At 47.3% G+C, this 72,089-nt stretch overlaps 2 protein-coding genes across 2 annotated transcripts; one reads left to right on the top strand and one right to left on the bottom strand.

The window, feature by feature from the left end:
- The first annotated feature begins 28,457 nt into the window (after window positions 1-28,457).
- LOC144158149 (uncharacterized) lies at window positions 28,458-31,293 on the top strand. Its single transcript, XM_077688810.1, is given in 2 exon segments — window positions 28,458-30,329; window positions 30,331-31,293. Coding segments are annotated over 2 exon segments (2,835 nt in total).
- A 20,612-nt stretch (window positions 31,294-51,905) lies between these two features.
- LOC144168684 (uncharacterized) lies at window positions 51,906-55,770 on the bottom strand. The gene has a single exon (XM_077697620.1). The coding sequence runs from the start codon at window positions 55,768-55,770 to the stop codon at window positions 52,537-52,539; it is 3,234 nt and encodes a 1,077-aa protein (XP_077553746.1). The 3' UTR covers window positions 51,906-52,536.
- Between the last annotated feature and the right edge of the window lie 16,319 nt (window positions 55,771-72,089).

Raw genomic sequence — 72,089 nt, 5'->3', positions numbered from 1 at the left:
AAGTATAGTTTTGGATACCGCTACGGGAGAAACATTGCCGGCGCCACCCCATTCCTTGCGAAGCCGGTCCTGTGCGGAGCGTGAAGAGTCGGAGCTAGGCGTCAGCTTCTCATGTAAGCATTTGAACAAAATTTAAGGAACAGTCAGCTGCTAATAACCGACAACAGCGAAAATAGAAGACCAAAACAAATTCTAGGCCTTCAGGGCTGTCGGCTTTGGCACAAGGCATCACGATTCCCGGTAATCATATGTGAGGTAAAACAGTTTTTGCAACCTTGCCGAACGCTCGAACGCGTTTTGTCACATCACTTTACGTTGTCAAGGCATGAAAGTTTGCCGACATGCACTATAGACTGCAAAAACTGTAGGTTGAGTTCCAAATAACCCAGTGTGTATATACGCGCGTGCTGATTCTATACCAGGCATCTACCCAGTATGGAGGTTTATTGAGCAAAACGAGTCACGTCTTCGTTAAATTTATAGTAACACATATATGTTTGTTAAGACCTGGAGAGATATTTCGGAACATTTTACACAGCCATATCTTCCCGATATTCGGATATGCGTTATAGGAAAACTGCACTCAAGAGAAGGAGGAGGAGTAAGGGGAGGAGGGGAAAACTTTGTTTAACAATTAAATCGATCTGGTTAGTGGGCCGGGTCCTCAGTCCAGGACAAGAGCGTAAAAGTAATTTCCTTCAAATCATATATAACGCCATCCCGAATGGAATAGGATTTGTTCTTCGCGCCTGGAAGGGTTGAAAACCAATAAAGAGCTACTTGGAATTCTTCTTCGGTTTCGAGTGTTGTAATGTATGCAGGTATACTATTTATTACGTTAGTTAGCGAGTATATCTTGCCTTCAACGCCGTAATCATGTCATCATTGTTCGAGTTGAAAGTCAGTTCGTTATGATAACGATATAATTACGATAGAAATTCGGAGCACAAAAGCCGCCTTCGAGTACTGTGGACCACGTTGTTTAGGGCGCGATCGCGGTGGCGTAGCACAAACCTTCTCATTGTATTTGCATGTGAATAAACAAAGCACGCTGCGGATATGCACCTTCTTGCACGCAGCCGTAATGAAAGCCAATTTGTGAAAAGGGGAATGTATGCCATACAAAATGAAGGAAATATCCACACGACCTTTGTGAGGCCCCCAAACACCCCGAAACCTCCTAATAAGAAGTTGGTGACGGCGCAGAAAAATTAATGCGTTGGGCAGAAAAAAAAAGCAAGAAACATTAATCCAATACAACACAACAACGAAAGAAACATAAGAAAGCCGCTTTATTTACTGCTGTGCGATGAGCGTGTAGAGGCCGCTGCTTGGTACGTAGTATTAGACTGTTGAGTCTTCATAGGAGCATCTCAAAAATACTGCAGGGAAGCCTACGCATTTTGAATACTTATCGAGAAGCTCTGATCGCTGATCCTCGCGAATAAGCAAGAAAGGACGAGTTACAAACGATCTTCTGACCGATACTCTAAAGAAAGTTGTTCTCTATCTCTTCGTGTCTTGCAAACTTGTGGGGGATACAGCTTCAAATTATTCAGATGCGTCAGAAGCTGGCAAAATAACTGAGTCGCTAGAAATATGCTTTTTAACGCACTACAGCAATGAAGCGGGCGATTTCTAGCCCAGGCACTGTTGCCCCTCACAAGCGGAGTGTAGCAGACGACAGCGGCTCGAATCCCTAAGCCGACGTCAGAGCCAGGGGGCGCCACTCAAAGATCTCACCGCCAATAGACGCACGCACCGCGTTTCGCACTCAAGGACATACCGTGCCGAAGTCATAGGCCCCACATTTCAAAACTTTTTTACGAGCCGCGCAACTTCTCGTAATGTCGCACCAATCTCAAACCATATCCCCGCGTTAACGTCACTGTTCAGGGCCACAATTGATAGCATGATAGACTGGAACCCAGCTGATAGCGTAAAATAAACCAGCAAAAATATCGGCGATGCGCAGTGAGCGCGTGAAGTAGGCAGTAGCAGGCAGGTCAGGCGGCGGCCATGTTTGTAGCCACAGCGATGCCTAATCGGGAAGGCCGTTTCAGCGAACCCGGACAGAAAGCCAATCGTGTTTTAGAAGCTATCGTTTGCTTCATTCCAGTCTTTCTATTTTTGCCATTTCTGTGTTTGCAATTGACTGACAATAAAAGCGGTCACCGGGATGCGGGAGGCTTTCGTCCCCTCCGAAACTGACATGAGCATCAAAATCCGTGCCTTTCAGGCTCTTTTGGAGCAGTTTGGCGCAATTTTAACAATTTTCATGCTTTTGGAGCAGCTTGGCGCAGGAAAATGGAATTGTATCAAAAATGCGCAATATGCGCAGCTGCCTCACCCCTGCAGCTCCAAAAAGTGCACTGTGGTTTTGCGTGACGGAAACTTCTACAATCACAGTAAATTAGGCAGTTTTAGCATATCGTTACCGTGTTTACGTTACCGTTTACCGTGTTTGCGGGAGTAGACTGCGCAGCGCGAGAGTTACCGCGAACGGTAACTTACCGGCACAGGCTTCACCGTCGCCAGCGCTTCCGATAACACGGTAAGCGGTAACGCAAACACGGTAACGATATGCTAAAACTGCCTAATAGGCAGTTTTGTGTTAACTAAGGCAGGTGTGTGTAGCATGCGCCGTTGGTAAGTTGGCGAGAAAAGCGTTTCCATTTCAGCTGTTTTTTGTTGTTGCCATGCAATCACAAGTAATTTGGTGCCATGAATGAGGTTTACGTTAGCTAACAAGGCTGTAGTAACGGTTGCGGCTACAAATGACCTTATGCACTGTGACGGCGCAGAGCAGCCGTCGGGGAAAAAGAGATCGGCCAGGGCCGCAGACACGACTCAACGCTTCTACCGTCAGACAAGAACTGTTTATTTCTCGCTCCGAGCAGACGAGGGGCGAGCACTCCGCGGCCGCAGGCACGGCGTCTGGTCGGAGGGTCGGCGTGGGAACGAGAAGAGGGAGAGAGCCGCAGTCCGCAGTCACGCGTAAGTGAGCCGAAAAGCACGTACGTTATATAAACACAGCGCGCCACGCCACATTCCGGGGTTCTGAAAAATGTCGTCCCGACATTTATGTTTAACACTCCCCTGCGGGCTGTAGACAGGAAACACTTAGTTTTGAGAGTCACAACACGGCTGCGAGAACTCTGCAATGGGCGACAAGTATGGCTTCAGCTTTTCCACGTGAACTATTTCGCGGCACGAACCGTCCATGAGTTCAATCTCATAGTTCACTGGAGAAACACGAGACACAATCCGATGAGGACCGGTGAACTTCCGCTGAGCTTTGATGCCGACGGGAGGTATCTTTAGGAGCACCAGCTGGTCTTTTTCAAACGTGATATCCTTGCGGCCCCTGTCGAAGTAGGTCTTCTGCCGTTCTTGCGCCAGTTTGATGTTTTTTGATGCCAATGTCCGAGCTTCGTTCAGTCGCTCACGTACTAGCGCGGCGTAATCTGATGATTCCCGGAGCTCGGCAAGTTCTTTGCGATTGAAGCTGACGTCGAGAGGCAACACTGGATCTCTGCCGTACACCAGAAGAAAGGGCGTCTCCCGAATGGTGTCTTGGTAGCCGGTGTTGTAACAAAACACAACGTATGGTAATATATCAGCCCATTTTTCGCCTTTGGCGGTCAACATGCTGATCATTTGCTTCAGTGTCTTGTTGGCCCTCTCGCACAGTCCGTTCGCAGCTGGGTGATAGGCTGTAGTAGGCGAATGGCGAATTCCACGGTGCTGAAGGTATGCTGCCGTAGATTTTGCCATCATCTGAGTGCCACGGTCGGTAATAATTACCGCTGGACAGCCATGCTTCAGAATGATCCGACGTTCAATGAATTTTTGAACAGTCACGGCTTCTATGTTGCGGACCGGTTTGGCCTCTACGAACTTCGTTAAGTAGTCGATAGCAACGATGATGTACTTGTATCCCCGTGACGACTTGAATGGTCCAACGATGTCGAGACCAATCGTGTGGAATGGAGAATGCACTTCAATCGGCTGCAGGAGACCTAGCGGTGCAACTGGTGAAGTCTTCATTCGTTGACAAAGGTCGCAATGGTTGACAAAACTTTTGATTTGCTTGTACATCTTCGGCCAGAAGTATTTCAAGCGGATGGCTTCGAACGTGCGTCGGATACCCATGTGAGCTCCGTACTTGCCTCCGTGAAATTCGTTAACAACTTCAGCCCTTTTGCTTGCAGGTAGGCACATCAGAAAGCGTTGGTGAATCGGGCCCTGATCTCTCTTGTAGAGAACGCCGTCGTGTATGACGAACTTAGATCGTGCTCGCTTCTGCTGTTTTCTCGTACCGGATTCTCCCGCTAACAAGCTGAAGATGTCTTTGCAGAAAGCGTCTGCATATTGTGCTTCATCGAAGTTTGCCAACGGTTGGCGTACTTCTTCAGAAGAAATTTGAAGAACTTGGTCGGAGTTTTCTTCAGGGTGAGGGATTCTAGACAAGCAATCAGGAGGTCCGTGTAGTCTGCCGGATTTGTAGATTACCTCAAAATCGTACTCTTGCAGGACAAGAGACCAACGGAGTAATCTTTGATTTCCCTCTTTGTAGCGCATCACCCAACAGAGCGCATGATGGTCAGTCACAACTTGAAACTTCCGTCCCATTAGATAGGGGCGAAGTTGTTCCAAGGACCATTTCACGGCTAACGCTTCGAGTTCTGTTGAGGTGTAGTTGCTTTCAGCGCCTTTGAGAGATCGGCTCAGGTAGACTACAGGCCGTAACTTGCTACATTCGTCCTCTTGTAGAAGTAAAGCTCCTAGACCCAGCCGCGATGCGTCCGTGTGCACTTGAACGTTTAACCGCAAATCGTCTGAAAATAGCTTCAGCAGCGGTGGCTCACAAAGGAAAGCCTTTAGTGCTTCGAAAGCATCTTGCTGCGGGTCTTCCCATTGGAATGGAGTGTCCTTTTTCAACAGCGCGCGCAAAGGTGCGGCATGAACGCTGTAGTTTGGGATAAACTTCCTGAAGTACGACGTGAGTCCTAAAAATGACTGAAGCTCTTGGACATTCCTCGGTGGAGGGAAATTCTTCACAGCTGCCAGTTTCCTCGGATCCGGAGAAACTCCTTTTTCTGTGACAACGTGTCCAAGGTAAACAATTGATGTGCAAAAGAGAAAACACTTCTGTGGTTTGAACTTAAGTCCAGCCTTGCGAAATCGGTCGAAGACTTCTTGCAAGTGGCTCAGGTGTTCTTCAAATGTTTTGCTATAGATGACACAGTCGTCCATGTAAACTAGAGCGTTGTCGTACTTGAGGTCTCCAATCACTGAATCCACTGCGCGCTGACACGTGAAGGGTGCTCCTTTCAATCCAAAAGGCATACGAAGAAATTCGTAGAGTCCCCATTGAGTCACAAATGCAGTTTTTTCAGTGTCGGCAGGGTTCATTGGAATCTGGTAAAAGCCTGAAACCAAGTCCATGACTGAGAAGAATTTGCAGCCAGTGAGAGCTTGCAATGCGTCTTCAATTCTTGGCATAGGATAGACTGTGTCTTCCGTGACTGCATTGAGGCGCCGGTAATCGACACAAATGCGTATCGAGCCATCTCTTTTTGTGACCAGTACCAACGGTGATGCCCATCGACTTCTGGATGGTGCAATTATTTTGGCATCAATTAGGTCCTTGATCATCGCTTTCACGATGTCGCGTTGAACAGGAGATAGTCGGCGAGCGCCTTGTGCGATTGGTTTTGCGTCTCCGGTCGGTATTGTGTGTTCCTCAACGGAACAGTTCCCAACATCTGCACTACTTGTGGAAAAGCATGCGAGGTTTGCTGCGAGGAGCTCCTTTGCTTGTTCGAACTGGCTATGTGTCAGCGTTGAACCAACATTGAATGAAATGCCATTCAAGTTTAAGGTCTGATGCTGAGCTTCACTGCAAGGGGCGGACGCTGGTTCCTCCATATCCTCAGGAGACGGCAAAGTAGTGCAGCGGAATATATTCTCTGCTTCGTCAGCGCTGATATCTAACTCTGTGATGTCGGAGACGACTTCCGCCAATCCCACTGTCATGCCAGGAGTCAGGATAACAGGTTGCGTTGAACAGTTCGTCAAGAGGACGTAGAATATTCGTTCCGTTGAGCTTATTAGTGCCGGCTCGAGAAGAACGGAGTGTCGCTCAAATAGCAAGCGCGTTCCCCCAACCTCCATCTGTGCCTCTTCTTCCAATTGGGGTGAGCTAGCGAACTTGACCTTTACAAGCTTCCGCGATGTTGCTGGGATGTGGGTCTGCTTTATAAGGTTAATCTTCGAAAGTCGCTGAGGCTTAGGCACCTGAAAGGTGTTCGTACCCCAGTCAATAATGGCTTTCGATGTCACCAGAAAGTCATTCCCAAGGAGAAGTCGTTCGCTCTCGAGGTGAGGGACAACGATGAAGGTTTGGAGGAATGCTTGGCCGTCAGCAACAATCGACGCAGTCACTTCTCCTAAATTGATCAGTGGCTGGCCGTTTGCTCCTTTTAAATGCAGGGAGGATGGCTTAATTTCTAGCTCAAGCTGCTGTGCCAAGAGAACATTCATTAGGCTTCTCATTGCTCCTGAGTCCAAAAGTGCTGAGATCGTTCTTCTCTCAAAGGAAACATCGATGCTTTTTCCGCCCGCTTCCGTGTGACATGCAACACGCTTGACTAATGATGACCTCTCACGGGCGCCAGAGGCATCACATCGTCGTTTCCCTGGCTGGCACTGGTGAAACGCTCTTGCCATTCCAAAAACTGCTGTGTCAACGGCTGTCTACAGCGCGTGACGAAATGTCCAGATTTCTTGCAGTTGAGGCAAAGACGACGTACCTGTGTCTGCTGGGGAGTTGAACGCTGAGCGCTGTGTGAAGGTGACGCTGGTTGCGACATCCCTGCAGCGTTTCTCGACATTCGAGGAGACGAAGTTGGGGGCGTGCTGCTTCCGGATCTGGTGGGTGGTTGTTTCCTTGAGGGAGAAACTGGTGGGCTTTGCTTTTTGGGTGGTGCAGCCTTCAGTGTACCGACGGTCACGGTGAGTGCTGGCGCTTTACCTGTAGTTGATGACACTTGGTCGAAGCGCAGTAGCGAATCGAACAGCTGGTCCAGAGACTTGAAAGTCTTGTCGAAGAAATGCTTCTTGGCTTTCTGTGAAAGAGTGGCCAGGATTAACTTGCATTTCTCGTGTTCGGCCTCGGGGTAGCTGCACTGCTCGATGAGCTCCAATTTTCGGAGGGCGAAGTCCGTGCATGACTCTCCAGAACGCTGGCTCGCGCCGTACATCTTCTGCTTCGTTTCCACTTCATCATCCAGGTTGTAGCGCTTGCGGAAAACTGATTTCAGCTGATCCCAGGTTGTGACGTCCGCTGTCTTCAGGTGGTGTCTCATCCACATGAAATCCTTCGGTGGCAATTTCGAAACGATCAGGGGGATGGCTACGTCGTTGGCAATTCTGAAGGTTTTGAACCAAAACTCTGTTTGGTAGAGCCAAGCCGTGACGTCCTTTCCAAGTATTGGAAGTGAGGCAGCCGCAACGGAAGTGAGAGGCGCCTTCTCCTTACCCGGAGTTCCTGTAGTTTCGGATTTTACCGAGGTTCCTGGCTGTGGTGAGCCTTTCTTCTTTTTGGTTTTCACCGGAGTACCTGAAGCACTCGTGTCGGAGTCCTCGCTGCCTGTCGCAGGTGGAGAAGCTCCACGCATCCCTGCTTCGATCTGGTCGAGGCGGCACAACACTGGGGAAAGCATATCCGCGATGAGTTCTTGCGTAGCTTGCAGCTGCACTTCAATGTCAGTTGCTGGCGGCTGACGCACTGTAGAAGTCTGTGAGGATGGCGAGGCTGCTGTTTTCAGCTCCGTCAGTTGTCGCCGCATCTCTTCAACTTCTTCCCTCAAACTTCTCACCTCTTCGACGGAGGCTTTGTACGCTTCCGTCTTGGCCGTGTCGTCCATGGCTGAGAAACTTTCGATGGATGGCTCCATTATGTTCACAAAACGTGGGCGACGTCGACCTGTAGCAAGCGGTGACAGAAGGGGTGGTCGAAGAGAGCGTAGACCCCACATACGTTGAATAACTGCTTAAAATCCCTGGTCCCACGTTCGGGCGCCAAATGTGGCGGCGCAGAGCAGCCGTCGGGGAAAAAGAGATCGGCCAGGGCCGCAGACACGACTCAACGCTTCTACCGTCAGACAAGAACTGTTTATTTCTCGCTCCGAGCAGACGAGGGGCGAGCACTCCGCGGCCGCAGGCACGGCGTCTGGTCGGAGGGTCGGCGTGGGAACGAGAAGAGGGAGAGAGCCGCAGTCCGCAGTCACGCGTAAGTGAGCCGAAAAGCACGTACGTTATATAAACACAGCGCGCCACGCCACATGCACCAATCATGCTTGTCAGCTCGGTGACACAGAATATTACGATGTCAGAATACGGATGACTGAGTCGCCTAGTTTATTACCTACTACTGTAAAAAAAGAAAGTGTTTTCTGACCCAGTGAAGGACTTTCCTGTATGACTAGCTGTGTTATGACAGATGACCATACTTGATGAGACAAGCCGTAACAAATTAGCTTTGGATGTAACACCAGGAGGGAAATAGGTGAAGGTATCTGCAAGTATAACTGAAACAGTGGGTGCCTGTCCGGCATGAATTCATTATTTGCTGACACGATTTTCTTCTGCGGATCCTGATACATAATCGAGTTGAATGACTTCATAGATCTTAAGGCAGGATAGGCTGTGCTGTACAAGGCAAGGCTGCATTCAGAAACCAAGTTGGCCCCTCCAGCAGAAGTGAGTATTGCCACGGCTTGCAACAGCCGTCCAGCTCGCAAAAGCTGCACTTTTTCTATGAAAGTGAGCCACCATGGTAGGGGAGAGGCAGTGTAAGGGTTTGCATCTTTAACTGTGTGCCCACTCACTTGAATAGATGCAAGCTGGCATCTTAAAGCAAGAAACAGCAGTTAACAAAATCATGCAATACCAAAGTGTTTTTCAGTCAAAAACAAAAACTAATCTATCAACCTACAGAGACTTGCATTTTATCTTCACTGCCATTTAAAGTTGTGCTCGAGTATATTGTGCGGAAGTAATATCTTTTTTATTGCTGCAAAAGCCACGACGCTTAATGTACTGGCACTTGGTTTTATGAAGTCTGTACTGGAATTCGCAGGGAACCTGGCCTTACAATTTTATTACTGTACCGAATTATTAAGTTCATTTAACCATAGTGTCTGTTTTGAATTTTACGTGTGGGGCATTTTTTTTTTCTTTTTTGCTTTTCCAGGCAGATGTTCCTCTGACTCCCTGCCTGCATTCCGTGAACGGGGAAGTTAGCCTCCACATCGATGGCCAGCGTGTCTTGACTGCATCATCTTTACTGGGAGGACTGTGTAGTCTGTTTGCATCGTTCTGGGTTTTCAACATTCAATATCCCAAGAAGGCACACAGAGCTCTAACATTTGTGGAACATGCCTTTTTGGACCTTGCCAGCACCAAACCACGTGTGAAGGATTTAGAACTAATTAACTTTTATCGCATCAATATCGCTCACTAATATTTGTTTTCAATCCTGTAATCATTGGATAGTAGTCAAAAAGAATTCCGTATTTTATTTGACTTTTTCTTTTTTCTTTTTTTACTGAAAAGGGGATATTTGATGGGCCGTTCTGTATGCTGATAATACAGCTATCTTTCAGTGAAGCAATAACATTAACAAACTAATTTAACTTGAAACAATTATCTAAATAATATTGGCAACTGGTGCAAAATGAATCAACTAAAAATTATCCGAAAAACACGAATTTCATGGCTTTTTGTTCTCACTCTAAAGAAGCTGTCGCGATACCACCCATTCTGTTCTATATCATTGCAATTAACCCGTCAGACTCGGTCACTTTTCTTGGCGCATTTGTGTCTTTATCAAAACACACTGGTATTTTCTGCAGCATATTTTTCGTTCTTTATATTACTCATTTATCCATAGCCCTCTCCCTGCAGTCTGTCTCCTACATCATTTATCTCTTGTGCCTTTACCACCTACAAAATGCTTGTTACCTTTCAATATCAAATCGTTGCACAGCTCTCGCTCATTTCACCACAAATTGAAAAATTGTTTTGTTGTTGTAAACCACTGCAACCATTTTTTCTTCACTTTGTGTACTTAGTACTGATGCGTACTGATAAGTTCTGAAAAATACTGACGCGTTCTCGATCCTCTAGTATTATATAATGATCTCACTTACCATGCGGTTGTGCTTGTGCCTATCTGTTTTTCAAGTATTTACAGTTCTTCTATTATTATTGTTTTACAATTTGTTCAACTAGCAGACAGCTCTCGCTCATTTCACCACCTACTGAATTTTTTTTTGTTGTAAACCACTGCAGCCATTTTTTTTTCCACTGTGTACTGAGCGCTGATGCGTACTGATAAGTTCTGATAAGTACTGACGCGTTCTCGATCCGATAGTATTGTATAATGATTGCACTTATCATGCGGTTGTGTTTGTGCCTATCTTTGTTTTTCGCGTATTTCCAGTTCTTGTAGTAATATTGTTTCTACGGTTTGTTCAACTAGCATCGTATTGCTGTCTTCAATTCCTACCTGGCGTGTTATTTAGCAATGTACCATTTGTGATTTCTAATATGAGGTCGCCATAAGTATTTATTTCGGAACCTCCTTGTGTACACCATGTACCATGTAAACTTGTCTGCGAAAGTTCGTTTGAAATAAACCTGAAATCGAGAAAAACCGTGTGAAATCAGTACTCCCGCAGGGAACTAAAAATTATCCCTTGTGGCCTTGAAAACCTCCTTTCGGAAGGCCTACAAAACTCCCCAAGCTTTCGTCAAACTCCATTCAAAAGAAGTAAATGCTTCCCTTGAACCTCCTAAAAACGCCCCTAAACTAACATAAGTACTTCCAAAGGGAGCCATAATAGGCTCCTATTCAAGTGCCTAAAAATTCCATAAACATCACTTAAAAACGCCCTTCAGGAAGTAAAGAATACTCCATTTTGACCTCCTTAAATTCTCCCGAACATTTCTTAACACTCCCTAAAAACCTCCTTTCTATAACCTCAAAACGCCCTGTTTTGAGGAGGTAACAAAACCTCCCTGTTCTATGTAGTAAAAAAACTCCTACAAGGAGGACCACTAGAGGACAGGCGAAAAAGAACTTCTAGGGAGTATATGGGAGGAAAAAAAGTTTAGAGTGATAGCAGAAGGCGAGGCTGCGATACGAGGCGAAACACGTCGTTAATGATTTCGGGTAATGGGGATATTTAGAATAGGAGAACCGAGCGTTGCGGGCCCCCAAGAAGTTAGAGGAACCCAAACGCAACACGCGCATGCGCGACGGGAGGGCCTTCGCCAACAGCTCGCAGCCGGCTTCGGATGCACATAATCGGATGAGAACTTTACTTTAGGCTTGGCGATCGCAGCAGATTAGAGTTGCTAGTGACAGTCCCTAACAGAACGTTTCACCGCGCTGGGAACTCTGTAAGCGCGGTGATTTCCGTTGAAGCGATCGACGATCAAGATACCTGCACGGCCTCGGCCGATTCTTGCGCGCAAGCATAGCCATCCTTCGGCCGCTCGCCGCACCGTGCGTGAACGGGCCGGCGCTGCCGGGACCGACCTCCGCGGCCGGTCGGCGTAAATCGCGGCAGATATTTGAGCATCGCTTTGAAAACCACAGCTGATGACACTACCTATCAGAATTTTTCATTACACTAACATCCACTTTCACCAATCTGGAACTTCTTTTCCACGACTTGTGTGATTTTAAAAAGCGGCGACAAGTTGTTGCTGCCGCGACCTGCGTCGGTTCGAGCCGCACCGTCGGCTGTGCGGGCAGGCACAGCGGCTGCGTGTGCTTCTGCGAGCAGTTATCGCTTCACGAGCCACGCGAAAAGAAATCAAAGTCAGGTGATTCCAGCGCTACAAGCAAGGCTGCCGAGGAAAAGGAATTGCAGGCTGAAATCGACTCGGCCAAGAAGATGTTGAGTAACGCTGACCTCCTCATTTCAAGAGGCATGAGTAAGAAGTGCTTTGGTGATGTTCAGAGTGGTCAAAGTCTTTTGAAGGAGGACCTGATGAAGCTATCGGAAGCTCTTTTAAAGCTTCATTGTTTGCAGAAAAGCAAGTAAACCTGCCCAGTGTCGTGCAGAAAGCAGTGAGGCTCCTTGTACAATTGTTCTCTTGAATTAGTTTTTTTGTGCTTCAAATAAATTTTTGAAACAAAAACATCTAAAAGCTTCTTTTGGTGCTTTTATGGTCTGTATGGTTCTCTTTATTTTGCAGTTTAATTGCATTTCGAGGAATCGCTTGACTCTGGGTAGCAGTCCTTGCATGACAATTTAAGTGGTCCAAAATAACCTGCTCCAAAAGCTGGAAAGGGTGCTCCAAATCCACATTTTTGCTGCTCCAAGCACTGCTCCAAATAGCCAGTTGTCTGTTCCACCACTGCAAGTAGCTTGGCGCATTTATCAACGAGCACGCGTACTTGTGCTCTCTGAGCCGTTGATTGAGGCAGCGACCAGTATGGCCGATGTATGATTTGCCACCAGGAAGGGGAATTTTGTACACAACACCTTGTTCACATTTTACAAACTTTTACACGTGCTTTACACCACAGCTCGGTTCGGTAGTGTTGTCATGTCCCTCCCTGTTAACTTTCCTGTAAAGGCCCCTTAATTTGTTAAGCGCTGAAAAGGCAACGCACGTGTCATGTGCGCCGGCTGCCTTTTTTTAGTCTGTGCGATATAGCATGGATGTATGGTAACTGGCTTGGTATGGTATGGTAACTGGCCTTTTTTGTTTTTCGTTTTCTTTGCCGTCCTTTTCCGCTTTCCGCTCCTTCCCCGCCATCTTCAACACTTTTTCTGTGACTGATGCAATGACTTGGTCCGCGTACGCTGCGTCCTTCAACAAGTACAAGTACGCGTGCTTGTTGATAAATGCGCCGAGCAACTTGGCACAGCATTGTGCAAGGTCTGGATGCACGCCTGAGTACCATAAAACGTCAGTGAACCTGAGGTCTAGAATCAAGATGCAGCGCAAGATATGGGAAACCTACAGCATGGTGTCTGGAAAAAAAGGGGAATACGTCAGCGCATCATCTATCACATTATCAAAATGAGAAATAGACTTCTTGTCGCGCTAAGAACTAAGCATGCGCTCCTTGCAACACCGTGTGCAGTTGTAATCACATACGTTCAAACTTTTTGTATCTTTTTTCATACAAGCACGTGTATATATATATGTTCATCTACGTTAATAAATTAGTTGTTAGTTTGCACTTCGTTCTGTTTTGTAGTCTTTCTCTTCCTTGTTCACTAGTCAAAGTTTAAGCGCTCTCCATTCAAGCCAGGCTTGAGAGATGGCCTTCCACTAACTTGTCCAGCGTGTTGTGCAGGCCCATTCTCAGCAGCCTGTCGGTGGATGTGCTCATGGGAATGCTTAGGGCATGCTTTGTTGCTTTCCATATGAGGGTGTTAATTTTGTCGCCGTCTTTCTTGCTTAAAATCAAATACGGTATGATGTAGGTGATTCTCGAGAGCGCAAATGCCTGAACAAGGCGAAAGCTGTCTGTTACGTCTCTGCGTATCATGTGAATGACCTGTTCAGTGGTTTTCGTGACGCGTTGTATTGCGATGTTACTTTTACCATCGGCTTGAACGTGGAGGCCAAGTACTTGAAGGGATTGGCAGGGCTTAATTGTATGTCCCTCCAAGACTATGTAGATGTCTTCTGGCTCCTTCTTGTTCCTACGAGGCCGCACAGTCAATAGCTCAGACTTTTCGGGTGAGCAGGTGAGACCGCGCTTTTTCGCATATTGGCTGACGGCATCTGTTGCTTGTTGCAGTGTGTCCCGTATCCCTCCTATCAAGTCCGTGCCCGTCCAGAGGGTTATATCATCGGCATACGAGGGCATGGTTTAGGTTAGGTATACTGGCCAGTTGCTGAGGAAGACCAATTAGGGCGGTATATAAAAAAGGGGATAAGACAGATCCTTGAGGCGTGCTGCAACTCCCTAGAATGACAGGACTGGAGGTGACGTCAGCTATTTTGAGCGTTGCAGTGCGGTCTGAGAGGAAGTCGGTTATACAGTCGTAGGGCCTCTGACCACACCCTGTGTCGTCAAGGGCAACGTTGTCAAACGCTCCTCTTAAGTCCAGTGCTAGTACCACTCTAGGGGAGCATTGCGTGGCTGGGTTAAGAACCTCCTCTTTGAGTTGCAGAAGAACGTCTTGAGTGCCGAAGTGTTTGTGGAAGTCAAATATTGTGTCGGGAATTCGTTTGGTTTTGTCTAGGTACTGTTGCAGGCACTTGAGTACTATTCGTTTGCGTAGCTTTCGGTTATGTCATAGTTTTTTCCATCGTTTTGTGAAGCTACGCCTGGCATCCGAAAGGTGTAGTAGGTGAGGGTCTACGTAGGGAGTGGAGTATGCAGTTGCGATTATGCCGTTTGAGGTCTTCCGTTGTTTCTGCGACCCAGGTGTCATAGGGTGTCTCCGGATTAATTTCTTTTGCGGCTTGAGCTTCTCTAAATCGGTCCCAGTTGACAAGTCTGGCCCAGCCAATATGGGTCTAGTAGCTTTGTCCTTTAATAGTTATTTGAAGGATGTCGTGGTCTCAGCTGAGATTGGTGTTCAGACGAGCGAGACCAGTGACGGCATGGAACAACGAACGTTTAATGAAGAAGTAGAAGTAGCGCGCGCTCGCGCGAAGGAGCAGGCTTCTTGCTCTTCGTCTCCAAGCGCCGTGATGATGATACAGTCGAATCCCGCTACAACGAAATTGACGGGACGCGCGAAAAATTTCGTTGAAGCGAAAATTCGTTGAGGCGAAATCCGCTCCAACACACCACGGAAAGGCCCGAAAAATAGCCCCGTATGTTTCCGCATCATCGGCAGCAAAAAAACAATGTTTAGAAAAAGGAGTGACGCGCAATAACGTCATGTTTATTCGGATAACAAACATACCAATGGTTATCTGTGTTCACTGCACGCAAAGAACGCGTTACGGAGGGGGGTGAAGAAATGCAGGCGCAAAACGTATTGCTGCTCAACAAGACGTGCCCACCGAGCTGATTACTTGCAGAAAGCTGCTAGGCCGTCGGAAGGCCCCTCTCGCTTGTGGCAGGAGCAGTGCCGTTATCTTATCCTCTGACAGGGCACGGCAGCTACTGACCTTGGCAGGCAAGACGCACGCGCTTGCACTAAACATGACCGCGCGCTCGCGACTAAGATAGGATGACTTGGCTTCAACACCAAACACGCTAACATGATTTTTGCTCTTGGCTATGAAGAATGGTAGAAGGAAAACGGCAAGGACAGCTGCTCACGAGTCACAACGCATACATGACGGCGCCGCGCCAGCAGCAGAGCACATTCGTGCTATGGTCCCTAGAAATATGTGCTAGTCTGCCGTCCGCCGGCCGCGAAGGGGGCTCCTCCGTGATGCATGCAGCGGCGGCGGCGGCGGCGCTGCAGTCAATCGGAGCGTGGTGGCCGGCTGGCGCGATGGGCGCGGCGGACGGAGCTCTGCCGTGCCGCTGCTGCATTCGTAGTTCTACCCTATTTCTGGGCGGGTTCAGCCCATTTTAACTGCCCCTTTTCGAACCCTATCCGTCTCTGTCGACAAACCATATTAGCCAAATAAGTTGGTTCTTACCAGTACGAAGATTTTTAACCGAAGCGTGAAGTGACAAGAGTACGTTTTCGCGTATTATGAAGGATCGAGCCCTGTAAAAACCGCGAAATCGTGTCGCTACGCTAGCCCCCGAGTACGTGTCGAACCGATTTCGACACATACACCGGGGCTTCGGGAACACTGCCGGCACGGCATCGTTTTCCAGCTTGGAAACATCATGCGGGACTTCAGCAACATTACCAAGCAAACAACCGCTCTTTGTGAATACCCCCGCCTTGTTAACTGATGGATTAGTCAGCGCAAGAAAATGTGTGTGTGGTGTGTCGGCGCTCCGCCTTTTTGTATGGCTCTTTGGAACCGTCTTTCTTTGCAAGTTTCCCTAGATGTTGTCCGCTGTACGTGTATGTAAATAAAGCAGCTCGAACTGGTGCCTTCTGACCTTTCGCATCGTTGATCTGGAGGCCCTTAAGTGCACATCTTCACGGCCCCCTCAGTTACGTCCAGTCAACTGGGAATCTGTTAAATGTAAATGCCGAATAAAAAAACAAGACGTATGCACATGCATACGAAGTTTTATCACCTTCAGTCATCAGATACAGTGATTTCTCCATAACTCGAACTCAGATATCTCGAAATATCGCTTAAGTCGAAACCTTTTTTTGCCGTGCATATACCTGCCATAAGCGACATTTTCCACCTTTTGTCTCGAAACGTCTTTTAGGGGATCACGGACATCTCGAAATGTTGACAAATAGGACACAATGCAGCATCCGCTGCAGGCAGCTGATAAGCTCTCGGTTAAAGCTTAGCTGCCATTACGCGTCGAACACCGTCGCGAACGGCAAATTTGCGCGGGGTACGCACTGTGCACGGCCGATGTCCCGTTAGCGGAGTGCTGTCTGACGCCTACATCGTTGATATAGCCGGGGAAGACGCTTCTTATCATGTGGACGACGACGTGTCTCAAGAAGTGCCAAAAACGGCAGGAACAAGAAAAACATATGCTTTGCCTGCTTCACAGCAAGATAGAATATAGCGTTGGCGACCAACACTTGATGCGGCATTGAGAAGCTCGAGAACACTTTTTTGGGACCAGATGCGAAGGCGAAACAGGCGAGCATCACGCAGTTCTTTTTCCGCAATACCTAAAAAAATTGTTTTTTTCTGCAAATTATTTTGCCTGTATTCCGGAAGCGTCGCTGTGCATTGGAGCGTTTGTTACCAGCACTATCTCTTGATCTGGCCATACATTTTTTGCATTTCGCTTATCCCAACACTCCGCTTACCTCGAAAATTTCAAAAATTTGGCTACTCTCAAACCTCTTTTGCGTGCCTGTAATTTTCGTGAATACCACGATTTGAAACATTCGCCAGCATTGGGTACGTGAAACTGATTTTTAATTACACCCGGCCGCAAATCAGTAACTTCGCTTGCATTCCTCATTGCACAGGTTCTTTTTGATCACCCACACACTCGGAGTGAATTGCGAGACGCACGTGGGGAAATCAAAACGGAAGAATATTTTTGTGTTATGGCCAATCATTATAATCACGGCTGTTTGAAACCAAGGAGTAAAAATATTGAGGTTTGTTTATACTGCCATGAACATATACCTTGCTTTATCCCCCCTCCCCCCGCACTCTGCCCAAAGTACATAGGAACAACATTTTACTCAAGCTTTCGCTTTTCTTCTTGTCAGCCTACCAGCCGGCTGCGTGCTTGTCACCGTCAATGACGTTCGGGAATGACCCGGTAGTTTCGATGTGGAACAAACACAGGTTCTGGTGCCGCAGGGAGCTGTTTTTGAACGGGACCTCACTGCCTGAACATTGATGGTTGAACACGAAGCTTTCTTGTGAGTGATTCCTTGTCTTCTGAGTTTTGAATTTGACTCATTGAGCATTAACTTTGACTCGCACGCATTTTGGACTTATGATAGCGCCGGATTTGACATCGACCCTTTGCCGTTTGATTTCACGCGAAGAAAGCTTCGTGTTCAACCATCGTTGCGGAGTGGAGGAGTGGATAATTTTTCTGACTAATTACATGTGCACGTCCATGCACTCCTCTCCAAATCCAAACTGCTTTGACCATGTTGGAATTGCGCAATGAGACAGACGTCGGCTCCATAACGCGATGGAGCCAGCTTCGATTCTGACCGCGGGAAGCGTTTTTTTCCCTCTCACTTTACTCACAAACATCACCGTCGTCAGAGACAGTTGGTTTTCCTGCAGTGCTTTTTCTGGGTGACATAGGCCATCAGTGAGACACAGAAAGCTTCACTTTAATAATGGTTCAAGCGGTGGTAGTGAAACGGCTGCGCTGGTTGCTGCGGTTTCATCCTTCGGTCTCACTCGCGAAATTCAGCGGCCGCAAAGAGGCTACGTAGCCCAATTCGCGAAAAACTCGGGGCGTGAAACTAAAAGGTCTTATAGTACTATCGTACCTTCAATTGTGAGCTGATGTACCTCGTACTATTCGATTTCACCGCTCTAGTGGCCGACAAACCCCGATGCGCGCTCGCGCTCCGCGGCAGTAGCGCGCGGCACAGGCCGGCCTGCGGCCGTTCTCGCTCCGGCCGCTCCGATTGCTCGCAGCGCCCTCTGGGCAGCGCTGTGCGTGCATCAGCGGCGCGGACAAGAAGCGCGCGGACGGCAGACTAGCACATTCTAGGGACCATGGAGGAAAAAAAAGCTTAGGAGAGGCCCCCAGCTATCCCCGCGCATTGGCAAAAGTGTGGAGGAAGTCACGTGTTTTCGGCGGCCATTGGAAGTCGCGTTAGCAACGGCGTCCTAGCAACAGCCCACCAGCCGTTCGCCAGTCATGGAGGAAAGGCAGCGCCTGCCTTGTCGTCCGATTGCGAAGATTGCTGCTTCGCCTTGCTGCGCTGTGGTCTTGCGGAACTCGAAAAGGATGCTGCGAGTTGCGACAGCTGCGCCGATGTGAACATGTCATTTAATTTCTACTTGCAAGTGCACCTTGTACCGCGTCAAGCTATTGCTCTGGTCGCGATCACGACGCGGCTATTGAAGTGCAGATATCGTGAACGCGCCGTGCCGTCGTACGCGCGGACACCCGTCAGGTAGATTTTCGGGAAGTGATACACGGTGTGCAGTACGTAGGCGACTTGCAACCGAACGATTCGCAACTCAATTTTGTGGTTATCGCCGCTGCAATATATAGTTTGCTAGGCCGGCAATGCGCGGCAGTGCTTTTGCAACTGTTACAAGGTAGATTCCCAGTTGATATAATTCCATCGTCCTATTACCTTAGTAGGTGTCCGTCTGTTGACTGGAAGAGTGCTGGATCTGGAATCTGGATCTTTTTGTGGTCTCGCTCTGGATTTCGCTTTTCAAGGCTTCATACTGCGAGGTTAGTGTATGAATGTTTTCAACTGATATCACCTTGAATTTATTGACACTGAGACAAGTTGAAACTTGGCGAAAAAAAGTTTATTGACGCCACCCACCCTCTCATTTTTTTTTTACTCAATAAAACGTTTTGCCTCCTCCTCCTCCTTCGCAAAAAATTCTATCGAAGGCACGCAAACAACGGTAAAAACATTCCACAATTTTTTAGCGTGAAATCTGCATGAAGTACTGCTTACCTATATATATAGAACGGCCGTTTAATTGACTAGTCATCTCTGGGATTGCCAGTGAAACTGCAACGCAAACTTGGGCACTTTCCAGTCCGGTAGCCGCACGGCGTTCGCCCACTGTTTGCGGCGTTCTCCATTGCTTGGGAACCTATAAACGGCGGCGATTGCAAACAAAGGATGAATGCACACCAATGTACAGCAATACTTGTCAGCGGAATGATGCACTAACCGGTGGAAAGTGACGCCCAATTCCTTGGGTACCGATCGCGACTTGCAGCCTGGCACCGAGCATTGCGGCATTGTTAGAGCGAGCCGCTTCGCAAACCTGCTGCGGCCACACTGAAGACGTGTAACAGTGTAACCGCGCGTTTAGGTTCACGGTCACGCGCTGCAAAACGGCCTTCTACCTGCCTATCAGCTGATTTCCGCCGGCTCGGCGCTGGCAGATGCAGACGACAAGAGAGGCGATACAGGACGGAGGAGGCGGAGAAGGTGGACCGAGAGAGAGAGGCAAAAAGAGTCCGCCAATGGCATGGAGGGCCAATGGTCCGCCATTCGACTTACAGAAATGGCGTTTCCGGCTGCGCTGGGTGTGACGTCAGGGCCTCTCCTAAGCTTTTCTTTCCTCCATGCTAGGGACCGTATTCGTGCGATTTCAATTGGATACAGATTGGCTGTAGCTCCGGCTTGGCGAACCGGGCTTGTGCCTCATGTAAAGACGGCCAGCCACATCGTTATCACCATCAAACAATGGCGTCCGCCTATGGTTTTTTTTTTTTTTGGGTGGCGGTGTGGGCGCACCGCGCATGTTTTCGGTGAAACTAAGCGTCCTGAATGTTTAAAAAGTTACAGATAGCTGGTGCTATGCTTATTTTATTGTAAAATAATTGTTCAAACCCAGCCCAATTCATCGAAAATTTCGTTGAAGCGAAAGCAAGCCAGACAAATGGTTTGTTGTGGCGAGGACTTTGTTGCATTGACTTCTATGGCTAGCTGACGGGGAAATGGAAATATTTCGTTGAAGCGGACTTCGTTGTAGCGGGATTAGACTGTATTTAACAATTGGTGTTCGTATCAACCCAAGTAACGTCGAGGAACCCAGCCAGTAGTGAGAGGTCTGGAGTTGTCTTATGCCGTACTGGTGCCCAGTCTGGTGGGGACATGGGGATCGTTTAGTAAAGTAATCCAGCCAGTAGTGAGAGGTCTGGAGTTGTCTTTTGCCGTACTGGTGCCCAGTCTGGTGGGGACATGGGGATCGTGTAGTAAAGTAATCCTATTCTGGTCCATGATATAGGCTAACTGCCGTGTCCGTGGTTAGGTTTAGCAGGGGTGAGACAGCCCAAAGAGATTTGGGAGCAGTTTTCGGAGCAGCAAAATTTCGATTTTGGAGCAGAAGAATCTTGATTTGGAGCAGGTAGGGACATTTAATACACCGTCTTGTGAGCTTAAAAAATCATAATTTCAGCAATTTGAAGGGTCAAGTACACATTCCAATCAGTTTTGAATACCCAGAACACTGGAACAGCCTGACGCGAAAGAATTTTTTAAGAGTATCACAAAGTTCTAACTGCACTACCTTTTTCCTAACTAGTGATATTGTGTTGCGGATGTACGCAACACTGACAACAAAACTGCCGTTAACATTATCAAACTTAAGGGCTCTGCAATTGTGGCGTGTTTTCTTGCCGTTTTAATGCTAAAATTATTTTTTGTAATCCCAGGCTGCGTTGTATGAACGAGTGTAGTCACGGCAACAGTTGAGCAACTTTGACATAACGGTCGCATAGCCCAACCAGCCTACCCTTTGCAGTCCGTGGGGCGCTCGTCCACCCGGTGATCATTTGAGTAGCGTTACTGTCTAGCCACCTAGATTTGGGCATTAAATTTCACTTCGCATACATCAAGTGTTATTAGTAGCGTGCTATGGCATCCATGCAGTCCTGCAGCTATTGGGCGCTGCCTGGACAGGTTGCGGCGCCGCAGCACAGCCCGCAACTTTCGTGCCGACCGTTCCCTCCCGGGCCGAGGCTCGCGATCGCGCTTCGAAGCACAGCAACACCTCAGCATTTTAGAACACCACAACGAGCCAAAAAGTTCAATTCACGAACCCGATTATAGACGCACGCACCGCGTTTCGCACTCAAGGACAAACCACGCCGAAGTCGTAGGCCCCACATTTCAAAACTTTTTTACGAGTCGCGCAACTTCTCGTAATCTCGCACCAATCTCAAACCATATCCCCGCGTTAATGTCACTGTTCAGAGCCACAATTGATAGAATGAATAGACTGGAACCCAGCTGATAGCGTAAAATAAACCAGGGAAAATATCGGCGATGCGCAGTGAGCGCGTGAAGTAGGCAGTAGCAGGCAGATCAGGCGGCGGCCATGTTTGTAGCCACAGCGATACCGAATAGGGAAGGCCGTTTCAGCGAACCCGGACAGAAAGGCAATCGTGTTTTAGAAGCTATCGTTTGCTTCATTTCAGTCTGTATTTTTGCCATTTCTGTTGACCGACAATAAAAGCGGTCACCGGGATGCGGGAGGCTTTCGTCCCCGCCGGAATTGACATGAGCAGCAAAATCCGCGCCTTTCAGGCTCTTCTGGAGCAGTCTGGCGCAATTTTCGCAATTTTCACGCTTTTGGAGCAGCTTGGCGCAGGAAAATGGAATTGTATCAAAAAGGCGCAATATGCGCAGCTGTCTCACCCCTGGTTTAGGGTTTCTTGTAGGCCGGTCTGTTTAGCAGAAGGTCGGAAATACACATTCAAGATGAACAGACAGCGGTTTTTTCTTGTAGCACGGGAGTGAATTTCAACCAATGTGTGCTCACAGCCCTTCTGAGCCATGAGATATTGTGTTGCTGCCATATTATCCTTGATTACAGTGGCTGTTGCTTTTCCTAAAGTCCTAAAGGGTCTGCGTAGGTGATGTAGCCAGGAATGCGAGTTTTGCCGTTGATCTCCTGCAGAGTCATTATATCTGGTTGCGGGTCTAAAGTTCTGATATATTGCTGAAGTTCTCCCATCTTCGCCCTGAACCCACGGCAGTTCCATTGTAGAACTGTCGTCAGGTCTGTTTGTTTATTGTGGGGGGCCATCTTGAGAAGAAGTAGGGTTGGGTGCCCAGACATCTGAGTTGGTTTTAGCATACGGGGTGGCGCATCGGGTCGAGCGGTGAGTTAGCAGTGCTTCGTTTATGTTGGCTTCCAATGTGCAAAATCTAGCGGCTTGGTTCTGTTTATCCTCCTGAATGGCTTTGTGAATTGCTTCTACGCTCTCAGAGATACGCATGATGGCTTCTTGAAGTTTATTTATATCATGTTGTGCTGCGTTCTGAGCTGAGGCGAGATCTGAGAGCATACCTGTTTCCATGTCTTCTTGATGCTGCGACTGATTGTTAGGAAGGGCTGGGTGCTCCTCCTGACCTTCTTTCTTTGCCTTTTTTGTGCTTGACGGAAGTGTCGCGTGGTTGCGCCTGCTCCACTGCCTCCAGGCGAGGACAACTTACCTTTTGTATATATATTTAGCGGTGTGTGATTATCAACTTTGCGTCTGTGAATTGAATACAAGAAGTTAAACTTGGCTGTGAATTGAATAAAACATTTTTTGAATACGAATAGTAAAAGCTGGCTGCGAATTGAATATTTTCAAACCACACTATCTTTGTTTTAGTGTTTCTATAGTGTATAAAACATAACTACATAAAAAAAGACAGCTTAGGCAGTCAGAACTAGACACATCTCTGTTCAGGTACTTGTGCTTGACATGCAAAAAATTTAATGTAAGAGAGAAAATAAAAATAGACATGCAAGGCAGTGCAACAAGAATTTTGCATACATTGCCATGGAGAAATATGGGTTCCTCAAAACACTGAACACAGTAAGCATATCAAGCATATTTAATATGATTGGCAGCAGTACCCCCCCCTCCCTCAATCAGTGAAAGGAGGCTGGGCATGCTAGTTGCTGGTGAGACCTCACCAATAAGCCAGCAATGGCGCTTGATTTTTCACTCGTGCCATTATGTTTACAGGAAACCTATTTTAGATTATAAATTTTGCTCTCGTAGTGTTTCACTTGACCTAACATACACCACAGTTAGCGAACACTTGTTTGGTGCAAGGCTTCTACATTGGGCTTTTGGCACGGCTTCGGTGTCATGCAGAAAAACCAACCCGTAAGGTCTTACCATGTAGTGAAGCTTGCAACTTTGTGTCTTGCGAAAGAGCAAACATTCGTTGCTCTACTATTTGCAAATTTCAGATACGTATTTGAAACAGAGCTGCAAATCGAACATCAAAAACTATTCACAAAGTATTCTAAGTTGTGAATGTCCACACACCTTCAAATATACTGCCTTCAGTATAAGTGTATAATAAGTTTATACAAATAATTTCATGGCCGTTAAAAATGCCGTAAGGTGTTCATTATGCAAGTTTGACGCATTTATTTGAAATCATTGGGTGCAGTTGATTGGATGGTTAACCTCTCTGTCTTCCCTGTACTATCTCCTTCCCTCCTTTACAGGGTGGGCATTCATAGGGGCACGTGTTGGGTAATATGTTATGTTGTAGTATGTGTGGGTTTGTAGGCATCTGTACAACGGCTTTGGACTTGAGGTCAGTGAGGGAATCTGGCAGGTTTTTTCTGCTTTCTACGAATTCCTGGCCAGTAAATTTGAGGGCAGCAATGCGTGCCGCCCATTCCCTTGTAGTTTAAAGGAGCACTGACACCAATTTTCTTCGTTAACATTATTGCACAGTTCGCTTCCTTCACTCAACAGAATACCCTGGGTGAAATATGAGCGGCCTGCGACGCGAAGAAGATGGTTTAATTGGATCTCATTTATCGCGCCGACGGAGCAGCGCGTGGAGCGGCACTCAGCAAATGGACATCAGCGTGACATCATCCAGGGAGAGCCAAAAGAAGTGACGTGGCAGCGCTCGTCAAGAGCTCGTGACGTCACTTCATGCGCGCGGCCCCACGAGCGGCGAGCGGGCGCAACACACTCTCAAGCGGGCGCCGGTGACGTCCGCACAAAGCGGTGAGGTCAGGCTGGGAGTCTGTCATATGCGCCGTTCGGGATGAAAGCGCGGGAATTTGAAACAAACGATTTTTAGGCCGTTCAATGTAATTAACTATCGCGCGCTGAAGTATTTGAAGTGCTGTTCCAAGTTCGCCAGGCCATTCAGCATCGATAAAAGCAATAAAAGTGTAACATAAAATTTTCTGTCAGTGCTCCTTTAATAAGGTGTGATGTCCAGATGAGGTAGATGATCGCTAGCTTTTGTATGTGTCGTAGTGTATTTGAGGTGTGATGCATCCTTCTTGATAGAGGCGACATGGTTACTGGGAAGCATGGTGAAATCTGTCATGGGTATGCTTGGCACGGGCGACTGCTGGCGAACTTGGCTCTAAGCATGCCACCCGTTTTGCTTATCCAGGTTGGTTATGATTCTTCGTGTCGAAGTGATGACGTGTTCCTAGTGGATCTGCCGTGCCTTCAGCGCTGTCTTTTTATTGTGTACGAGTGTTTTTCTGTATGCAAACTACTGTTGTGTGGTGATGTTGAGAGCAACCCTGGTCCAGATATCCAGAAATCTTTAAACATGATTACAAAGTCCCAGGAGTGAATGCAGAATGACATATCCGACATGAAAGCCTTGCAATGCAAGCTTGATGCTTCGCTTTGCAGTTTAATGGCTAGACTAGAACAGATTGAAACACATGTAACCGGTTTTCAAACTTCCCTGCAACCTATAGCACCAATCGAACACTTGCAGTCACTCTATAAGTCTGTTGTCTCGCAACAGCAAAATGTAGTGAATATGGAAGATTATAGCCGGCCGTCAAATTTGGTTGTTTTTGGTGTACCCGAGGAATCTGAAGATGAACTGAAGGAGAAGCTTATCGGCAACATTTTTGATAAACAGCTCGGCGTGAAGGTTGCATCCGTTGGGCGTATCCAGAGACTTGGAAAACGCACCAAGGAGACTGGTAGCAGCGAAAATGAAAACTGTAGAGGCGAACGAAAAACCCGACCAGTAATCTTGTATTTCCAAGACTTCAATGAGAACAAGGCTGTTTTCAGTAATGTTAAGAAACTGAAAGGCTCGAAAATTTACGTTCAGAACGATTATTCAAAAGAAACTCTCCGCAAGCAAAAAATGCTTTGGGAATCGGCACGCTAGGATAAGGATAAGGATGAAGGTCTAGATCCAAAACTTTATGATGATAAACTTAAAATTAATGATGAAACATGTTTTGGATGATTTAACAAGTAGACGAGTTCAGCTCTTTTCCTTCCCCGCGCAATCGCAGTCGAAGTGACATGATCCCGGCAGTAGTTCTTATCGCAATACGCTCATTGAGTTGAATATGAATGCCCAAAGTGTTGTCAATAAAGCTGAATCCCTGGAAATTGCATTACTTGCGCACAAGCTTGACGTAGCAGTAATAACTGAAACTTGGTTAAACAGCGATATAACTGACGACTGCGTTTTTCCTTTATCGTTTTCGGTCTTCAGACATGACCGTGGGTCACGAGGTGGGGGTGTGGCTGTTTTTTTAAATAATCATGTGAAAGCTGTGGGTTTAAATCAGATTGAAGACCATGAAAGCCTACTTCTCAAGATAACCTTTTCTGGTTTCACTTTTGTCCTATGTGCACTGTACAGGCCTCCCAGTTCTGATTCTTCTTATTTGCGAAAGCTTCAAGATCAATTGTTTTGTTTCCACAAAACCAGGCTTATGCTTATTGGCGATATTAATCTACCAAGTATTGATTGGCCTCCTCGAAGTGTCGGTACTGCAGAATACTCTGATATTCTATCCAACATTACGTTAACTCATGATTTAAATCAGGTTGTTTTTTAACCCACCAGAATTTGCGGTGCAGCTAGTTAAAAAAAGCTCGTAGATACGGTGTGCGTCAACGCGGCGCAGAACATTCTAGTAGTTAGCACCCCAAGCGAGGAAAGAGCCGAAGTGTACGCCAGAGTCAAGACCATAGAATTCGGAAACATGGAGTACGAAGTCTATGCATACCGAACCGCGCCCGAAGGGACGGTCAAAGGAGTAATTAGAGGCATTGCGATCGACGAAACACCAGAGGACATTAACGAAGCAATTGTGACGAAGTACAATCCGCTAGCGCTTGAAGCGCACAGAATCGGAAACTCTACGGCAGTCATCGTCCTCTTCGAAGGACATAGGGTACCCAGATACGTGAAATATAGAGCGGCGTTGATAAAATGCGGACTCTACAGAAAACACCACGAAGTATGCCGATGCTGCGGCAAAGTTGGACATCGAATTGATGTTTGCCCGACCCCGGAGGCCAGAGTATGTTTCGCTTGTGGAATAGCTAACCCTAACGCGGAACACGAAGGAGTGTGTAAGCCCCGATGCAAATTATGCGGGGGTGCGCACCCGACGGGAGACAGGGTGTGCAAAAACAAGTTCAAGGTGCCCTTCGTAGTTACGAAGCGGCGATGGGAGCGAAGGACAGGGTTAGAACAACAACAGCTGCAGAAGACAAAGCCACCAAAGACGTCAGACTTCCCGCACCTGAAGGCAAGCAAGGAGAGAAGCGAGAGTAGACGGCGCAGTACCAGCTGTGGAAGAAATGCTAGCCGACAGGAGCCCCCGCCACCGCTGCAGCGCGAAGGAAAGCTGACGTGGTCGGGCGCAGTGAAGGGAGCCAAAGCAGAGGAAGTGCCTAGGGGCAAACAGCAACAACAACGAAGCGAAGAAAAGCCCACGAGAAAGGAAGTCTACGACATGATCAGGGAAAGCAGCGAACGGATGCTCAAAATGATAGACGATAAGATCGACAAGCTAATTGAGGCACTGAGGTCCAACATCCAACCGATGGCTCAGACCCAAACGCAAAAACAGGAGCAAGCCGCCCCAGAGATACCAGCACCGATGAGGAAGGAGGAAACAGCCGTCACCGAAGAAGAAGCCACGAAGAGCAACATCGAGAGCGACGAAGAACACCCCACGGAACCCAGCAACAAGAAAAGGATCATCGAAAACACCAAGGAAAGAAGACTCATGGCACGTCTCGACCGCATGGACAGGGAGCGCGAACAGCTAGCAAAAACGACGAAGGATAAGTTTAGCAAGATGGAGAAAACGCTGCAGGATCTGCAGAGCGGAATGAGGCAGATGCAAACCCAATTGCAAACATTCATGCAGAGCATGGAATCCCAAACGCAAGCGTTCATGCAAAACGTGGAGACCCAGATCAACACTAAATTGCAACAATTATGGACCCAACAACACCAAGTACAAGGACCAAGCCAGACCGAAAGACAGTAAAAGACCAGAAGCCGGACAGGGACCTCCTAATCTGGCAATGGAACTGTAATGGTTACCAAAGTAAAAGGGCAACGATAATACAACACCTAGAAGGGATAGACAGGAAACCAGACATCTTCATGCTTCAAGAAACGCACTGTATAGAAACACCAAAACTACCAGGGTACAGAGCACACGCCAAAGCTGCAAAGACACTGAGCGAAAACAAGACGGGAGCACACAGGCCTATCGGTGGGGTGTGCACGTTCGTCCGTAAGGGCATCGTCTTCGTCGAGCACGAGCTGAACACCGGCAACTGGACCGACAGCTGCGCGGTGGAGGTGATCATTGGGAGGAGGACGAAGACAAGCACACTCGCCGTAAACGTGTACAGCAGTCCGAGGCACAGGAAACAGAAGTTTCGCACGCTCATGCAGAAAGCGCTAAGAACGATAAAAAAAGGAACGGTAGTAATCGGGGGCGACTTTAATGCACCACACTACGATTGGGGCTACGACAAGACCACCGAAAAAGGAAGAGACTTAATGCAAGACGCGACGGACGCAGGGTTAATACTGATCACGAACCCTGAGACCCCAACGAGAACGGGCACATCGGTCGCCAGAGACACCACCCCGGACCTGACGTTCGTAAGGATCGAAGGCAGAGGGGACGCGACATGGAAGAACACCAAGATCGATCTCGGCAGCGACCACATGATCATAGAGATACGAGTCCCACTCGGAAACGACACAAGCCAAGAGAAAAAAAAACACAAATACACGAACTGGGAAGAGTTTCGCCGCCACCTCCCAACTCAGCACGAGAAAATAGAGGACATAGACACGTGGGCAAAAGCGATCGTGGAAGCAACCGAGGAAGCAATGATTGAGATAGAGACAGACGGAAACGTGCACACGATGGATAGCCGACTGGCCCACCTCATCGAAGCAAAGGAAGCCTTAAAAAGAAAATGGAACCAACAACGTACGAACAGAAAGCTCAGAAAAAAGATCGCCGAAATTAACAGAGAGATAGAAAAACACAGCAGGGAGCTCGGCAAACAACAGTGGGAACAGACATGCAGGGAGGCGGACGGACAACTCCACATGGGTAGAACGTGGAGACTGCTCCGACACCTCTTGGACGAAACCCAAACCAAGGGCGAACAGCAGCATAAACTCGGCAAAATCATCCACAAGGCGATCGCGAAGGACGGGGAGGACGAGGTGAAGAGAAAACTCGACGCCAAATACCTCCCGGTTTCCCCGAAAGAAAAACACCCAGAATATCAGGGAACGGAAAACGCCGAAATAGACCGGGACATTGAAGAATGGGAGGTACGAAACGTCATGCAAGACCTCAATAGAAGATCGGCGGCGGGACCCGACCGAGTAAGCAACAAGGCACTACGAAACCTCAACGACGCAACGGTCGCGGCACTGACGGAGTACTTCAACAAATGTTGGAGGGCCGGAAAGCTACCGCGCCGATGGAAAGAAGCCAAAACGATTCTAATACCGAAGCCGGGCAAACCACCCGGCGTCGAGAACCTAAGACCGATATCGCTGACGTCGTGTGTAGGCAAACTGCTCGAACACGTACCCATGAACAGGTGGCAACACTACCTCGAAGAAGCAGAACTATACCCGGACTCGCTCATCGGGTTTCGGAGTAAGCTAGGGACCCAAGACGCTATGCTACAGCTCAAGAGAGAGATCGTAGACTACGACATCAACACCAACGACAACAGAGCAATACTGGGCTTGGACCTGCAGAGTGCCTTCGATAAAGTTCGGCACTCGGCGATCCTTGCCCAGGTATCGCGCCTGAATCTGGGAAAAAGATCGTACAACTACATCAGAGACTTCCTTACCGACCGCACAACCCGAATCTGCGCGGGAGACCTACAACTACCAGAGAAGACACTAGGCAGCGAGGGAACGCCGCAGGGAGCGGTAATCTCACCGCTGCTCTTTAACCTAGTAATGATCGGGGTCGCCAACCGACTGCAGAGTGTCGAAGGGGTACGACATACAGTCTACGCCGACGACGTAACGCTATGGGTCACCGGCGGAAGCGACGGCCACATCGAGAGCAAACTACAAGAAGCACTGGAAGCAGTAGAAGACCAGCTGAGGGGCTCGGGACTGGTATGCTCCCCCGCAAAGTCGGAACTCCTAGTGATCCCGCCCAAGGGAGCGAGGCGCAACAAGCAGCCCACCAGAGACGGCGACAATATAACAGTAAGAACACAGGGGGGACTCACCATTCCCCAAGTAAGCAGGATCAGAGTCCTAGGAATGCTCATCGAACGCAGCAGGGTCAACGGAGAGACGGTCTCCAAACTCGACGCCAAGACCGGCGCGGCGATGCGACTCATAAGAAGAGTGTCGAGCAGAAGAGGTGGGATGAAAGAGGAACGACTCGTAAGACTCGTTCAATCCTTTGTGGTCAGCCACGTCGCATACGTCGCCGCCTTTCACAATTGGCGGCAGTGCGAGCGGAAGAAAGTCGACGCGATGCTGCGCAAGGCATACAAGTCGGCGTTGGGGCTCCTAGGAGGCACGAGCACGCAGAAGCTCGAAGCCCTCGGACTCCACAACAGCCTGGATGAAATAGCGGAAGCCCAGCAGACGGCGCAGTTCACAAGACTATCGGAAACCAAGACCGGCAGAGAAATACTACGACAACTAGGCGTCAGCGTCAGAGAAGATCTGCAGACGGGGGAGCAGATACCGCGGGAGACGAGCAAACGCATCGTCGTAAGCCCGATCCCACGGAACATGAACCCCACGGAACATGAACCCAACGTTCAACAAGGAAAGAAGACAAGCACGGGCTAAAGCGCTGATAGCACTTCACTCAAACGACGAAGGGGCGGTATTCGTGGACGCGGCCAGCTACAAAAACATCAAAGGCGTCTTCAGCGTCAGCGTGGTCGAAGCCAAGACTGGCGAGACCAGGCTTGCGGCAAGTGTGAAGACCAAGTCGCCGAACCAAGCCGAGGAAGTGGCGGTGGCACTCGCCATCGCGGACCCAAGAACAAAGACGGTGCTGTGTGATTCGCGAACGGCAGTGCGCAATTTTTCGAAGAACCGGGTGAGCTGTGCGGCCGCGCGTATTCTACGCAAGGCCGAAACCAACAGCGACAACGACGGTGTGGTAATTAAGTGGTTCCCCGCACATGCGGGCGAAGGGGTGGCGAGCTCGCTGGGGCTCGCCAACCACAACGAGACGGCCAACGCCGTGGCGCGAGGATTAGCCGGCCGTGCCACGGGAACGGCGGTCGCCGACGAAGTGGATCGCCCCGACAAGGACACCATGACCAGTTACAGCGAGGTGATCTCATGGTATAGACTAGGAAGACGAACGATGGCCCTGCCTCACCCCGGACTGACTAGGGAAGAGGCGGTTGTGCTCCGTCAACTGCAGACAGACTCAGTGATTACCCCAGTGCTAGCCAAGCACATGTGGCCGGAGGTTTACGTGACTGATGTGTGCAGACTGTGCGGGAAGGAGCGGGCCACGCTGGCCCACATCCTTAAAGACTGCATAAGTGCGAACAATGCCAACAATGCCGACGTTCTCCCGCCCCACATAGAGGAGGCGAAGAGATCCAACGACTACGGCGTGCAACGCAAGGCCGTCCAGCAGATTCTAGCGGCGGTCGAGAGGCAGCAACCGGACGGGCCGGAGGCAGAAAGGGGGAACCCGAGTACGCCGAAGGCCACCGGGAGCGACTCTCGCCGCTAAGAAGACGTCCGGCCTCGTCGACCCCAGACTCCATCCGAAGAGGGTGGGGTAGGGGTTACTGCAGGAAGCTTAATAAAGTTGTCCTCTCTCTCTCTCTCTCGTCGGGAGTGAAACATACAAATGTCAAAGACTACTCCAGAATGAGAGACAAGTCCGTTTTGGATTACCTTGACATAGCTTACGAAAACTTTCAAGGTAACAATGTCCGGCATTTATGGGAAATGTTTAAGGAGCACTGCAAATTTTGTTTAAAATCCTTTATACCTGATAAGAAAAAACGAACAAAAAAGGTCAATCTATGGGTTAACCGGGAAATTATTCACTTAAAACAGCGAATTAAACGTATAAAGAAGACTCGCAGTCCTGATGGTGACGTCTCAAATAGGTTATTGTCTGAACTTTCAAGCAGCATGAAATCTGCAAGGAAACGGTATTTTGGTGAAAGTTTGCCGCAGTTCATTTTAAACGACCCAGGAATGTTTTGGAATCACATCCGTAATGCACGTTAATCGGTTGATCAATTATTGGTTGATGGCAAGATTGAAACATCTCGTCACTCCATTGCTAATACTTTCAATTCCTTTTTTCACTCTGTGTTTTCAAACGATCAAGGTGATGAATTTTTTCTGGAGGCTGTTTCTGAACAATTGAGCTTGTCTCTTTCGAAGGAGTTTTTGAAATGCTTCTGCGATTAGACCCTAAGTGCAGTACTGGCCCGGATGAAATCCCGAATGCTTTTCTGCGTCGCTATGCACAATCTTTAGCTCGGTTTTTAAGTCATTTTTTGTGAATCTCTTCGAACTTCCGTACTGCCGCATGATTGGCTTATGGCTAGAGTTGTTCCTGTTTTTAAAAATGGTAAGCGCTTGCATGTTGACAACTATCGACCAATTTCCTTAACATGCTGTTGTTGCAAGATCATGGAACATATTGTAGCTAACCATATCCTTAATGTACTGGAAAAAAATAAAAAATTGAGTCCCTTCCAGCATGGTTTTAGAAAGGGATTTTCTACCGTTACGCAGTTGGTTACCACCGTTCACAATTTTAGTTCAGTCTTAGATCAGTCCGGGCAAATAGATGTTTTGTTTTTAGATTTAAGCAAAGCATTTGACAGGGTTCCTCACAGCAGCCTTCTCTTCAAACTTAAAGCAGCAGGAATTCCACTAACACACGTAAATTGGGTTAATTCATATTTAAAAGATCATACGTAATTTGTAGATATCGACGGTACCTGTTCCTCTTCTCTAACAGTGATATCAGGTGTCCTCCAGGGAAGTGTGCTGGGTCCCCTGCTTTTTTTGTTGTATGTTAATGATTTAGTCTGTGGTTGGTGATACTGTGAATGTTGGAATGTTCGCAAATGATATCATGATTTATACGGAAGAGCAGTCTGCTACCGACCAACATCGGCTAGATAGGGCTTTGTGTGACATTTCCTCTTGGTGCGACAAATGGGGCATGAAAGTTAGTACTACGAAAACAGTTCTTTCACGTATTGGCGGTGAGCGCGAACACAGGCGGCGCTGCGAAGCGCGTCTCCGTGACGTCAGCTTAGGGATTCTCGCATTTGTCGTCTGCTTCACTCAGGCTCGTTCTCCCTGCTGTTTCTTTGCGCTCGGTCAACGTCTGATGCTTGCCCGCACCAGAATTGGCGTGTGGGTAACTTTTTATCATAACAATAGGCTTAAAATTGCATACACTAGCTCATGGTGTCAATTAGAGTATAGTTTTGGATACCGCTACGGGAGAAACATTGCCGGCGCCACCCCATTCCTTGCGAAGCCGGTCCTGTGTGGAGCGCGAAGAGTCGGAGCTAGGCGTCAGCTTCTCATGTAAGCATTCGAACAAAAGGAACAGTCAGCTGCTACTAACCGACAACAGCGAAAATGGAAGACCAAAACAAATTCTAGGCCTTCAGGACTGTCGGCTTTGGCAGAAGGCATCACGATTCCCGGTAATCATATGTAAGGTAAAACAGTTTTTACAATCTTGCCGAACACTCGAACGCGTTTTGTCACATCACTTTCCGTTGTCAAGGCATGAAAGTTTGCCGACATGCACTATAGACTGCAAAAACTGTAGGTTGAGTTCCAAATAACCCAGTGTGTATATACGCGCAGGCTGATTTTATACCAGGCATCTAACCAGTATGGAGGTAAATTTATAGTAACACATAGTATATGTTTGCTAAGACCTGGAGGGATATTCCGGAACATTTTGCACAGCCATATCTTCCCGATATTCGGATATGCATTATAGGAAAACTGCACTCAAGAGGAGGAGGGGAAAACTTTGTTTAACAATTAAATCGATCTGGTTAGTGGGCCGGGTCCTCAGTCCTGGACAAGAGAGTAAAAGTAATTTTCTTCAAATCATAGAACGCCATCCCTAGTAGAATAGGATTTGTTCTTCGCGCCTGGAAGGGTTGAAAAGCAACAAAGAGCTACTTGGAATTCTTCTTCGGTTTCGAGTCTTGTAATATATGCAGGTATACTATTTATTACGTTAGTTAGCGAGTATATCACGCCTTCAACACCGTAATCATGTCATCATTGTTCGAGTTGAGAGTCAGTTAGTTATGATAACGACATAATTACGATAGAAATTCGGAGCACAAAAGCCGCCTTCGAGTACTGTGGACCACGTTGTTTAGGGCGCGATCGCGGTGGCGTAGCACAAACTTTCTCATTGTATTTGCATGTGAATAAACAAAGCACGCTGCGGATATGCACCTTCTTGCATGCAGCCGTAATGAAAGCCAATTTGTGAAGAAAGGACTGTATGCCATACAAAATGAAGGAAATATCCACACGACCTTTGTGAGGCTCCCAAACATCCCGAAACCTCCTAATAAAAAGTTGGTGACGGCGCAGAAAAATTAATGCGTTGGGCAGAAAAAAAAAAAGCAAGAAACATTAATTCGATACAAGACAACAACGAAAGAAACAGAAGAAAGCCGCTTTATTTCCTGCTGTGCGATGAGCGTGTAGAGGCCGCTGCTTGGTACGTAGTATTAGACTGTTGAGTCTTCATAGGAGCATCTCAAAAATACTGCAGGGAAGCCTACGCATTTTGAATACTTATCAAGAAGCTCTGATCGCTGATCCTCGCGAATAAGCAAGAAAGGACGAGTTACACACGATCTTCTGACCGATACTCTGAAGAAAGTTGTTCTCTATTTCTTCGTGTGTTGCAAACTTGTGGGGGATGCAGCTTCAAATTATTCAGATGCGTCAGAAGCTGGCAAAATAACTGAGTCGCTAGAAATACGCTTTTTAACGCACTACAGCAACGAAGCGGGCGATTTCTAGCCCAGGCACTGTTACCCCTCACAAGCGGAGTGTAGCAGACGACAGCGGCGCGAATCCCTAAGCCGACGTCAGAGCCAGGGGGCGCCACTCAAAGATCTCACCGCCAATAACCAAAAAACGAAACCCCCTAATTTTTAGGTACAAAATTAAAAACACCTTAACCGAGGAGATTAATAACTTTAAATACGTGTTGTATTGAACTCTAAATTAGATTGGAATGACCACGTTCGGCATGTAACTTCCTCAGCACTAAAAAGAACTTGGTTTTTTTGCGGCATAAGCTTAGAGGTGCACCTAGTAACGTTAAGCTTCTAGCAAACAATTCTATAATTAGGCCTAAACTGGAGTACGCAGCAGTTGTTTGGGACCCGTACACGAACAAAAACATTAACGAATTAGAGAAGGTGCACAGGAGGGCTGTTCGTTTTATTTATAAAAAATATAAAAGAACTGATTCTCCGTCATGTATCATGGCACTGAACAATATTGAACTGCTACACACTAGACGCGAAACTGCCCGCTTAGCTTTTCTAGGATCTCTAATTAACTGTAAGACTGGATTATCACCCACCCCATTAATTAGTCAGTTAGCAACGGGGAAAACACGACATATACATAGCCACAGTGTATCCCCATACTTTGCCCGAACAAATACTTTTAAGTTTTCATACTTTCCACACACGGTAGACGACTGGCACAAGTTGCCAGAAAGCATTTTTAGTGGAAATTTCATGAAAGCCCTGCATGAACAGTTTAGCAACTTTTATTTCTTGACGTTTTGCGATTTTAGCGATGCTTCTCTTTTATTGGGATTGGAAACCCTGTTATGCCTGTACGAAAATTTAAATGTCACCGTGGCCTGTTTATGTCGTATGTCTCCAAGTGAATTTCGAGTTGATGTCACTCCATTGTTTTTATTGCATTGTACAGGGGTGAGACAGCCGAATCAGATTTGGGAGCAGTTTTTGGAGCAGCGAAATCTCGATTTTGGAGCAGAAGAACCTTGATTTGGAGCAGAATGATGACATTTATTACGTCACCTTAGGAGTCTAAAAATCAAATTTTTGGCAACTCGGGGGGGGGGGGGGGGTGCACTTTTTAATGGGTTTTGAACGTATATAACACTGAAACAGCCTTTCAATCAAGTTTTCTCTACTAGAGTATCACAAGGCACGAACTGCTCTACCTTTTTACAAGCCATTTATAAATTCTTAGGCTCTATGCATAGATAGCATGGAGTGCCGTTGAAAACATCGAATCAAAAACTAAGCAATCGTAAGGCATTTTCATTATCATGTGAATGCTGAAATTATTGTTTTTGTAATGCCAGACTCGGCTTTACACACAATTTAATTGTAGATGCATGGCAAAAGTTGCGCAAAGGGAGGTGGCAATCTTCGCACCCCACCAGCCCTCCCATTTCATTCCCCAAGGTGCGCATTCACTACGATCGCAATTTGAACAACGTTGGTACGTTTAGCCACCTTCCTCTTGGCATTAAATTTCACTTCAGATAGATAAACCATTATTACTAGCGTGAAATAATAGCCCTTCCCGCTATCGGCCACTGCTTGAACATTTTGCGGCGATGTAGCCTGCGCAGCCACTTCTGCAGTGTCGATCGTCTCATTTCCGCCACTCGCAAGCTCGCTGTCAAAGGCAGCAATAACTCAGCGCTTTATTATAACACCGCAATGAGTCCGAAATTTCACTTCAAGCACGCACCGCGCTTCTCACTCGGGGCCGAAACACGCCAAATTCACGGGCCCCACGTTGTTTTCGATGAAGTCCCGTTCTTCGAGTCACGCAACTTCCCTCAACAGATCAAACGACTAAATGAAAACCCAGCCACCCACATAACCAAAACCACAGTAGAAATCGGCGAAGAGCACTCTGCCTGAACCACGAGCAACTGCTTCGCCCGACGACCATGTTTTCACCACACCAAGATGGCGGCGCCCAGTAATGTCGTTCTGGAGATACGGCACTCCGAAGATTGCCGTCTTTTCATCAATTTTCATTAGTAGTTTGTCGCCTGAGTCCACATAGGTATTTTTTCCACAGGACTTAGAAATTGTTTTCCATGGGAAAACTTTAAAAAAACTCAATGTGCAACCCGACATGGTGACCTTCGAAAAAACTAAAACTATCTTGGGGACAATTTTATGCGGGTTTTTATTGTATGATCAATCAATTAAACCTTTATAAACAGGATCACCTTGGGGGTGCTGGAAAATTATGCCGTCAGTAAGCATTTTTCCCCACTCAAACTGACGGGAGCGTTAAAATCCTTGGCTCTCAGACTGTTTTGGAGCAGCCTGGCGCAGGAAAGCAGATTTGTATCAAAAGTGCACAATATGCGCAGCTGTCTCACCCCTGATTGTATAGTATTGCATTATATGTGCGTGTACAGGTCCGCGCAGAAGTAAACGGAGCACGGGAGCGGTGGCCGAACTGCATCGCTGCGCCGTGCATGGGCGCCGACGGGAACCATGGAGCGCCGGTCAAAGAGTGTGTTCGCACTGCCCCCGCCGCCCTATCTGATATGTTTAATCACCGCTCTGCTGGCGTGTCATGCTCGGCGAGACGGTCTTCAAAAGGCAGCGCTGGGCTATAGAGTGGCGCTGGTTGCACTGCCGCTCGCAGGCATCAGCGGCGACCGAATCCGCTGCTCACGAGTTGGACGAAGCTGCACACGCCCGGAAACGGGCCTTGTTGCGCGCTGTAAAGGGCGGCATAAAATTGTAGGCCGCTGCGGGTTGGCATAGCATGTCATAGCGATATAATTAATTGTAAGCCGGCAACAAAATTGATATGTACAATATAGAAAGCACATTCACAAACATATTCGTTGTTCGGAAAAAAATCTGGCTTCCGAGATTTTTTTTTTTTAATTTTGGGTTTGTCCCGAGAGTTTGCTGCCGGTCAGTCCACCTCTGTTCTGAACAATGGGGAATAAAAAAATGTCTATGCGGTGGAAATTCTGCATTACAGAACACTGTAATGAATAGGTGCAATCGTTGCCTGCTATTACAGCGTGCCTCATAGGGCGCATATTTGGTTGTCGCATTAACCCTTTCACTCACGCTGACGAGGATAGCCGTCATAAGATTTTGTACCAAATTAACCAATTAAGAGTATGGTTGCCATCGGTCATGACCACTATCCTAGTCATTGGTCATTTTGGGGCCCGGAAGGTACTTTTTTGCAAGCCACTGGGGTTATGCGGTGAAGTCATCTTTTAATTCACTGCGGAGTTTTATTTAAATCTGCAACACTTTCTTAACTAATATAAGGTGCTCGATAAAAATAACTACGTCAGTTTTAATGCGACAAAATAATATGCGTCCTATGAGGCCCGCTGTAACGATTGTACCTGTTCTTTACGGTGTTCTGTAATGCAGAATTTCCACCGCATGGAATTTTTTTATTTCCCTTTGTTCAGAACAGACCTGGACTGATCGGCAGCAATAGCTTGGGACAAACCCAAAATTAAAGAAGAAATCTCATAAGCGAGATTTTTTTTTTCCGAACGAAAATATCTGTGAATGTGCTTTCTATATTGTACATAACAATTTTGTCGCCGGCTTAAAATTAATATATGCTATGCAATTAAAATGCTATTGCAAACCACGGCGGCCTACCATTTTATGCCGCCCTTTACAGCGTGCAGCAAGGCACGCTTCCGGGCGCGCGCAGCTTCGTCGAGCTCATGAGCAGCGGATTCGGTCGCCGCTGATACCTGCGAGCGGCAGTGCAACCAGCGCCCCTCTATAGCCCAGCGCTGTCTTTTGAAGACCGTCTCACCGAGCATGACATGCCAGCAGAGCGGTGATTAAACATATCAGATAGGGCGGCGGGGGCAGTGCGAACACACTCTTTGACCGGCGCTCCATGGTTCCCGTCGGCGCCCATGCACGGCGCAGCGATGCAGTTCGGCCACCGCTCCCGTGCTCCGTTTATTTCTGCGCGGACCTGTACATTCCTTTTGTTTTGCCGTCCTGCTTGGACCATTTACTTGGTCTGCAGTATTGTGTAAATAAATAAATCTGTTTTTCGCAAAGTTGTGGAAGTGGGAGTGGTGAGTGTGGCAGGCATCAAGGGTTTCTTATGAGTCATTAATGGCAGACGTCCCAGGGTTTTGTGCTTAAATATGCATCAAAACAGTGAACTGAATGAAGGTGGCTATGCAGGCTAGTTGGGACTTCATCGTCGAAATTTTGGTAAAATGTCAAGCATGACTCAAGGAAAGGATAGAGACAGGAAAGAGCTTCATCAACAAAGCTTAATTTCCCTCTCAGAGTGATTACAAAGTAAACAAAACCCGCATGCGACACTGGTTTAACAGCACATGTAAAATGCAATTACAACTGCTGCACACTTCACATTAATCATTCAGTAATCTGCCTCCCATCTTTATCACATATGCCTCAAGGATTTCTTGTTCCTGTTTTGTGCCATACAACTTCAGCACTCTCATCATATCAAATTCTGGCATGCAGCCACCTGGCGTGCATTGAGTCTTGGAGTGGAGCACCAAACCGGTTTCTGTTCCATTCGTCATCAATGCGGCATGCTCCCACCACCGCCTGTTAGGGCAGTGCCTTGTCTGCCCTATGCACCATCAAGATACATTGAAATACGAACAACAAAGCACGTGACTTTCAATACATGCTGTGCATCATGGTAATGGGCTGTGTAGCCACAGTAGGACCAAGTTACAAGAATTAGTGTCCAACGTTTCCATGTAAATGTTATTTGAGAATGTTATTTGCCGCATTTGGTGCGGGGTGGTTATCAAACTTTGTCGCTGTGTAGGATCAAGCAGAACACGACAAAGGCTGATAGCAGAAGCACAAGCGGGCACCAAATATGGTGGTGGGCGAGATCAATATTTTCACAGACAGAACGGTGCCCTCTCAACGCCCACGGGCAAGTTGGTATAACTGGGATATACACAATTACCTTAGATAAGCTGAACAAAGCTTATCATCACTCCCAAACCTCCCACCTCAACCACCTACCAGACGAGACACCCTTGAACTCCTCGGATATCCAGTACCGACCAAAGAACTACAACGTGGGTCCCTCCACATCCGTCAACACATTTGTGTAGCTCCCATGCCACGATATACGGATCAATACGCTCGTCAGGAAAGCAACCCTCTGGAGACCAACGGAACTAACGTGGATAATTACAAACTTTTCATTTCTGCGCGCCAAGAGCCCTCTGCAATGATTTAACAAGAGTATGCAGCAGGACCATGACCTCCTGAATATAATTTTCTGAGCTTATGACAGCACGCAGCGATTACAACACACGGGGTTCACAACACACGAACCAAAGCAACGTGCAGGAATTACCTTTGTAGGTCGCAATAGTCTTGTCTTGTTATTTCTTAGACAACGACCATGTGGTGTGCGACACGAAGTTTCGTGCGAACGATCGTTCGCGGCTGGCCACGATAGTAGCGCCGTTTGAAGTTGAAGGCATATGCGCACTCGCACGTCGGAGACGAAACGCCTCAACACGGCACTCTAATAAAGCACAGCGCAGAAGTTCGTCGGGAACGCACTCATCACTGTGGTAAATCGAGGTGGCAGAACTGATGCAGAGCGCCCGTGGTCACTGTCGCAACGTACTACGCGAAAATTAGGCAGTCGCACACACTCAGCGTCCCAATCACACGTTGCACATCACCGTAAGTGCTCTCCAGAAGTTCTTCGAGAGCGCCCTCATCACAATCGCAAGCCAAACACCTATGCACCGCTGCAACTGCAGACAAAAATCACGCCGAGAAGAGCGCAGCGAGGTAACAACACAACAGCTGCCATTTTTTTTCTTGAACCATGACGTCACATCCGGCAAAAAAAAAAAAAGGTCGCTTTCTTTGTTTTTTGATGTCTGGTTGGCGCATGCGCAGTAGGGCTCGTCCACCATGGACCTGAACGTCAGGTCTTGATTGACTACTTTTTACAGGGGCTCTTGCAATTAACATTGCATTGCTGGAGTACCAATGATGCTTTTTTCTTAATTACTCAAGCAGTAGAAAACTGAATTCGCTACTTGATGAGTGTCGCCTGCACATTTGTTAAACAATTCGTTTGTTCTAACTTATGTCCTGTCAGCTGCATTATGTAAATTTGTATTTTTTCTACTTTTATCATTTGGCATAATGTGCTTGTTTCTTTTTGCACTCTGTTTACTGAGTGTACAATGAAGCTTCGCACAAGATTAGTCGGCAGACTCCTGCAGTTTGTGTATATCCTGTTCCACCTTGCAGCAGCCTCATCATGGAGTCCAGCAGTATTTTTGAGTCATATTAAATATAGAAATTGCTTAGTAATTATAAGTTTCATGCAATTGATGAGTTTTTTTTTCTATTTCTTAAGAGCTGGTCACACTTCAGGGTGCCCAACTGAACTATGCATCTGAAAAAATCATTTTGGCCAACTTGCAAATGAGTTGCAATTAAAGCAGCTGCTAGAATGCCTAAGGTTCGAGGCTAATGTCATGGGTTTATCTTCCTTCGGAGACAGGATTAATGCTATGGAGATTTTTGTCAAACATTTAATGGGGTTGTTGAATGAAAAAGTGGGTTGCTGTTTTGAGGAAGTGCATGGATTTAGGGCCCTTGACGTGCAAGATGAACGGCACACAGTATAACATACAAAGTGTTGCGATTAACAATTGCACAGTGTTCATGCCATTTTGAGTGCCAGCATCTATTGCTTGTGTAGCAAACAGCATTCTCAGCAAAAAGTGCAGAAAAGGCAACTGCACAGAATTAAAACCATGCAGGATGATGCGCTCTTTTTCTTTTGTGTTCTTTTTCTTGTAGTGTGTTGTCCTGTGTGGTCTTATTCCACGTCGTCATATTTTCTGCATTTTGTTTATCAAAGACATCTTACCAGCTCATGCAACTTTTGGTTGTGCTGACACAGCATTCAATCCTGTTCCTGCAGCATCTGCATAGGAGGGCTTCCAGTGGAAAAAAAAAGTCCTCAGACCGGTCCTTGCACCTACGATGTTGGTGCAGGGCCTGGAGGTCAAGCCTTGGTCTACATCCTTGCGAGTACCCATGGAAAGCAGGTAAATGCCCCAAGAAGTGGCTCTTTTTGTGATCCACTCGAAATTAACAGCAGACACTGTTAATCGACCAGATTTAGGGGAAATCCCCAAGGTGGAGTAATTTTCTGTGAAGGAAGGTCCCAGGTTCGAATCCTGGACCACGACAAAATTTTTTTCAACTGCAAAGTTTCCGGGAAATCTGTACAGCTTTCCTTTGTAGCCGTACGGCAGCGTTGAAGGGGATGCAAAATTTTTCCTTCACAGACAGACTGTATGTAGCTGTGACCTAGTTACTGACAGGAAGACCCAATAAAAAAATCAACTACCCCTCTGTTGAAATGACAACAAGAGGGGAACACAAAGCTTTCCAAAATCAAGTCCAACACCCAAATTAACCAGCCCAGTAGTGAGCACTTGTTTCTTATATGGTTTTCTGCACTGCAATAATGCTCGCTATTGATTTACTGATACAGGCAATCCATGACCTTCACTAGCGTTCAACAGTTGTTATTAGGCGAAGGGGTGCATTTTCTGTGAAATTTTGCACGCCCATGCAAATCCAAAGTGCTTCGACTTTGCTGGAATGGCGCAATGGAATAGACGTCAGCTTCATAACATGAGGGACTCAGGTTCGGTTCCGATCACAGGAAGCGTTTTGATGTTTTTTCACTTCACGCGTGGTCATCATCATCATCAGAAAAAGTTGGCTTTCCTGCAGTGCTATTTTGGTGGACTGCAGGCACATCAGGGAGAGGCACACAGGCCAGATTTAAGGCTCATATTGGGACAGTTGTGGCTCACCAGCAACAATCAAACATGCGTTACTACGGTGCTCCGCTTATGCCAAACCAAAAGGCCTTTCACGTCAAAAAACTGAATTTCTCCACCACATGGTCTCCACCCAGGACCATTAACCCCATGCCTAATACTTGGACAATGGCACTCTCTCTTCTCTAAAAGCACAGCCCTTACTTGAGTACCTCGAGGTTCGTTGGCATTGCTTTGACATTTTAGCCTTCCCCTTAGTGCATTAAAACTTTATTACTCAATTCCCTAAAGTAAACATCCACTTAATTCTTACCGTTTATTATTTTTATTTCGTCTACTACTATTTTTATTACATTCAAGGCCTTGTGTCCCCATCCCCCTACTCTGCAGAGTATGATATCAGCGAACTCATGTTGGCAAACCCCTGTTTTCCTCTCCCAGGGTTATGCAAGCAATAAATTGTACTAGAACCACTTTGGGCAGTTTGTTCTTTTTCTTCCTCTGTTAAATACTGTCTTCAGCTCTTGCTTCATTTTGTTTCTGCAATGCCTGGCAAACTTGTTGGCTGTCATAACTGCCATTGCAAAGTTTGACGGATAGACGCTATTTCACTCAAACAGGAATATTAAAATAGTGGCATCAATGTATTTACAGTCAGAACTCGATTTAACAAAAGCTCCAATTGAACAATGATATCCCGATCCCCCTTCATGTGCCCTAGAGCCCAATGCTTTGACTAACTCAAAATAACGAAACCAATATGATCTGTGCCGGTTTAACGAACCTTTTCTCAAAAAATGCGGCTCAAGAAGTGTGAATTTTTGTTCTTATTTTGTGGAGAACCCCTCAAAATCGATTCATGGTGCGCCAAAGATATCACGGAGCACGGTTGTTCCACTTTCACGAAACTGTGTGGCGCAATACGGGATCTAATTTTGAGTTGAGTTCACCAGATGGCTCCAGCGGTAAAAGAAAGTTTCGTTCGGCACGTCATGATGGCACTGGCGCTGTTTCCAACTTTAAACGAATGATAAAAAAAGGCTGACACCGGGTCAAGTAATGGATGCCCTTGATCTGCTGTGGGTGTTTGCTGGAATGCACAAGGGAACGGAAGATGCTGTGGACGCACTGCAAACTTACGAGAAATCCGTGCAGCCGTTGTTTACAAAGCACATGCAAGCAAACATGACAGACTTCTTTGGTGGGAAATAAATTTGTAGTCCCCTGGGGGCCGCTCTTGATAAGGTAACAATTTTTGTGGTCTCTTTTCATACGCGCAGGCTGTAATTTTATTTTCAGAGCATTTACTTTTCGCAAGTACAACGCCGCTTAAAGGAGCCATGAAGACAAAACACAAGTGAAGCAGCACTGTCCTGTCTACTTCTCGTTCCTTTTTCGTGCTGTGTTTTTTCCGCGCTGATTTTCAATCATGAACGTTCACCAACTCACCCAAATCACAGTCCTATTGAACACAAGTTTGGTTCATTCAAAAGACAGCCTCGTTGGAATCATACTGGCACCAGTTTTAACATAAACTTTGCTCAAATAAGCTACAGTTAAACCTCGATGTAACGAAGTCGGTAAAATTCGTAATTTACTTCGTTACATTGAAATTCGCGTGTTCACCCCGTGAAGCGTTTCCCGAAAAAGAAAACGTGGCGCACATACACGGCTGGCGCACTGTTTCTGTTTCTATCGGTGCTTAATCGTCTACGCGGGCATCAGCGTGAACTGCATGGAGCGTTTTCTTCCCGCAAAAACGCGCCGCGCAAGCCACAGGTGCGCTTACGCAGCCGCGGAGACCACCCGCGCGATGCGGGTAGCTCCAGCGACCGCTTGTAACCGCTTGCTGAAATGCAACTCAAGGGGCAAACGCGAGGGGCATGTGAGAAAAAAAGCGGATAATGTGGGCGAAATTTTCACTGTAAAACGTCATACGCGCCCATCAAATATCCTCCGCGTCGGTAAGCCTTATCGTCTAGCCAGCCGGCATCCCAGAGTGCTTCGAAGCTCCCGCCATAGGGTGCGCGCCTCCCCATTGGCGAAACCATGGCGAAACTGGTCACGCTCCTCCCACTGCCGTGCGCAGCGCGAGTCACTTCCCACCGCGGGCTCGCAATCGCGGACGCCGGTGTGAAAAAAAAAAAAAAAAAAAAAAAAAAAAAAAAAAAAAAAAAAAAAAAAAAAAAAAAAAACGCGCGTGCAAGGCTCATAAAGATTCACAAATGCTTGCTGGGACGATGAAACCCAACAAGCATGAGCGAACTCGAACGAAGTGCAAAGCGCCGGCATGCGGCGGCGGCGGCAACGCCAGAGGCGATTAGACTTACCACCGCGGAGGATATTTAACGGGCGCTTTCGTAAGCGGCGCGTGTCACCTTTTACAATGAAAATTTCGCCCACGTTACCTGCTTTTTTTTCTCGCATGCCCCCCCATTTGCCCCTCGAGTTGCGTTTCGGCGAGCGGTTAGAAGTGGTCGCTGGAGCTACCTGCATCGCGCGGGTGGTCTCCGCGGCTGCGTCAGCGCGCCTGTGGCTTGCAGGACGCGTTTTGCGTTTTTGCGGGGAGAAAACGCTCCGTGCGGTTCACGCTGATGCCGATTAAGCCGTAGACGATTAAGCTCCGACAGAAACAGAATTAGTGCGCCAGCCGTGTATGCACGCCACGCAGTTTGTAGGCAAGGGGCTTACTCAAAGACTCCGTGGCTGGCTGCATCCGCGGCACTGGGCGACCCGTGTCGCCGTTCGCGTTTTATTGGGACCCCACTTCGGCACTTGCGTCTCCCAAAATCTACTTGTACAACTTAAATTTCGTGCCTAGTTCTCCACGAAACTTCGTTACATTGAAATTCCGGCAAACGGGACTTCATTACACAGAGGGTGAAAATACATGGTGTGCATGCACTTGAAGTTACAAAAAATTCCGTGGTTACATCGAGGGTTTCGTTACATTGAAGTTGTTACATCGAGGTTTAACTGTGTATAATTAGGAAAAATGGGAATGGCCATGCGACCCACTCGCTCATTTCCTGCAACAGAACCTATGCTGTCATATTAGAATGCTCTGCAATTGGCGGTGGCCGGAAAAAGCAAACGCAAATGAGGCTGAGCTGATAACCTTGCAGAACGAGCTATTTGTGCTTAAACAATGGAATGGTGGGACAAACAGTGGAAGTTACGAAAGCACATGTAAACATAGAACTGCGTACTGCTGTTAGTACCGCGCGCATTATGCTTGGTTTAGCTGCACAGCACTGCGGGGCTTTGGGGTTGTCTGAGATGACACTGGCCGATTGACGCAAGCAACGGTGTCTTACGTGACCATATTTGTCGAGCGAGGACTATGTTCACGAAACGATTATTTTCTCCCAGAACAAAAACAAGCCAGGTTTAAATACAGTCAAAAACAAACGGCTTACCACGGTATTGTGGCGCCATCTAGGTTCAGTAACGTAAACAAACGCGCGAATACCTTGATGCCAGAGACACCCTTTGAATGGTGCCGTGCTGCCGCAATTGGGTCAACGTACTCAACGAATTGTTCTTTTTGTTTCCCACGAGACCCAGCAATGCGAAACAGATAAGATGATTCAAACTTCGCCAGTAAACCGCGTTGCGGCGGTAATTTTAATGTGGTTTTCATACAATGACTTGCTTCGGTGGCGAGCGAGCGACCCAAAATGGCGGCGCTAGCGTATACGTGTCTCTACCCTGTACGGCGGATGCGTGAATGAAGGTACTCTAGGCTGCAGAGCGGTCGGTTTCTGTGATGTCATTTGAGCAGTGAATGTTCATACAGCGCATGTCAAGTGCCTTTGTGCTGCATCTTCGCACTTTTCAGCCAAAGAAATTGATTTTCTGGAGGTTGCTGGCACACACGTTGTTGACGGCTGTGTCCGAGTGTGCAAAAAATCTTATCTCGTGTCACTTCACCTCATTTTTTTGCTCCTTTCATTTCGATTTTTTTCAGTTTTATCTGTTGTTAATGTGTTTATAAGCAAGTGTAATTTTTCTAATAAACTTCAGTTGTAGTAGCGCTCTTGTACTGTCCATTTTATAGTCCCCGTCTATTTTGCACTGAACTGTACATAATGGAATACCAACTAGGCCAGTCACTTACATTACTAAAACAATGGAAGTTATGAAAGCACATGTAAACATAGAAGCACCAGCGCATACTGCTGTTGACACTGCGCACACTATGCTTGTTACAGCTGCACAGCAGTCCAGTGCTTTCAAGTTGCTCACACGACACTGGCCGGTTGACATAACTGACATTGTCTTACGTGACCCTGTTTGTTGAGCATACCCAATGTTTCACAAAACCATAACAAAAGCAAGCCAGGTGCAAATACGGTCAGAAACAAAGCAAAAGCGGACAGCGGTCCTGCACAGTATGGTGGTGCCACCTATGCTCGGGGACAACTTTCTGTAGCAATGCCGTCAAGGCTACAGAGCCAAACCACGCCATTTCGCTGCGCAGCTGGAAGTAGTTCAACAAAAATAATTGGCTGGCAGTAACCTAAGCAATTCCAAAATATATAGTTCTTATGTCTGAGTCTTGGATTGATGCAACAAAATTACTATCCAGAATATATGAAACAGTAAGAATTATTTATAGATTTTTGGATATTTTTGGTTCCGCCTGTTGCCACTGGCATCGCATAGGTTCTCGTCAAAAAAAAATGGCGTCCTTGTTAACAGCCTTTAGCAGCTCGCCACTTCATTCGCCGCACAGGGTTTTAAGAAGCTTAGGGAGCAAAAGCTGTCCAAACGAAGGAAGCAACTGGTCTGCTGAGTGTACGCCCAAGTGAGACTGCTGCAACAGGGACTCTCAATCAACGCAATCCGTTCAGCTAGCCAGTAAACAAACGTGTGCGTAAGAGTTTGCGTGTTCTGCTATGCTGCTATTTCAGTATACTGCGCCCGCACTATGTAAGCACGCTACGCATGTTGGTGCTGCTGCTCAGTTTTCAGTGCCATAAAAGTTTACAAATAAGTGCATGCCCTGAAAACTGCAGCCCTGACAAAATTCATTTCACTTATGAACGATACAGAGTTGGAAGGTATAGTCCACGTTTGGTCTGAGTTTTCCCAATCAAAGCATTTGCTTGTGTTTACAAACAAATTAAGCATGGGGAGGGGGACGCCGGTATGCCTGTATGCTCGGTGATCGTGGTGCAATCAGGGTTCGTACAGAATATTTGACTGAAAATTCAAGGACTTTTCAAGGATTTCAAGGATGAAAATGGGCAAAATTCAAGGAGTGTTAGCAAAATTTTATATGCTTACAAGACTTATGAAAGCAGCGCAGTTTTCGCATGGATTTCTTTTTCCACAGAAGCTATCTCCAGCTCCTTTTCTTTAGCAGTTCGACGGAAGCTGTTTGCCTTGACTAAGTAGGTGAAGTTGTTTTTCGCTTCAGCTTCTTCCGAAAAACAGTCCGCGGACTCCAGAAGGCACTTGAGAGTTTTTTGAACCTTTGGCTTCCTCCCTTGCATCTTATCAAGCCCTTGCTCAAGCTCTTTTCTCTTTGAAGCTGCCTGCCATGACAGTGCTTGTTTCTTTTGTTCGTCTAGGTATGCAGCATACCTATGCCGGGCTTGGTGCACTGACGCCTCCAACTCTTTTGAAATTGGAACGTTCAGCAGGCCGCCATGGTTTTTCACAGCCTTGCAGATAACTCGTTGAGAAATATACGACAGCTCTGCCAAATTCTCGACCGCAACCTGCTTGTTGATGCTGAAGCTCGATAAGGGTCGCTTGTTTCCGGCCTCACCTAAGGTCCCTGAAATTACTAAGTTAGCGCCATCTTTAGATCTCGCCGCCTTTCGCCCTCGCCCACGCTCCTGTCCTCCTTTGTTTTTTGCCATTTTCTTTTTCGCCGGCGAACGCCGCGCGCCATTGGCCAACGGCCAGTGACGTAGTACCTCGTCCCCGCGTTGTTTGTTTTTTCTTCTCTTCACCGCCACTGTCCATTTAAATTCGCCATTTTAGGCTCAGCTGCCTCGGAGCAGGCCTTATCCAAGCCGCCAGTGTATAACAACCGATAACAACCGAAGAGTCAGTTGCTCGTTTCAAATAAATGTCGCGTCGGCGTCACTTTATGTAGCTTCGCGATGCCGAGTTTTTGTGCCTTCGGCTGCTCGAATAAGGTCAGTGCAGTGACGGCCAGCTCGGCTGTAGCAAGCTGTAATTTATCAAAGCCCACACATGAATCAATGTTAGCATTACAGCATAAAAAGGATTCACAATTGCGCTTGTTAGCGCGCTTCTGGCCTTGGAATACGGTAGTTATTATAGAACTTGGCACTACAGCGCATTCTTTAACTGCGCGTTCTTTGTGCCAGCCTTTTCCAGATAGGCCCGATAGGGCCTTACTCGAAGTAATTGTGAACGCCTATCGCACGAACATTGCTATTCCACGGACGCACTGCCAAAAGTACAGCCGTCATGGGCGAGGTCAACGAGGAGACGCGAGAACTTTGACCCTGCAGCAGCCTATAACGACGTGAGGGTGACATATATTTTGCAACAGCGCCAAAGCACCGGAAAGTGCACGGAATAAAGGTGGCATGAATGTCAGTAGCTAATGCGGGACGCATACTGAGCGCTGCCTAATGATCTACAACTAACGCAAAAAACGCGAACGCAAAAAAGCCAGCGCAGCGCTCGAACTGCCGCAAACCATGCGCAAGCCCTCTGTGAAGCGCTTGCACGACCACAACTTAATCACGCAAATGCAAGAACGGAATTACTGCAACAGAGCAATTTGAAACGTCCACGTTCGATCTTTTCGCGTTCACGAACTATCCTGAGCATGCCGCACACGTAAACACACCGCGCTGTCCGTATGCGCCAGCGGCATCCATCCCGCAAATATCCCCTTCTACGCAAAAATATACAACAAAACATCCTCACTTAGGGCGTGTTGGTAAAACGGGGCTCCAGAAATACTATTAATGCTACCAAAGAGCGATTGCGGCGCGAAAACAAGAGCAAACTGCACGACAAACTGCAGCGAGCGGCCCGAAGCGTTGCGAGGGCGTCTGCTCTGAGGAAGCCAACAAATATGGCGGCCCCGCCGCGGAGTTAAAGGGACCGCGGCGCCGCGGGTGAGGGGAGAGAAAAAAGAGGAGGGCAGCAGAGAAGGAGGGAGCAGTTGGCGCTACCTTAGTAATTTTAGGGACCTTAGCCTCACCCATTGACGATATTCGCTGTGCTCCAGCCACGCAGACTGAAACTTGCACTTTCCGCCTGGCATCATGTCAAAGTAAAGTTGCAGGCATTGCACTCAGCACATGGAGGAAAGAAAAGCTTAGGAGAGGCCCTGACGTCACACCCAGCGCAGCCGGAAACGCCATTTCTGTAAGTCGAATGGCGGACCATTGGCCCTCCATACCATTGGCAGACTCTTTTTGCCTCTCTTTCTCGGTGCACCTTCTCCGCCTCCTCCGTCCTATATCGCCTCTCTTGTCGTCTGCATCTGCCAGCGCCGAGCCGGCGGAAATCAGCTCATAGGCAGGTAGGAGGCCGTTTTGCAGCGCGTGACCGTGAACCTAAATGCGCGGTTACACTGTTACACGTCTTCAGTGTGGCCGCAGCAGGTTTGCGAAGCGGCTCGCTCTAACAATGCCGCAATGCTCGGTGCCAGACTGCAAGTCGCGATCGGTACCCAAGGAATTGGGCGTCACTCTCCACCGGTTAGGGCATCATTCCGCTGACAAGTATTGCTGTACATTGGTGTGCATTCATCCTTTGTTTGCAATCGCCGCCGTTTATTGGTTCCCAAGCGATGGAGAACGCCGCAAACAGTGGGCGAACGCCGTGCGGCTACCGGACTGCAAAGTGCCCAAGTTTGCGTTGCAGTTTCACTGGCAATCCCAGAGATGACTAGTCAATTAAACGGCCGTTCTATATATATATAGGTAAGCAGTACTTCATGCAGATTTCATGCTAAAAAATTGTGGAATGTTTTTACCGTTGTTCGCGTGCCTTCGATAGAATTTTTTGCGAAGGAGGAGGAGGAGGAGGCAAAACGTTTTATTGAGTAAAAAAAAATGAGAGGGTGGGTGGCGTCAATAAACTTTTTTTCGCCAAGTTTCAACTTGTCTCAGTGTCAATAAATTCAAGGTGATATCAGTTGAAAACGTTCATACACTAACCTCGCAGCTAGTATGAAGCGTTGAAAAGCGAAATCCAGAGCGAGACCACAAAAAGATCCAGATTCCAGATCCAGCACTCTTCCAGTCAACAGACGGACACCTACTAAGGTAATAGGACGATGGAATTATATCAACTGGGAATCTACCTTGTAACAGTTGCAAAGGCACTGCCGCGCATTGCCGGCCTAGCAAACTATATATTGCAGCGGCGATAACCAAAAAATTGAGTTGCGAATCGTTCGGCTGCAAGTCGCCTACGTACTGCACACCGTGTATCACTTCCCGAAAATCTACCTGACGGGTGTCCGCGCGTACGACGGGACGGCGCGTTCACGAGATCTGCACTTCAATAGGCGCGTCGTGATCGCGACCGGAGCAAAAGCTTGACGCGGTACAAGGTGCACTTGCAAGTAGAAATTAAATGACACATTCACATCGGCGCAGCTGTCGCAACTCGCAGCATCCTTTTCGAGTTCCGCAAGACCACAGCGCAGCAAAGCGAAGCAGCAATCTTCGCAATCGGACGACAAGGCAGGTGCTGCCTTTCCTCCATGACTGGCGAACGGCGGGCGGGCTGTTGCTAGGACGCCGTTGCTAACGCGACTTCCAATTCCCGCCGAAAACACGTGACTTCCTCCACACTTTTGCCAATGCGCGGGGATAGCTGGGGGCCTCTCCTAAGCTTTTTTTTCCTCCATGCACTCAGCACAAACGCAAACTTTCGCCGAGAAATGACGCGCGAGGCCGACGCACGGACACAGTACCGACCGACCGTTGATATAACTTGCGTTGGATTGCATTGGATTTCTGGTTCCCACCTGTTGCCAGACGATGCAGGCGCTGCCGATTTCAAAACCGAAACTAGCTGCTGTTGCTCTTCTGTCAAGGCTACTTGTTTTCGCGGTCATTCCTCAGTAAACGCGTTTTTGAAATCAGTGGGACTTACGGAAATACGTCGTTCATTTGCTTTATTAAAACAAAGTCCACTAAATTTTCAAGGATTACAAGGAGATCACTTATATTTAAGGAGTTTCAAGGGCCCTTGAATGAATGTTATCAAATTCAAGGATATTCAAGGATTTCAAGGGTCTGTGCGAACCCTGTGCAATGCACTCAACCACAAAGCTCATGCGAAGAAATGAACTGTATCAAATGCGTATCTGTCACGCCGAAACTGAATCCGAAACCAGTTTATTGGGAACTACTTTGGCGCAGTAACACAGAGCAGTTGTATAGGAGGACCACGGTGTAAGAAGGAGAGGTGACCGAACGGCGCTATTGTAGCGCGGCCCCGTAATGAACGCAGTTCTCCGGCGCGAAAGGAGATGGCGCTACAAACTCCGGACCACCGCTCCGCGAAGCGGCCCTGTCAGGACGGAGGGCTTGCGGCTTGCTACGCCGCGAGTAAATAGCGTTGGGCTTCATTTATGATCGTACATTTCTCCTTACATCGCTAACAAGGGCTTGCCGCGCAACTAGTTCGAGAGATTTCGCTAGCTGCTGGCGCTCACAACGATCATCAGCACAGTCACAACGGGCAGTTCGCGGCCTCTCGCGCATTTTGTCTTCCGCGCTCGAAACAATTATAGGGCTGCATCGTCTGCTATAACTTCCTACTTCAGCTTACAATACATATATACGCTACCGCTAGCAGGTTTCTGGGAAGGCGCTATTGTTGTTTTCTGAGCCTAATTTTCTAACAAGCTACATGTACTTCCAGAATGTTAGCAAGTATCGTGAATCAATCATGCAACCATAGCATTTTGGGGGTTTGACTTCTTGGTAATGCAAATAAAAAAATGGTAGGCTTTTATTTTATGCTTTGGATGGTATCTAAATAATAAGACAGATTTTCTCAATTTTAATTGCCTGTTTAATGTGTCTTCAAAGTAAAAAGTAAGGTCACTGTAAAGCACAGAGCAACTTAGACAAGCTTGGACCGCTTCCTCATTTTTTGGCTTTTCTTTGCCTCCTTTTGTCGCTGCTGCTTGCAGTGCTGCCGCATCCTCATGGAAATGTAGTAGTGCAGAACCTTCGCCATTACGTCCACTTTGTGCAGGGAACATGGGAACATGAAAGGATATGTAAGCAGCACATGGTCCAGTGTCTTACTGTACACACAGTTGTCGCTGGGCTGTTTTGCAAACTCCTTTTCTGTTGCCTTCAGGAGGTAGTAGATGTTCAAGTTTGGATGAATGAGCTTACCACGTGTTTTGCAATTCACCAGATCTGCCTCTGGAATGTCACAGAATCCAGTTTGTTTCACGAGTCCATCTCTGCAGGTAACACACACGGTCTTGTTACCAATCTTTCGGCAAAGATAACCGGTGACATAGTAGATTATGCAATCTACAGTATCTGCCATCCTGTAGTCATGCTCCAGGATATCTTCACATTCCCAACTTCCTTCCTCAACGAGTCCGTCGAGTCTTTCTCTCAGGCTGTCAAGCCTGTTCGTTTGCTGCTCACCTTGTTGAAATGCCAGTCTCATATCACCAAGAGTGATGCAAGGTCTCTTCTCTTCAGCATTTACCGTGCAGTTCCCAAATTTCGGTGGTTTGAGAAGGGTGTATAGGGAAAGCATGCGATAAAGCTGGAGAAAAGTTGGGAACGTAGGGTGTTCGTTTTGACCTCCAGCTTGCCGAATCGTTCCGAAGAAACACTCGAGGCGGTCTTGATTCAGCTTTGCTGTTAGGATGTAGTCAAAGCCACACTCAGTCAGTAGATAATTTGACAGTTGAACAACTGACTTTAAAGTCACCCTGAGGCCTTCTGCAGTAGAGGGGGTCAAAAAGAAGTCCTTGTGAATTTTTCCACTGACTACTTCTTCTTCCCATGCATCAAGCCACTGTAATGCATCTTCGATGACTTGGAAGTCATTTCCACCAAGTCGCACTCCCTCAGCTGGAAACCGACGATTTAAGGCATCAAATAGATTGTTCATGAGTGAGGTAAACTGCACTGTGGGCTCCACATCGTACAAGCGGGGCGCACCCCGCTTGGCGTAGAACTGAAGCCCCTTAGCAACAGACTCGCTAAATATCTGCGTTGCCAGCTTCACTCTCATCTTCAACATGTTTGAAGGGTTCACATGATTGTACGTGATCTTCGGGCATACTCTTTCATCCCCTGCGTGCTTTGTATCTGCTACATACAAAGCATCATAGCATGACCACCGTACACACTTCCCATTGATGTGGAACTCCTTCTTGCTGTAGAGACGGTTTCGAATGCATTTAAATAAATGCGGTGCATCTGAGAGCATGTAAACTTGTCTTGAACTGTCAGATGGGTGCTCAAAAGAGTTAGTGGTACCTCCCAAAACACCACTAACTCCGAAATGCTTCCACATGCTACGATTGGTTGACGCACCATCACAAACAACTCCATCGATGCGTATTCCAGCTTGTTCAAGTTTTAGGATGCATTGGAGGAGCAGCTGTGAAAGCACAGTTCCTTTAGTTGGTCCTTTTGATGCAAAAACTGCAACAGGCTGGAGATAGCTGTCAGCAAATGGAGCAAAAGCAAATACAAGTCCATGGTCGGCAAGCTCCTTACAGTCTTTATCGTCCTGCCCGTGGTCAACCAACCCGGAGTATGTCATAGTCTTCGAATTCACGGCCAGTTCTTTCCTGACTTGAATTTCATCAAGCACCAGCATTCCTCTTCGTTCCATTGGACTCTTGGTTGCCATCTTGGTTGCGAGGGCTGCCAGAAACCGCTCATCAAAGCCACACTTCAGCCCCATCATGCTGACGTATTTTCTGATGGTGGTGACGCAGGGCAGCGGGAGGATGTCATTGTTCCTCAAGAACGAGTATGTAGAGGAACTGCGGATATGAAGAAGGAGGCACAGTAACAGCCAGTCGTCTGTGTATCTTCTGTTCCTCTTATTTGTGCATTTTGCTGCTGAAATACACTCTGAAATCAGAAGTAGCTGTGCTGACGGGATGTCGTGCTGCTGCAGGCGGTGTTGGAGGTCTTCATTTTGAAGTGACTTCATCTTGTCCTTCGACTGCTTCAGTTCCATCAATAGCACCTTGTTCCTTGCCAAAAGACGTGCCTTTGACCTTGTCAGTGACGTCTTGGCCCTGCGGAGTGTTTCAATTTTTCCCCTTTCTTTAGACTGCACCGGTATCCTAATGCGCTGAAGCACCCTGCGTTCCTTTTTTCTGGCCACCTGACGAGACGTATGGATGCGGAGGGTGTCACAAAGAGAGCTGCAAGCCTTGCAGACACCTCCTTCGGCCACTGCAATTGTGCACCTTGAATGCCTCCATTTTCCTAGAAGATCACCATAAGCACACTCAGGCTCCGCTTTGGGATATTCCTTGATGCTAGGGCCCCCTGAGCAAACCTTGATTGCTTCTACGGCGTTCACAACTTGTTCCACATCAGAAAGGGTCGTCACGCTCGCACTTACAGCAGCGGAGACAGGTTTGAGGGACTTCCCGAGCAGAACAATGTTCACACTCATGTCGCTTTTGATGTGCACTGCCTTGGCTATGTAGAGATTCGTTGCGCCAGAGTCTTGCTTCACAGCCATTTTCGAGTACACAATATCTCGAATGCCCTCCATATCCACGCGATGTACGGCCCAAGAGGATTCGGGAAGACGCGCGGACTGTGCACTTTCAAAAAGTACGTCAAAGGCGGATGGCCGAAGCTCTACAGTTCCAGTTCTGTTCTCTGTTAGGTCAAGCGTGTTGTCATCACCTTCCGGTGGATTGTCAAGCGCATTTGCTGCGCTGTGAGTGCATTCTCCATTCCCGGGAGACAGGCGGCGTGACTTGGCTGGCAGCTCACTGGTGTTAGCTTTCCGCTTCACCGGTTTTCTCGAAGGCTTCACTTCCTTCGTGAGGTAAGCGGGGCATCCCTCAAAAATTGATGGTACCGCGTCCTTCGCCAACGTAGCTCTACGCTCACCTTGCATGAGGATATGTCCGTTGTACTCGGCACTCCACGTCTTCACCACGAAATGTGAAGCAAAATGCCGCTCGCACACAAGGTCCTTCCGAGTCAGAACACGGTCCTTTCGTGGGATCGCCCGCCTCCATGCCGCGAGTTTCTCGGCGTCTGCGGGCGGCTTGAAGAGCGAGAATTTCTCCTTGCACGACTTGTAGCCGCTGTTGCAGTTTGGAACGAAGCACTTCCCCATGTCACTGGTGCCTCATGAGGCCACAAAGCACGCACTCGAGGTGTGACATAAAATAGCGGGAACAAAGCAACGAATAACGATAGCTCAACCACAGAACAGGGGCTCAACCAGCTCAACTACGGTATGCGCTCAACAAACGGCCGTTCGCGAGGGCTAGAACGGGGCCCGCCATCTAGTGGAGAGACGGGCAACTGCGAGCGCTACCAAGTGCGCTCGTCGCGGCCACTCGCTGCAGTCGTTCGGTCACCTCTCCTTCTTACACCGTGAGGAGGACTGACAGTAAACAAGGGGTATTGCATGAAGGGCCGTCTTGATTACGTCATTGCAGACGTCGCGAAACGCTAGATTTGGCAGGAGAACCAAAATTTTAACTTAAATTGATTAATTTCTTAGTGAATAAAACATTGTCCGCTGACCGACAAGCAACCAGTCACGCATCACATAGCAATGCACATCACAAGGAGCCCCAGCTGCGCGGGAACTTCAACTCAGCGCATGTGTTCAAGGTGTGGCAAAAACCACACTCCATGCAATTGTCCAGCCTACGGTCATTGCTTATACATATGTGGCTAGTTCAGAAATTTTAAATGCAGAGCATTTCTTTAACTCACGATGTTATGCGTCCGTAAGTCGGCGTCCGCAGCCAGCCAGCACGTGCGCCCCTCCCCCGCTCCTCCTCGCTCTCAACAACAGGTGCGGGCGCGCATGCGCGTGCTCCGGCACTGAAAGAGGCGTTGCAGCAGCAGGTGCTACCTCCTCTCCCTCTACTGCGCGCGCTACGAATATACTCGTTGCCCGAGCGAAGGATCCGCAGCCCGACGTTGACGTTTGGCCGCGGCTTCTCGTGCACGAAGTTCGGTGTCGGCAGCGCGCTTTAGACGCTTGCGTTCGGCGTCGGCAGCGCGCCGTCTCGATCCAACCGATTGCCCCGCAGAGAGGGTGGGGTGCAAACGATGGCAATTAATAACACGTTACGTACTTACGTCTCTCGTCTCTCTCTCTCTCTCTCTCTCTCTCTCGTATCGCAACCCAACTACCCAACCCCTACGACAACAACTACAACTACCACCGCCAACTACCACAACCTACGCCACGTGGCCACCCCCCAATGCTCTGCATTTACTCGTGTCCCTCGCACGGGGATGCGACGGAAGATTTGTTTCTTCTGCAGAAAGTTCATGAGCGTCCCTCAAAAAACTCGGCGTCTACTATAGACGCTGAAGCCGTCTGCTGTCTCTAGCAAAAATTCTAATAGAAGCTTGTATTACCCTATACAAACTTATATCAATTTATAAGATTTTTGTATTAGATGCGTTAGTCTAATACAATAGGATCTATTAGTATATATTAGTTTACAAATACATTTTTGAACTAATAGAGTGCTAATAAACTTCAGAGCTTTTAGTTTGTGTGAGTCTCATACGAACTAATAGAGATACACTAGTTTAAAGGACCCCTGCAACGCTTTTGTACAGGTACTTTTCTGGCCCTACGTCGGTTCTTCGCGTCGTTCAGATACAGACGCAAAAAGTATTAACAGGATTGGTGCGCAAACAAAGTTACTCAATATTTACGTCTACAAAAACAAGCAAATGCAGCACGGCCTACGTCATGCCCGAAGGCGACGCAACCCTATCCACCCTACGATTGGTGAGCTTGCAATATTTTGTATGCGTCAATGTATCGACGAAATGAGCCTAATTAATGCTTTAGTTCGTATTTTATTCCTTAAAGGAAGCACAAAACTTCACCGCGGATAGTAACAAGGGCATACACCACTGCCCGCTTTGAGTGCTTGTGTACCGTGTACACTTCCAAGCCGTGTTGCGATGAGCCGCTTTCTATGCCCTCAGCATCGCCCGACATCCAGCGTCTGCGCGCTTTGGTCATATGCATGCCAAATCATCTGTCTGCACTCCATATGACAATGTCTATGCTCGGCGAATATCAGCATCAGCGCCAGAAGTGGCGTTATCGGCGAGCATCGCAAAGCGGACGGTAGATTCAGTGTTTTCAGTCCGGCTCGAGCGTATCAATGTTCGGGGACGTGTTTTTGCACTGGGAAGCGCCGTTCCATTCACCAAAAAGCAACCACACCTCTTTTTTTCCCCCTAGCAGCAATCAGCTGCCATGAGAAGTTCAGCCAAGCTATTTTTGTTGGAAAGCTGTTACCAAAGACAACTGTTCCTCGGCCTGCGTCGAGAATATCCCGACTGTGTGATAGCTTTTTATGAGAAACGAGGGAGCTCTGGTTTGTAGTATTAGCACGATGGGCTCAACTGTAAAATTGGTTCGTGATGAACAAACATAATCTCAGCCAGAATATCTCAAAAATAACAAAAACCGCGCACGCACGTACCCCCCCCCCCCACACACACAGAGAGAGAGAGAGAGAGAGAGAGAGAGAGAGAGAGAGAGAGAGAGAGAGAGAGAGAGAGAGAGAGAGAGAGAGAGAGAGAGAGAGAGAGATACTCGTTGACGCCCAGGAATTGTATGCGAAGTTTGTGCAACTTGCCCCGTTGCTGGGATGGCTCAGTGGCTTACACGCATCAGGCTTTACTTTTGAAGGTCTGTAGTTCCACCCAGCGGAGGCCTAGACTTCTTTTTTTTTTTTTTGGTGAGCATTTCACAAGTTTTTTTTTTAAACCAGTATATGACTGTTTGTCGCCCTTCTGTGATTTCACAAGTAGAGGTCACGTCAAGCCTCAGTAGCAAGGCAGCATACACACTTCACACTGCAAGTCAGTGGGGGCATCCTTCAAGGTAAGTCTTGTTCTGAAAAGCCTCACTGTTAACCAATAGGTTGAAGAATATGGCAGTGTTCAGAAAAGTAAGCCAAGCAACACACAACGCAGCGACAGGCAGGCAACTTCAGCGCTCTCCGCCTTCTCCTACTAGTCGGCGCTGTATCGGCACGGTTGTCGTGGTCAACCCAGTCAACTTCAAGGCGGTGCACATGTGACTATGAAGCGAATGTAGGTGAACACGTGAGCAACTGGCGTGTCGGCGCCAGCGGCGCGAGTTCATGAGCGGGGGTGGCGGCGATGCCAAAGCGGCAGCACAGAGAGGGGGGCTTGGAAGAAAAACGGTGCTCCTCCTCTTACTTCCTCGTAAGCGGCGCAGTCGACTTGTTTTATAAGGGGTGAAAGGGATGTGAGGTGCATTGTGGCTCACGGCACACGCCTTCAACGCGGAGAGTGCTCGTATTTTTGGTGCACGCTGTAACCGGATCCAATCGTTATAGCCGATATCATGGCACTGGAGCATTGCAATAAACAGTTCATTTTACCATAGAACATATACAAAAGTGGATGGTGCCATAGCTGTTCATCGTGATATCCAATACATATACTGTTATAAATGGTATTGTTATAAGTGGACTCAACAGAACATTATTTGGGAAAGTAGATGATATGAAAAATAAAAATGAAAGAATTCAAACAAATATGTTGATTTATTATTATGAAATGTTTGGTCCGTTTTTAGCAGGAAAAATCCTTGGCCGAAATTGTGACGCAGATTATGCTATCTGTTGTTAACGTTGCTAACAATGCTGGAATACATGTTTAGCCACTCAAGCCACGCGAAACTTTGTTCTGTAGCCAAATGGCAACAACCACGAAGTGCAGTGAGATTGTGTGTATGCACAAAATGAATATGGTAGAATGTCATGCAGTGTAGTTATCTCAGGGGTCTCCATCACCGCAATGGGATTTGTTGGAGACGTGTTTTGTGCCCGCCTAACTTCGGCTAATGTGAACAGGGCCTCATTACAACGTGGTAGGACTCGCCGCTTTGGATGTCTTTAATTAGGAGGATGGTGTTCTCTTACGCTGTGTACTGGATTCCTGACAACGAAAAGACATTACCTGCATCACTTATAGAGCAAAGATGAATATCATTCTGACACAACTACATCATGGGAGTGATGTTCAATGGCCATTGTATAAAATTTTTTTCTAGGGGATGCAAGATGCCAGTAAATTAGGTCGCTTAAAAAAACAATATGGGAAGATTGCCAGAGATTTAGCATCATCATCATCACCACCAGCCTATCTACGCCCACTGCAGGGCAAAGGCCTTTCCCATTAATCTCCAATTAGCCCGGACCTGTGCTAACGCGACCAATTTATCCCCGCAAACTTCTTGATCTCATCTGCCCATCTAACTTTCTGCCGCTCCCTGTAACGCTTGCCTTCTCTAGGGATCCACTCTGTTACCCTTAATGACCAAAGGTTATCTTGCCTTCGCATTACATGCCCTGCCCACGTCCATTTCTTCTTAATTTTGCCTAATATGTCCTTAACACGCGTTTGTTCCCTGACCCACTCCGCTCTCTTCTTGTCCCTTAATGTTACACCGTTCCATTGCTTGCTGAGTCGTCCTCAATTTAAGTTGAACCTTCTTAGTGAGCCTCCGAGTTTCTGCCCAGTAGGTGGTGAGTACCGGTAAGATGCAGCTGTCATACATTTTCTTCTTCAGGGACAATGGTAGGCTGCCATTCATTTTCTGAGAATGCCTGCCGTATGCACTCCACGCCATTCTTATCCTTCTAATTATGTCTGCCGCATAGTTGGGATCCGGGGTCACAACTTGGCCTAAGTAGATATATTCGCTTACCACTTCCACTGTTTGCCACCTATCTCAAACCGCTGTGCTGTCCTGAGGTTATTGATCATTACTGTAGTTTCCTGCATATTAATTTTCAGGCCCACGGTTCTACTCTGCTTGTCCAGTGTGGAAAGCATGCTTTGAAATTCGTCCCCCGAGTTACTTAGCAACGCAACGTCATCCCCGAATCTGAGGTTACTGAGGTACTATTGTCCATTAACTCTTACTCCCACCTGCTCCTAATCCAATGTTCTGAATACTTCTAGTAAACATGCTGTGAATAACATTGGAGAGATTGTGTCTCCCTGTCTGATGCCCTTCCTTATGTGCATTTTACTACTCTCCATATGGAGGATGATAGTAGCTGTGAACCCACTGTAAATATCGTCTAGTATTCTTACATGATGCTCATCTACACCCTGGTTCTGTAATGCCTGAATGAACTGCTGAGGTTTCGACCAAGTCAAATGCTTTCTCATAATCTATGAAGTCTATATATAGGGGTTGAGTATATTCAGCGCACTTCTCTATCACCCGATTGATCATGTGAATATGATCCATTGTTGAATAGCCTTTATGGAACCCTGCTTGTTCTTTAGGTTGACTGAAATCTAAGGTTGCAGAAATTCTGTTAGCGATTACCTTGGTAAGTACCTTGTAGACGACTGACAGTAAGCTGATCGGCCTGTAATTTTTCAAGTCCTTCATGTCATCTTTCTTACAGATTAGGATGATGTCCGCGTTCTTCCAAGATTCTGGCGGTCATTAGGCATTGCGTATACAGCTTTGCCAGTTTTTCAAGTACAATTTCCCCGCCATCCTTCAAGAGGTCTGCTGTTGTCTGATCCTCACCAGGTGCTTTGCACCCTTTCATTTCTTTAAAAAGCCTTCCTTTTGAGCTGTAGCTTTTGCTGGCACATAAAATACATCCGAGTGGTCTCAACTGGGACAAGCAGAAACCAGAACAATATTTCCTCTTGGTAATCACAGTCATCTTGTCTAGAGAACAGATCCAGGTGCGCAGTAAAATGTGTATTGCACGTAGCCAAGCAGAGATGTTGCTACCATGCTTCTGGAGAGCACTACTGGTGTACCCTAAACAAAGGTAGCAGCATGCACGCAGTGCTTCGAACATACCTCGAGGCAGGAATGTTTGAAGACTGTCTTGTTGCAGGGGACAACACGGGATACCCTCGGGAAGGCCAGTGCCCTGTAGGGCAGGTGGTCCTGCAGCCCATGCATCGTGCCCAACAGCTCAACCGCCAGTGCAGAATAGCTGGCTGGTGCCTCTACGAATGTGACAGAAATATCGATAAACTCAAAAAAGCTACACAGAAGTTTGAATGCACCGGGCGCACACTGCCAGCTTGCAGGCAAAATTATTACAGGATACATTTGGAAAAAAAAGGGGGAAGGCTAGCTACACCTCAACATATTGGACAAAACTGAAAAACGTAGCCAAGAGGAAAAGAAATTTTTGCCGGTAGGCAATATTTACTCGAAAGCAATGACCCTGTCATGCGAGCACAGCCTTTCTTGACTTTTTTCCACATCAAACCACATATAAATGCCCAAAAGACATATAGTGTCCTTATAACGAACCGTTGGCAATAAATGTCAAATCCTTAGTTTTAGAACCAAGGATTTGAATTTATTCATTTGGCCGCATTTGTACATGCAAATTTCTCTTCCCAAGCTTGGTTTTAAGCAACCCACCAATAACAACAAAGTTCCCTAACCCCTAACCCTTTCAAGGTCAATATACATGTACGTCCCCGGCAAACACCTTCAAAATTATCAATTACGTACATGTACGCCATCGCTGGTATGTTTGAAAAGCGCGCCTTTTTCGGTCATTTTTCTCACTTGGCATGTGCTGCCACACTGCAGAAATACGTGAAATTTTTCTTGCACCGATTGCTCTCCCTTTCTTTTTTTATGCTTTACTACAGCGGGTCATGTGCGGCTGCGCGGCGGCCAGTTGGGTTTCATCCTCCGGGCACTTCCTGCTTCTTGCATTTGCAAAACTGATGCCCTTCTCCTGCTTCTTAGAATTTACTTATGTTACTCATGAATAAACCACGCATACGTAACAACACAAACAATTTTTTCGCCGCCTTATGATCACCCTAAAAAAATTATTTTTTCTCGAAATTGATTCGTCCAAAGAATTCATATCAGCAACAAAAAAAAATTAAACCCTGGGGGGTCAGATTTGGCAAAAACATTTGACCCTCAAAGGGTTAAACAGGCCCCGCAGCACTTAGCACTGACCATTGGGAATGTATTTTGGGGTTAAGTCTATTGTCCCAGCAATCTCCTCCCGCAAGAATTATAAAACTCTTATGTATCGCCGAAGCTACCCGAGATGAAAATTAGGCACATTCGTTCCCTCTCAACTCGACCGCGCACTATGCGACGAAAGCTGCGCTTCTCTCCCCAAGAGAGGGGCTACTCGTGGTGTTCTCTTAGGTGGCCTTCGATATATCACAGGCAAAGGAGTTTTCTCTTTTTCTCCGCAACGTGGAGGGGTCTGTTTCCAGTCTGGTGCAACAAAAAAGCAGGCATTGGTGCCTGCTTGCAAGCACGCACTCAGGTCTGTAAGGTGTTTTTGGGGCAATAAACGTTTGTTGTCAAGTGACCTGGTTAAAACAGAGGTATTGAGTTCATCACTCTATGCACACTCAAACACCAAAGAAATGCCAGAGCTGTTTGGACAGGTTCAGGCATAGAAGAGGTACGTGCACAGCTCTGGCGACGGTGGATCATCACAGGAAATGCCAGAAATAAGCCACAAAGTTAACCAGCCACAGCCAATTGGACAGCCATGGCCGCAATGACATCATTTCAGCCATGCCAGGGGGTGCATAATGAGAAAAATTGAAGACAGCATGTTTGCGTTGACAGCGTTTTGCGCGCTCACCACTTCATTTGCTCGTGTAATATTTGGCTCAGGTGTTCCTGGCAGTGTAATCTAACAACACACAGGTTTACTTGCACAGCTCAAAGAGTGTTGCAGGGTCCCTTTAACTACTCTGAAAAAAAAAAAAAACAGCAACTACAGTTGTTTTTCTATGATGTAACACAACAAAACTGATGATTTCTATGCGAGGTCAACAATGGTATTTTCTATGCGAGGTCAACAATGGTATGGCCAGCAAAATTTTCATGTGGGCACAGACCAAGGAGTCTTTAACAGCAGAGGAATAACACATTTCTGTAGGTGAATCACATTCAGCAATGTGCAGCCAAATGTTCCTCACACATATTGCTATCTGTAACACACACAGGTGCAGTAATAACGGATCTTTATCAGTCCACATAAATGCAGTGGTCCTCTTCCCTTGTAAATTATATACAATGCAAGTTAAGCCAGACACATCATTTTGCTTGGTAGACAGGGAATGAAGTGCTATATCTCTCTAAATATAGAGTGCACAGATGCAGGCCACGGATGAACGGTGATTTGGAGCAATTTTTGTATCAGTAAATTATTAATTTTGGAGCAATTTGGAGCACCTAAATGTCAGTTTTGGAGCATCTTGGAGCAACTAAACATCAACTGCTAGATGTGTCCAAAGCATCTCTCAGCACTAAAAATTGACCAGTATCGTCCAGTAATTGATGTGGAGGTCGCCATTGAATCGGCTTCAAGGTGATTTTCACACATGCGATCACAAATGGACGACACAGCTGAAGAATAATGGTCTCCTTGTCCCTACCAGGGAAAGACTTTTTCAAGAAGTCACTGAAAACACTTCATAGTTGGCAGGCTCGAACATGCATTAAAAATAGCTTTCACAGTCAGCTCTCCCAATAGCCAAAGAATAGCCAAATAGCCAATAAAGAAAATTTCTACAACCAAAAAAAAAAGTAGCCAAATTAGGCTCTTTATAGCCCAACCTGGCATTCCTGGGGAAATGGAATTTTTTTTCCACTTATTTCGAAACAGTCGCTAGAAGTCGCCAGAAGTTTGATGCAATTAAATCCCCTAAGTATCCACGCAATCGCAAAAATGCAACAAAACATAATTTGCAAGGTATTTAGTTACTTTCTGGTGTGGATAAAAGACAACCTGCAACACGATAATGAATTTTGAAAGGCTTCGACAAACCTGCCTAGCAAAAAAACAACGCGCCTCTTTTCTAGTTTATTAATTGTTGAGGCAAGCCCTCGTGTTTTACTTTTTCATTTTATTAGATGCAGGCGCTTGCTATCAGTCCTCGTGCGTATTTCCACGCTAGCTGGAAATGTGCACGAGAAACGTGCATGGAGCTTTTGCATGCGATTCATGCGCTTCGGCGTTGCGCGTGCGATTTTTTCACGCCCGCGTCGACGATTCCACGCACGCGGCAGTTTCTGCCACGCTCAGAAAATGAGGCGCGTCGCGCGCGGCAGTGGGAGGAGCCTGGCGACTTGCCCCAATGGGGAGGCGCGTGCCTCATGGCGGCGGTTTTGAAGCGCTCGAGCATCGCCTTAGTTAAAGGAGGCGATGGCTCGAGACAGCCCGGTCACAGCCGGCTGGCTCCGTTGGCGGTTTTTAGGCTTACTACTCCGGCAGGTATTGCATGGACGTTTTCACTAGCGACGCGGATGATGTTTTATAGTACCGATTTTGCCCACATTATAAGCTCCTTTACCACACAAGCAACTTCGTGCGCGCCTTGAGCGGTGTTTTAGAGAGCGCTTAAAAGTGGTCGCTCGAGCTCCCCACACCACTTCGCGGCCGAAGCCGCCGCCATGTTGCCACGCCGCGCGCAGAGTGCGGGTGCTTACGCGGCGCGTTTTCGCAAGCAGAAAACGCTACATGAGGTTCGTGCTTTAGAGAGACTGGCTGTTTTTCACGGCCCGCTTCACTTGCGGCGGTCCCCTCCGCGAGCCCAACAAGCGAAGTGAGAGCTTGCAGCCGAGCGCGTCACGCATGCCGCGAAACGGCGCTCCCATTGGCTCCCGGAGCGGAGCGGGCCAGCAATAAACGCCACCTAAAACTACCTATTGTTTATAGCAGGAATTATTGGAAACTACAGCAAGAAGGAAAGTTTTTAACTGCGGTACGCCAGCGCTGCAATGACATGCTAGACGAAAACACTGTATCGGCGGTACAGTGACGGCGCCAACCAAACTCGCCGCGGCAAACACGATGACGGGTGCTAGGGAGTTCAAGTTATCAACCCGAATTAGTTATACATGTCTAGAGACCACTGTGAAGTAGTGCTTGTAACAGGCTGCACGCGATTTGCACAACACAAATTTTGGCGCACTTTTGGCGCACTTGCTTGCAAAATCGTGGTTTTTGTATCAGGATGGCGCAGGATACCTCATTTGGCGCAAATTGGCGCATTTGGCGCAGGAGTGGCAGCACTGGTAATTGGAACAAGGCTTTGTGAACATCAGAAAATATGTTTGCCTTACTGGAATTATGGCAGTTATTATGGGTTTACAGTAAGCTTGTCTTATTAGGGAGAACTCCTTTAAACGCACACCAATCCAGCCAGGCTGTTTCCAGAAGAAAAAATTTCTGTAAATTTACGAGACTGTGTTCCAATTACTTTTCATGGCACTGTACATTCCCTTGCCCTCCAAAAAAAGGGAAGAAAACGGTACAAAACGGAAGAAAAGCAAGCATTCATTATGCAAGGTATGCCTCCCCCACCCCCCCCCTCCCCTTTTTCCCCGAATGGCGAATGGAAGTTTTTGCACCCACCCTCGCACAAATGCTGCAACCAAAGCCCGCTGTGCACGAGACGCCCAATTTCAGTACCTATGCCAGAAATAAGGTGCACCGCACCGTGATTTCTATTAACCTCAGCACCGTCTCAAAAACAGGATACTAGTTCTCGTACTAAAGCTGGAGTTTTTATACACAGAGTTATCTACCTTCTATTCTTGTGAGCACGTGCGTACTCACAACATTTAGAGGCCGAAAACAATTGTTTTGAAGGGAATCAGGTATCTGGCATCCCACTGGTAGAAAATGTGAAAAAGGTGTTAGGAAATTATAGCCGTCTTAATAACATGTGGCATTTGGCTTCATTTTTCTGAGCAACAGTTAAACCTGGATGTAACGAACCTCTATGTAATAAATTCCTGGATTTAGCGAAGTTTTTCAATGCCCCATCGCCACCCCCAATGAAGCCCATATGTTTGCAACCTCTATGTTATGACGGTGTTGCAACAGTTAAGGGGGGACACTGGTCTTGAGGACATTTTTGTTATTTTTTAACCTATGTGCTTGAGATTTACACATTCAGTGTATTTCAACATCCTGAGCACAAATATGCAGTCAGTTTTCGTCTATGGGGTGTAAGTTTAGAGTTGTGCAACATGTTATGTCACTCCGTTTCGGGCAATTTTTTCATTATGTACCTATGAAATACTCGAATAGCTTTTATCCCTTTGTGCTCTAGAAGGACCAGAGAGTGCAACTATACCACTGCAGTAATTTTAGCATGGTTTCTGCGAACGCTGTAAAATTCGTAAATGTCAGGTCATCAATTACCAATGTTTTTGTAGAACTAACTGCATAAAATCTTGTGCCAGCAAAAAGAAATTCTGTACTTTTGCGGTTTTATTGCACTGTTCAGTTCATAAGCTTTCGAATGCGGCAAAAATGATGTAAATCGAACCAGTACATCCCGAGATATTGTACCCGACAGCTGACCATGTGGGAAAAAAATTGGTTCTGAGAAAACAGGGCACGAAGTTTGCAAACATAGGCAAAAATGGTCATTTAGGCGACTTCAAAGGGTGACAGCTTTGTGAATACTTATGATGCAGCTATGATATTTTGCAGGCACATTCTTTGAGACCTGTAGACTGCAAATAAAATTAATACAGAAAATTGATTTTTTGGCAAATTTTTGGTCCTCAAGACCAGTGCCCCCCCTTAACCTTGATGTAACGAATTCGCTACAATGATGAGTCATTGTTTTTTGCATTTTTTCTGAAAAATATTTAGCGAATATGTGCACGTGCGAGTGCGGTGTCGGTTAAGTGCTAGGCCTGCCTGTCGGCGTGTAGTCACGCGTCTCGACTGCTATCCGTGTTGTCTGTTCATTCATGATTAGTTCTGCTGACTACAAACAAGAAGTTTTGTCTTTTCAAGACAAGCTTGCAATTTTAAATCCTGTATCCGTCGGTGACAAAGAAGAACATTCCCGCCCGGTACAGTATCCCATCTAGCGCCCTCTGAACAATTTTGAGCATTAAGTTCGCGAAAAGGCGCCCTTTAAGCATAAGTTTGGTCCTTGAAATGTGTTAGGGCACCGAAAAGTGTCAAAGGCAAAAGTGATACTTAAGTTGCGCTTGTGAATACTTTGTTTCTTTGGATTGCCGTGTAGCGACATAAGCTCGTGGGAAAGCAGCAGGTGCAAATCACAGTTTTTTACCGGGAAATATATCCCCTAAGGGTGAGCTTACCATCACCGATGTCTAGCATTTTGGTTTCGTTTCTAGCATGCAGGTTTCGCAAGCCTTAACTTGAAACCTGCATGTAACAAATACCTGGGTGTAACAAAAAATTGCGAATTTTGTCAGCTTCGTTATATCAAGGTTTAGCTGTATTGCTAAGAACAGGACAACCATAAAAAAAAAAAAGGGAAGTAGGTGACATTACCCGGAGTTCTTTTTCCTGGCGTGTTAGTTGTTGTGCTAGCTTTTTCTACATGCCTTGTTTCCTTTATGCACACATGAAGAAAGGGGCTGCAATTGCGCATGATCCCCAATGTCGCACCCACTTGCAAGTTACTACAAACTGAGGTAGGTAGGTTCGTTTCTACAATCACAAACAAGCAAGATTTGGAGCAGATTTGGCACAGATAAGTCAAATAGTAGCACATTGTAGAAGCATCTACCTTTTGATATACACTTAAATGTCGTTATAGCGAAGCGGTTTATAACGAAATAACGGATATAACGAAATAGTTGCAATTCCTCTTGAAAGTCACCATAGAAGCCCATGTGTTTAAATCTGCATTAACGAATACAAAATTTGCTGATCAAGGGATATAACGAACAACTTTTGTCCCAAACTGGCAATAACCACCCGCTTTGCGAAAAACATCCCATTTTTTGCATCCGATGCAGCATTTTAAACCTCCCGCGGTAGCGCCGCCCCATCCGGCGACGCTCCAAGCCAAGCCAAGCTCTTACTGACGGTCTGTTGCACACGGCACGCCGCGGCACGCTGCGCTGCTTCTCTCGCTTGGTTTGTTTATGCACGCACGGGAAGCAGCAGCGGTAGCAGTGTAGGCGTAGGACGCTCCGCCGGTTCGCTTTCTACATCCAGTTGCGTGCAGCTGGCTACAGCGATTTAAGGAACGCCGCGATATCGGCGCCGGAGTCGTCACGGGCGAGTCCCGATCCGTCAACGAAGAGACGGCTACGGCATGGGTGCAAGCCAACGTTGGACCCGTCGTTCGGAAGTATGGAGAACGAAACGTGTTCAGCGCTGACAAGACAGCGCTCTTTTACCAAATGTTGCCACAGAGGACTCTGTCCTTGAAGGGAGAGCTGTGTCGGGGTGGAAAACACAGCAAAGTCCGCGTCAGTGTGCTCCTGTGCACGAACATGGATGGATCGGAGAAGATCTGCCTCTTCAACTTCTCGTCCCAGTCACGCAGCCACCCCGCAAAAACGTCCCGTGTCATCCAGGCCTTCCTGTTAGCAAGGTACTTGAGTTGAAGTCGCCTCTTTTCCTTAAAGCACCGTGGCGATGTGCTTTTCTCTATCACCAAAGGAAGCAGCAGCGGTAGCAGTGTAGGCGTAGGACGCTCCGCCGATGCGGCATTTTAAACCTCCCGCGGTAGCGCCGCCCCATCCGGCGACGCTCCAAGCCAAGCCAAGCTCTTACTGACGGTCTGTTGCACACGGCACGCCGCGGCACGCTGCGCTGCTTCTCTCGCTTGCTTTGTTTATGCACGCACGGGAAGCCCCAGCGGTAGCAGTGTAGGCGTAGGACGCTCCGCCGGTTCGCTTTCTACATCCAGTTGCGTGGCGTGCAGGGACTCCGGAACCGAGGGGGCAGGGGGGGCGGTCGCCCCCCCCAACATTTTTGCACAGGGGGCAGGGCCCCCCCACTTTTGACCGCTTACTCTGAAATCAAATTTTTCACAAAATCTATAGTTAAGTGTTCAAAGTGGCGGTTGTGTGGTCCAATGCTTTCCAAAAGTCTCTGCGAGCTTTGCGAGTCTCGCCCCAGGCTCCAGAGGCTCTCGCACTGCGTACTGCCGCGTGAGGTCGTTCTTCACAAACGACAGCAGTAGGTAAGTCAAAGACTCCCGGTGTCATCCTGTAAAACTTGAACAAAAAAAAGTGTGGTCGCCCTCCCGCATGAGCCGCATCTGAAAAATAAAGAAAAAAGATCTGTCTGGAGGGTGGGAGAAATGTGCGGCGTCGTAAAATGCACCGCCTTTCAAAATGCAGAATGAGAATAGGTCTGCATAGCCGCCGGCCAAGTTTTTTGCCGGGCAAAGCAAGTGCGAAATGTAGGCGAGAATATTGGCGGTGAGATCTTTGAGTGGCGCCCCCTGGCTCTGACGTCGGCTTAGGGATTCGCGCCGCTGTCGTCTGCTACACTCCGCTTGTGAGGGGCAACAGTGCCTGGGCTAGAAATCGCCCGCTTCGTTGCTGTAGTGCGTTAAAAAGCGTATTTCTAGCGACTCAGTTATTTTGCCAGCTTCTGACGCATCTGAATAATTTGAAGCTGTATCCCCCACAAGTTTGAAACACACGAAGAGATAGAGAACAACTTTCTTCAGTGTATCGGTCAGAAGATCATGTGTAACTCGTCCTTTCTTGCTTATTCGCGAGGATCAGCGATCAGAGCTTCTCGATAAGTATTCAAAATGCGTAGGCTTCCCTGCAGTATTTTTGAGATGCTCCTATGAAGACTCAACAGTCTAATACAGTCGAACACGGATATATCGAACACGGGTATATCGAATTATTGTCTATATCGAACTCATAAATTATCCCCTTGAAAATTCTGTGTAAAAGTATAGGAATTCGTACGTTTATATCGAACCGTATTTTTCCCGACATTGGGTATATCGAACTCCGCGCGAGCTGGAAAGTGCTCTTCGGTCGCTGCACCCCCGATTGAGGTTGAGGAGGATGTGGAGGAATGCGCGGGCATGGCGAAGACTGGCTCGCGGAACTAATACCCCCTACCGGTCCGCTCACGCTACCGGCCGCCGTAGCGTTAGCGGACGGAGCCTGGTATGCTAAATCTCTCTAGGCACACAAGCCCGAACGCTCGGAAAATGTGACAGTGCGAGGTAGGGATGCCCCAACTGAGCACGCCTTTTTTTTTTTTTTTTTGCGGCTGCGTACGTTCCCCGGCTTGCCGAAAAAGAGTTGTTTCTCTCTCTGGGTCTGTCTTCCCCCGATGTCGTCTTGGGAAAGGGAAGAGGGAACGAAGGCGCTGGCGGCCTCCTCCTTCTTGTGCATTTTGCTGCTGTTGCTGCTGTTTGGGGAGTTGTCCCGCACCTTTCGGAGATCACTGTTTCTCTCGGAGATGTCCATCGCGAGCGCTTTGTTGGAGTCCGTTCAGAGAGCCTTGGAATTGTTACCTTTAAAGTTATTGTGGTACGTGCGCGCTGTTCTTCTTTTGCGTGCATGTTGTGCATGGTGTGCGAAGGCGCAGCGTACTGCTGGAATTTTCTAGTTGTGCAGCCTCGAGAAGATCGAGTATTTAATTTCATTTCCAGGACGAAGAAGCAGGCCAAGATAAGCGTTTTTTTTTTCACGGAAATAAAGCGTCCTCTTGCGTCGTGAGTGCGGAATTAGTTGTCATTCTTGAATGCGACGATCGGTAAGTGATCGTCCGCCATAGGCGAGGTCTCAGAGCCTATATTTTTTATATCGAATTTTTCATATATCGAACTATTTCGCGATCCCCTTGGAGTTCGATATATCCGTGTTCGACTGTACTACGTACCAAGCAGCGGCCTCTACACGCTCATCGCACAGCAGGAAATAAAGCGGCTTTCTTCTGTTTCTTTCGTTGTTGTCTTGTACCGGATTAATGTTTCTTGCTTTTTTTTTCTGCCCAACGCATTAATTTTTCTGCGCGGTCACCAACTTCTTATTAGGAGGTTTCGGGATGTTTGGGAGCCTCACAAAGGTCGTGTGGATATTCCCTTCATTTTGTATGGCATACATTCCCTTCTTCACAAATTGGCTTTCATTACGGCTGCGTGCAAGAAGGTGCATATCCGCAGCGTGCTTTGTTTATTCACATGCAAATACAATGAGAAGGTTTGTGCTACGCCACCGCGATCGCGCCCTAAACAACGTGGTCCACAGTACTCGAAGGCGGCTTTGTGCTCCGAATTTTTAACGTAATTATATCGTTATCATAACGAACTGACTCTCAATTCGAACAATGATGATATGATTACGGTGTTCAAGGCATGATATACTCGCTAACTAACGTAATAAATAGTATACCTGCATATATTACAAGACTCGAAACCGAAGAAGAATTCCAAGTAGCTCTTTATTGCTTTTCAACCCTTCCAGGCGCGAAGAACAAATCCTATTCTACTCGGGATGGCGTTCTATGCTTTGAGGAAAATTACTTTTACTCTCTTGTCCTGGACTGAGGACCCGGCCCACTAACCAGATCGATTTAATTGTTAAACAAAGTTTTCCCCTCCTCCCCTTACTCCTCCTCCTCCTCTTGAGTGCAGTTTTCCTATAACGCA

Source organism: Haemaphysalis longicornis, unplaced genomic scaffold (assembly GCF_048455015.1).
Source record: "Haemaphysalis longicornis isolate Haplotype H1 unplaced genomic scaffold, Haemaphysalis longicornis Haplotype H1 scaffold_1, whole genome shotgun sequence".
Taxonomy (NCBI): Eukaryota; Metazoa; Arthropoda; class Arachnida; order Ixodida; family Ixodidae; genus Haemaphysalis; species Haemaphysalis longicornis.
Note: the sequence above shows the minus strand (reverse complement) of the source record. Positions and strands in the feature narration are given on the sequence as shown.

Coding starts and splice junctions, on each gene's coding strand:
- LOC144168684 (XM_077697620.1), bottom strand. CDS start 55,770: ATGGGGAAGTGCTTCGTTCCAAACTGCAACAGCGGCTACAAGTCGTGC.